The sequence below is a fragment of the Mobula hypostoma genome, chromosome 11 (genome assembly GCF_963921235.1).
Source record: "Mobula hypostoma chromosome 11, sMobHyp1.1, whole genome shotgun sequence".
Taxonomy (NCBI): domain Eukaryota; kingdom Metazoa; phylum Chordata; class Chondrichthyes; order Myliobatiformes; family Myliobatidae; genus Mobula; species Mobula hypostoma.
This window is the reverse complement of record NC_086107.1, coordinates 84,158,183-84,230,271: the sequence shown is the minus strand read 5'-3', so window position 1 is coordinate 84,230,271 and position 72,089 is coordinate 84,158,183. Positions and strand designations below refer to the sequence as shown.

Sequence of the window (72,089 nt, the reverse complement as noted above, 5' to 3'; positions counted from 1 at the left end):
CTTGTCGGAAAGCTTGTGGCTCTCGCAGGGAGCTCTCATTCTCTCAGATCAAGGCTGCTCGCTTTCTCCCAGTACTTTCTCCATATCCTGGGATACAGCTCCCTCTGCTGACAGTGGCTGAAGGCCAGTGTGTGAAACTTCACTCCTGCGGGCCAGTCTTCTAAGTAAATTGATTATTAAGATACATATATGTGTCCATATACTGTCCTGAGATTCAGTTTCTTTCAGGCATTCACAGTAGAATAGAGAAATACAATAGAATTAACAAAAAAACTACACACAAAGACTGACAAACACCTAATTTGAAAAAGAAGACAATAAATACATAAATAATACTGAGAACATGAGTTGTAGAATCCTTGAAAGTGAGTCCAGAGGTTGTGGAATTAGTTTAGTGTTGTGGGAGTGATGTTATCCACACTGGTTCAGCAGCCTGATGGTTGAGGAACAATAACTGTTCCTGAACCTGGTGGGGTGGGTCCTGAGGCTCCTGGGCCTTCTTCTTGATGGTCACAGCCAGAGGAGAGCATGGCCTGGTTGGTGCGAGTCCCTCTCACAATGACTCCTTGCCGCTCTCCATCATCCTCTGGTGCTCCCCTCCCCCTTTCTTTCTCCCTAGGCCTCCCGTCCCCTGATCCTCTCCCTTCTCCTGCCTTGTATCCCTTTTGCCAATCAACTTTCCAGCTCTTAGCTTCATCCCTCCCCCTCCTGTCTTCTCCTATCACTTCGGATCTCCCCTTCCCCCTCACACTTTCAAATCTCTTACTATCTCTTCTTTCAGTTAGTCCTGACGAAGGGTCTCGGCCTGAAACGTCTACTGTACCTCTTCCTATAGATGCTGCCTGGCCTGCTGCATTCACCAGCAATTTTGTATCTTTATTAGTATCTACTTATAATATCTGTGGTAAACCACGTATTTTGGTGGTAACTGGGTTACCTGTCTGGACACGCCCCTCTGCTGACTGCCCCTGTGGCTCCTCCCACAGACCCCTGAATAAAGGCGATTGTGTCACTGCTCCTCCCTCAGTCCAGGACAGACATACAGCATGGACGAGGATCCATTTTACTGTTAATAAAAGCCTTTCAGTATTTACACTACTTCCAGTCTTTTGGAGTATCAATTTGCATCAATTTTATTAGCAGTAATTTTAAAGCATGGAACACGTCCTGAGACCCGACAAGCTAAACATTCGACCTGCAAACACCTGAAGCTGGAAACACTTTTGAACTCTGGCTGACTTGCTTCGAATCATACCTGGAGGAGATTGAAATGACCAAGTCCACCACGAAGCGCAGAGTTGTCCTCTCCAGGGTCAGTCCACGGGTCTGCTCAATGATTGGAGACCAACCGAGCTACGATGGCGCGATGAGCGCCCTCAAAAGACAATACCCGCGGCTGGTAAACACCGTCTATGCGCGACATTGCTTAGCGACGCGGCGACATCGCTTAGTGACAGGGCAGCAGCGGCCCAGAGAGTCGAGTGCTGAGTTCGTCCGGGCGCTACAGACACTCGTGCAGGCCTGCGATTGCCGGGGACTGATGGCCGAAGAGCATGCGGGGCTCTTAGTAAGAGACGCCTTCGTCACTGGGACGAAGTCAGTGTATGTGCGCCAGCAGCTGCTGGAACACGCCGATCTTACCTTACGTTCGGCAATTTAGCTGGCCAACACGCTGGAGGCTGCTCTGCACAACTCTGATGCTCTCCAGGCACGCGATCTCCCGACGACCTCGTGGACGCCACAGACCTCGCAACCCGTCGCGAATCAACCATGGCTGCTGCCAGTCTGCAAAGTGCTACTTCTGTGGACTCGAGAAGCACCCCCAGAAATGCTGCCCGGTCCAAGAAGCTATCTGCTCCAGCTGCGGAAAGAAGGGCCACTTCGCCAAGGCCTGCAAGTCCAAACCGCGAGTGAGATCGAGCAGCACCGCGTGAGAGGCATGGGGGCTCACCAACTTGCCTGCACACCGCCACTACATGCGAGTCATGGGGGCGGCCATTTTGGTCAGCGCCACCTCACACCGCCTACGACGCACAGGTGCTCACACGGCACCCCACCGCGCCGGACCAAGACAGCGACACAACTCTGACCTTTATGACCCTCGACCAAAGCGCTCCCCACCAGCTCGCAATGATGGACATCCTGGTGGAGGGGCGCAGGACAAGCTGCCTGTTTCATATGGGCAGCACAGAGAGTTTTATCCACCAGGAGACGGTGCAGCATTGCGGACTCACGATACGGCCGGTAAGCCAGAGGGTCGCCATGACTTCCAGGTCGCATACAACAGACATCCGGGGGGGTTGTGTAGCGATGCTAGTGGTGCAGGGCACAGAACATCGAGACTTTACATCACTGGTCATGCCTCAACTGTATGCCCCTGTGCTATTGAGGATCAACTTCCAGAGCCACCTGGAGTATGACGGGCCCCTCCCACCAATCACTGTCATAAATCCCCTGTTTTGTAGAGGTATGTCATGTACCCCGCTACTGACTACCCACACACACCGACCCGCACATCCCACCCAACACCATGCCAACTGCCACACTACCGACGCCCCTTGCGGCCTCTCCACCCTCAAGATCCCTCCCCCACCGCTGTTCGCCAACCTGACCCCCGACTGTAAACCTGTGGCAACTAAAAGCAGGAGGTACAGCGCGGGGGACAGAGCTTTCATTAAGTCAGAGGTGCAGCGGCTGCTCAGGGAGGGGGTCACTGAGGCAAGCACGAGTCCTTGGAGGGCCCAGGTAGTCATTGTTCAGAACGGGGAGAAAAATAGGATGGTCGTGAACTATAGCCAGTAGGTTCACACAGCTTGACGCATACCCTCTACCCCGCATTGCGCATATGGTCAATCAGATAGCACAGTACAAGGTGTACTCAACCATAGACCTAAAGTCCGCTTACCACCAGCTCCCCATCCGCTGGGAGATCCGCCCTTACATCGCTTTCAAGGCGGACGGCAGGCTTTATCACTTCCTGCGCGTCCCCTTCTGTGTCACGAATGGTGTATCTGTCTTCCAGAGGGCAATGGACCGGATGGTGGACCAGTGCCAACTGAAGACCACGTTCCCATATCTAGATACCATCACCATCTGCGGTCACAACCAGCAGGATCATGACAACAACCTCCAAAAATTTCTCCAAGCAGCCAAAGCTTTCAATTTCACCTATAACAAGGACAAGTGTGTGTTCGGAGCCACCCGACTTGCTATCCTTGGGTGTGTCGTGGAGAACGGAGTCATTGGCCCTGACCCCGACTGTATGCGCCCCTTGTTGGAACTCCCTCTTCCCAATACCCTCAGAGCCCTCAAAAGGTGCCTGGGCTTCTCTTCATATTACGCCCAATGGGTCTCTAACTACACAGACAAGGCCCGCCCCCTGATCAAGTCCATCACATTCCCCCTCTCAGCCGTGGCCCGAGCGGCCTTCAGCTGCGTTAAAGGGGACATTGCCAAAGCAGCAATGCATGCGGTGGATGAGGCCATTCCCTTCCAAGTAGAGAGTGACGCCTCCGACTTCGCGCTGGCTGCTACCCTCAACCAGGCGGGAAGGCCAGTGGCGTTCTTCTCCCGTACCCTTCAAAGCCCTGAAATTCGGCACTCCACGGTGGAGAAAGAGGCCCAGGCCATAGCGGAAGCTATTAGGCACTGGAGGCACTATCACGCCAGGAAAAAGTTCACCCTGCTGACTGACAAGTGCTCAGTCACATTCATGTTTAGTAACCAACAGCGGGGTTGATAAAATTCTGAGTTGGAGAATCGAACTCTGCACCTACAACTATGACATCATGTACAGGCCTGGGAAGCTCAATGAGCCCTCCGATGCCCTATCCCAGGGAACGTGCGCCAGCGCGCAGATCGACCGGCTATATGCCCTACATGTAGATCTTTGCCACCCGGGGTCACCCAGCTTTTCCACCGTGAAAGCCCGGAACCTGCCTTACTCCCTTGAGGAGATCAGGACGATGACCAGGGACTGCCAAGTCTGCGCAGAGTGCAAACCGCACTTCTACTGACCTGAAAAGGCACAACTAATCAAGGCCACCCGTCCCTTTGAGTAACTGAGTGTCGACTTTAAGGGCCCCCTTCCCTCCACCGACCGCAATGTGTACTTTCTTAATTTTATCAACGAGTACTCGCGGTTTCCCTTCACCATCCCCTGCCCCGACACCACTACCACGTCAGTTATAAAAGCCCTGCGCAAGTTCTTCACTCTATTCGGATACCCATGCTATATCCACAGTGACAGAGGGTCCTCGTTTATGAGTGACGAGCTGCGCCAATACCTGCTGGCTAGGGGTATTACAACTAGTAGGACCATGAGCTATAATCCCGGGGGGAATGGACAGGTGGAGAAGGAGAAGGCCACGGTGTGGAAAGCCACACTCTTAGCCCTTAGGTCAAAGGGACTGCCGGTCTCCCGCTGGCAGGAGGTCCTTCCCAAGGCACTCCACTCCATCCGCTCCGTTATGCACGCCCACCAATGCCACCCCTCGTGAGCGACTCTTTTCTTTTCCCAGAAAGTCGACCACTGGGACCACCCTACCATCTTGGCTGACGTCCCCAGGGCCAGTGCTGCTCTGGAAACATGCGAGGAGCAATAAATACTCCCCGATGGTCGAGAGGGTTCACTTACTTCATGTGAATCCCCAGTATGCCTATGTGGTTTTACCTGATGGGCGGGAGGACACGGTCTCCATCCGCGACCTGGCGCCCACAGGAGCACTGGGGCCCTACCCTGAACACTCCATGGTGACTATTAACCCCGTACCCACTGACATATATACTGATGAGACACTGCGTACTCCAAGCCCTACACAGACACCACACGACACTCCCATACCGGGCGCGACGCACACACACGAGGGATTACCGACGCCTAACGTGCTGACACCTCAAGTCAGGCCGGAGCCAGCACAACCGCCGTCGCCGATGCAATCACCACCGGTGCTACGTAGATCACAGCGACGGACTCGACTGCCTGATAGACTTGACCTGTAAACATACTTGTTTTAAATATTGTCAGTCACTTCACCCCGCGGGACTCTCTTTTTTAAAAGGGAGGGTTGAATGTGGTAAACCATCTATATAGGTTGTAACTGGGTTACCTGTCTGGACACACCCCTCTGCTAACTGCTCCCGTGGCTCCTTCCACAGACCCCTGAATAAAGGCGATTGTGTCACTGCTCCTCCCTCAGTCCAGGGGCAGACATACAGCATGGACGTGGACCCATTCTACTGTTAATAAAAGCCTTTCAGTATTTACTCTACTTCCAGTCTTTTGGAGTAATTGATTGTGCATCAATATTATAACTTAACCAAGATAAACAAATGTTAACAGTGTCATGTGTATATATGTGTGTAAATATAGCTCCCAAACTAAGTTAAGCTTGGGGAAATGAAGCTTAAAGTCTTGAGATGGTGAAGTAGGAAAGTTCAGTTCATCCACTGAATGTACGATAGGAGAGAGAGATTTGTAATCCGGGGTGAAATGTAGAGAAGAGGTAATTACGAAGTATTCCACAGATTCCACAATGGTAAAATGAGATAACAATTGCTATTGATCTTGTCCGTCGTGTCGTTCCAAATCCACACACGAATTATCACCGAAAGTGATCTGTCACAGGAATATCGACTTCAAGGGATTATGACACAACATATCCAGGCAAGGGTTAACACATAAGCGGTCTCCACAGGATATCCCAAACTAAATCCACTCCTTTGGATTATATGAAGTGACAGTCTCACATTCGTTGTGCACTGTGTGCCGATATTTAACCCCATCTTTTGGGCTTAAAAGAGTTTCAAATCATCGCAGTGACCAGCTCAATTTTCAGCAGCTGGTCGTCTTCTCTCTCTCTCTCTCTCTCAATAATGATTGCACATCCCCTTTCTTAATATCTACATTCACAAGCTTTTCAGTCCACTGCAAGTCATCCCTACAATCGCCAAGATCCTTATCCATAGTGAATACTGAAGCAAAGTATTCATTAAGTATCTCTGCCATCTCCTCAGATTCCATACACACTTTTCGACATTTGATTGGTCCTATTCTCTCATATCTTATCCTCTTGCTCTTCACATACTTGTAAAATGTCTTGGGGTTTTCCTTAATCCTGTCTGCCAAGGCCTTCTCATGGCCCCTTCTGGCTCTCCTAATGTAATTCTTAAGGTCCTTCCTGCTAGCCTTATAATCTTCTAGATCTCTATCATTACCTAGTTTTTTTGAACCTTTTGTAAGCTCTTCTTTCCTTCTTGACTAGATTTACAACAGCCTTTGTACACCACCGTTCCTGTACCCTACCATCCTTTCCCTATCTCATTGGAACATACCTACAAAGAACCCCACGCAAATATCCCCTGAACATTTGCCACATTTCTTCTGTACGTTTCCCTGAGAACATCTGTTTCCAAATTATGCTCCCAAGTTCCTACCTGATAGCCTCATATTTCCCCTTACTCCAATTAAACGTTTCCCTAACTTGTCTGTCCCTATCCCTCTCCAATGCTATGGTAAAGGAGACAGAATTATGATCACTGTCTCCAAAATGGTCTCCCTTTTTCTTTGTAAATTTTCCAGATTGAATTCGGACCAAGATATTATGCCAAAAGAATGGGTTAATATGGGTAGAGTGAAAGTGTGTATTGCCATTGTTATATTTTTACTATTGAGCTCGAAAACCTCTACAGATGTACCATGGAGAGCATCACTGTCTTGTAGGGGGGTGGGGGGGAGGCTACTGCATGGGACTGAAAGGAGCTTACAGAAAATTGTAAAATTAATCATCTCCATCTTGGGCACTAGCCTCCATAGTATCCAGGACATCTTCAAGGAGCGGTGCCTCAAAAAGGCAGCGTCCATTATTAAGGACCCCCATCACCCAGCCAGGGAATGCCCTTTTCTCATTGTTACCATCAGGAAGGAGGTACAGAAGCCTAAAGGCGCACACAGCGATTCAGGAACAGCTTCTTCCCCTCTGCCATCGGATTTCTAAATGGACATTGAACCCGTAAACACTACCTCACTTTTATTATTTCTGTTTTTACACTATTTTTAATATAACTATTTAATATACATATATATTCTTACTTTAAATGATTTTTTTCCAATATTTTTTCATGTATTTCATTGTACTGCCACTGCTAAGTTAACAAATTTCATGACATATGCCAGAGATATTAAACCTGATTTTGATTCTGAGCTGTGCGTAGCCACACAATCATAGGTGTAAAGCAAGTAGAGCAGGGTCCAAGCACGCCACCTTGTGGTACACCTGTGCTGACCCATCTTCCTGCCTTCTCCCTGTAACCTTTGACACCCTGACTAATCAAGAGACTATCTGGGTCAAACACAGGCAAATGAGACCACCATAGGTAGGTACCTCAGGACAAACTAGGCCAAATTCCCTGTGTCCAAGAATCTGGACATCTATAAAAGATCCCATGACACCAGTGTGTTGGAGAGAAGGGACTTTTCCCCAGTGCCTTGACCAGCATTTGTGCTGCACGGTAGTGCAGTGTTGTTAGCACAACACTTCACAGTACAGGTGACCTGGGTTCAATTCCTCCTGCTGCCTATAAGGAGTTTGTACTTTGTCCCTGTGAACGTGTGGGTTTCCTCCGGGTGCTCCAGTTTCCTCCCATAGTCCAAAGCCGTACCAGTTGGTCATTTTAAATTGGCCCATGATTAGGCTCAGATTAAATCAGGGGATTGCTTGAAGAGCCAGTTCTATGCTGTATATTAACAAATAAATAAACATTCTCCCTCAACTAACAATATCAAAACTAACCGGGTTATTAGGTGCACTGCTCTTGTGGGATCTTACTGTGCACATATTGGCCACCATATTTGTACAACTTATTGAATTTAATTTAAGTTAATTTAAACAAAACTGAATTTAAATTTAAGTTAATTTGTTATATAGAAACATAGAAACATAGAAAATAGGTGCAGGAGTAGGCCATTCGGCCCTTCGAGCCTGCACCGCCATTTATTATGATCATGGCTGATCATCCAACTCAGAACCCAGCCTTCCCTCCATACCCCCTGACCCCTGTAGCCACAAGGGCCATATCTAACTTCCTTTTAAACATAGCTAATGAACTGGCCTCAACAGTTTGCTGTGGCAGAGAATTCCACAGATTCACCACTCTCTGTGTGAAGAAGTTTTTCCTAACCTCGGTCCTAAAAGGCTTCCCCTCTATCCTCAAACTGTGACCCCTCGTTCTAGACCTCCCCAACATCGGGAACAATCTTCCTGCATCTAGCCTGTCCAATCCCTTTAGGATCTTATACGTTTCAATCAGATCCCCCCTCAATCTTCTAAATTCCAACGAGTACAAGCCCAGTTCATCCAGTCTTTCTTCATATGAAAGACCTGCCATCCCAGGAATCAATCTGGTGAACCTTCTTTGTACTCCCTCTATGGCAAAGATGTCTTTCCTCAGATTAGGGGACCAAAACTGCACACAATACTCCAGGTGTGGTCTCACCAAGGCCTTGTACAACTGCAGTAGTACCACCCTGCTCCTGTACTCGAATCCTCTCGCTATAAATGCCAGCATACCGTTCGCCTTTTTCACCGCCTGCTGTACCTGCATGCCCACTTTCAATGACTGGTGTATAATGACACCCAGGTCTCGTTGCACCTCCCCTTTTCCAAATCGGCCACCATTCAGATAATAATCTGTTTTCCTATTTTTGCCACCAAAAATATATATATATTTTTTATAACTTATTGCAGGGTTCCCCAATTAGTTTTCCACAAGGGCCAAATTATGTCAAGCATGCCAAGCCAAGGGCCAAAACGTCCAGGGTTTTTTTTTTCATTGTGCAGATGGGCACAAGTTGTTTCATGGGCAGATGTTGCTGTTGCTGCTATTACCATTATTATTATCAGTAGTAGTAGTAGTGGTAGCAGTAATAATTTATGCTTGGGATTCTCAAAGCCTGTGTTGTGGGTCACACAAGAAAAAAAATGCATTCTTGAAACAAAATAAGTCCAAAACCAACTATTTAATTGACACACACACACACACACACAAAACATGACAGTCTTCACCACTTCCCTTCCACACAGAGTTTTAGTAGTACTGCCTTTTCCACTGTTTCTGTTCTCTCATTTAATCTATTTTTTTCTTTTTAATTAAGCTATGTAGCATTTAAAGTATGAAGTGTAGCTATAAATGAAATTATCAGTATTATTGTTGTTGTAATATTATTATACCACAATAAGATTGACAAATGGACAAAAATAAATTAATTCACTCACCATTGTCACTGACAATGGCACCATCTTTAATAGCTCCACGGCCGTTTTCTCGGTTTTCTCATCATGACTTAAAACTTCGCCAACCATATCAATTGCACACGTTTTAATCAACTCGGCATCAGCGAATAGCTTCTTAGCTTGGGCAAGATTCCATGACACATGCAATGATGCAGCTGTTGCGCTCTCTTGTGCAGATGTTGACTTATAGTAGAAACGGAGTGCTTGGATGATGTTATCATATTTGCAATTTTTTGTTTGCATTGATCTGATTTTGCAGGGTCGTTGGCATTAAAACTGGCAGTATGCATAGCGTTGAAGTGCCGCTTTAGATTTTCTGATTTGCAGACAGCTACGGACAGCATGCATATTAAGCATGTCGGTTTAGCATTGGCATGGTCCGGTAAAATTAAACAAAACTGATCAGTCCAGTCAGATTCGAAATGACGGTTTTCCTGGTCGACTTTGCGCTTTTTCGCGCAGGCCATGTTGTTGTTGGTTTAGGGTCCGTGACTTACTGCTGGTAACAATTCGCTTAGATGACAGATTCACATTCAGATAACAGATTCGCTTCTTAGATGACAGGCGGCTCGCTGGTGCACGCCGCTGTCCGGTCGAGGACCGCAGAGAGCGCGCAGTAGGTCGCGCACTCTGCGGGGGCTTAGGTCAAGCGTACGGTGTGGGGTGAGGTTGACATAATTTGCAGCAGCGCGTGCTTTATTTACATGTTACACGTAAGTGCCAATGGATTAGCGCGGTCCGCCTATTGGGCTTGTCTGACTTACTGTATTTTCATAAATTGCAAAAGAACTACTGCTACAAAACAACAGATTCACGGCATATGGCAGCAATATTACATCTGATTCTGAATTGCAAACCTAACACATTAACTTCTGTACTCAGTGCACGGTCTGATGAAGACCAGCCTATCAAAAGACTTCTCCATCTCCCTGTCTACCTCTGACGCCACTTTAACTGTGTTGCTGCTTAAAAACGCTTAGCCTTACTTCACCGGGGTGAAATTGGCTCAGGAATCTAAAGGGAAGATGATACGCGAACAGATTGCAACTGACAAACAAGGTCAGAAAATCATCAGTTCCTGATGTCACTGAGCTCAGAAATTGCCCCCTGAAGTCACCTTTACATCACCATTCAATGAGGGAAAAAGATCAGTTTGTTACTAACTTCACCTTCTTAAATTTGGAACTATATTAAAGCCATTCTTTTGGAATATTGAGCACTGGTTTCTAAACTGATAACATAATTGACTACTACTAAATTCAGTTTTTCAAGAGCATTTTGAAAGATAAATCATAATATAATCTGTCCTTTCAGTGCCTCATACTCCACATAAAATGTCATTACAAGGAACATATGAACTATTAAAACTATGCTGTGACAATGTTTCCTCAGTCTCATTCTCCCAAAAGATTCACCTTTCTTCTTTTATCTATTATAACAAGAATATTAAAACTGGGGATATTTGCTCTGGTCTGCAAGCACGATATTAGGGAAGTGGGTTCATTAAATTCGAAGATCCTTCACACATCCCATTGTAGACTACTCAGCCATATGTCTGACCGGAGTCAAAGTCCAGCTTGCATAGTCGCTCAGTTTTCAGCAGATTTACAGCTGTGCCATATTCCTTGAATTTCTTGAAGATTGACTGAACTGTACTCCAAGGGACATTCAGTGACTTGTATCCATCTCCTGACTTGTGCTTTCCAATAACCTTTTCACAGAGTTGCTTGGAGTGTTCTTTTGTCTTCATGGTGTAGTTATTGCCAGGATACTGACTCACCAGCAGTTGGACCTTCCAGATACAGGTGTATTTTTACGATAATCAATGGAAATACCTTGACTACACACAGGTCTCCAAAAACAGATCTCCATTTAACTAATAATGTGACTTCTAAAACCGATTGGCTGTACCAGTGATGGTTTGGTGTGTCATATTAAAGGGGGGAGTGTGAATACTTTGGCAATCAATAATTTTGTGTTTTATATTTGTAATTAATTTAGGTTACTTTGTAGAGATCTGTTTTCACTTTGACACAAAAGTGTCTTTTTCTGTTGATCAGTATCAAAAAAAGCCAAATTAAATCCACTGTAATTCAATGTTGCAAAACAATAAAACATGAAAACTTTCAAGGGGGATGAATACTTTTTATAGACACTCTATATGCAAAAGTATGTGAATGGCATACTTCATCATGCCACCCTGTCATAATGTGCACCTTGCTAAAAGTAAAAAACAAAGAGAACACGAATTACCCCTGGATCTCCTGACCTTTCCTTCTGATGTCTTTTTGGAGTTACAATACCAAACAGTGCTATTCTCTGTAAATTCTAGAGACTGTAGTGGGTGAAAATCCCTGGTCATTAGTTGTTTCTGAGATACAGTACTTAAACCATCCCGTCTGGCACCAACAATCATCCTACAGTCACATAGATCACATTTCTTCCCCATTCTGATGTTCAGTCTGATCAACAACTAGCTGCAGATGTTCTACGACTCAGTGGTGGCCAGCAATCTATTCTACGCTGTAGTCTGCTGGGGCAGCGGAGCGAGAGCAGCTGACGGCAAGAAGATCAATAAGCTCATCGGGAAGGCTGGTTCTGTTCTGGGGGTGGAACTGAATGCCCTGGTGGTTGTGTCTGAGAGAAGGATGCTGCAGAAGCCACAGAGCATTATGGACAATCCCTCTCACTCCCTCCATGACATTCTGGACAAACAGAGGAGCATCTTTAGTAACAAACTGATTCCACCAAGGTGTACCACTGAACGTCACAGGAGATCCTTTCCCTCTGTGACTATAAAACCCTGCCACTCCTCCTCCTCAAGTATATAAGTTTATGGCTTCATTGCACATCTGTATTTTGCATTATTACTTTCTAATGCATATTTTGTTATTTTTCATACCTCAATGCTTATATTTTGCATTTTAGGGTATATATTTCTAACAGAGTAACTTTGCAGCAGTAACTCCCTTTGGGATAAATAAAGTTTTATCTTATCTGAACCTCTAGACCAGTGGTCCCCAACCACCGGGCCACGGACCGGTACCAGGCAGCAAAGCATGTGCAATCAGGCCACGAGGAAACGATATGATTTGGCGATATGAAACGATATGGGACAGCTGCACCTTTCCTCATTCCCTGTCATGAACTGTTGAACTTGAAATAACCTACCAAATCATACCAAATAACACATAAAACCTAAACTAACACTAACATATAGTAAAAGCAGGAATGATATGATAAATACACAGCCTATATAAAGTAGAAATAATGTATGTACAGTGTAGATTCACTTAGCAGAATCAGGAAGATTAAGCCAAAACCGATTTGTAGAAAAAAAAATCAGCATGTTCATGCATGCGCACACAGGTGCCCGCACAAGGCTTCATGGTCATGGTAGTCTTTCTTGGGGTAAACATAAGTGTCCCGTATTTGACTGCTACTTTTGTCCCTTATCTGAGAGTTGGCAAATCTACTTGAAGGGTTGGCCAGTCCGCAAGAATATTGTCAATATTAAACCGGTCCGCGGTGCAAAAAGGCTTGGGGACCCCTGCTCTAGACCATATCTGCACACTTTTATGCATTGAACTGCTGCCACATGATTGTCTGATTAGATATTTGCATTAATGAGCAGGTGTACAGGTGTACCTAATAAAGTGGCCACTGAGTGTAGGTAGAAAGGATTCACTCCCACAGTCAAAAATTGAATCTGACCGCTCCTGCCTTTGAGAAAAGTAAGGCAGTTTCTCCACAGAGATTTCTGGGTTACATATCTCCGTCAGTACTTGCAATAACTCCAGGCCGCTGCTTTAACTCATAATGCAATTTTATTTTCCAGCTTGACAGAAAGTGAGGACACTTATGTAACAAGACCCACTCTTCAGAGAGAGAAAGTCGTTTCACTTTTCTTTGTAAGGCCCTTAAAATGTATCTTCTGCCAGGTTAAATTTGCCTCACCAGATGTGTTCTCTGAACTCAGGAGAGAAACATCTGGTATATTGTGTGCCTTAAGGGAAGCACTGATTAAATACAAGCCTGCATTTCTCCAACCTGTCTGTAGACATTAAATTTCCTGTCTATATATTTAAAACTTTTTTTTTCTTTCCCCAGTGCACTGCTTTTGTCAATAAAACAATAAATTCTCAGAAAAGAAGCCTTTTAGTTTGGAATGAGGGGTGCCATGTGTTTACAGAAAGGGCAAGCTTTTAAATAGTTACTGTCTTGATAGCTTACACTCAGTACCTCTTGTACCTAATACAGTGGCCACCGACTGTATGTTCATGGTTTTCTGCTGCTGTAGCCCATCCACTTCAAGGTTCAATATGTTGCTCATTCAGAGATGCTCTTCTACACACCACTGTTGTAACATGTGGTTATTTGAGTTACTGTCACCTTCCTGTCAGCTTGAACCAGTCTGGCCATTCTCCTCTGACCCCTCTCATTAACAAGGTGTTTTCACCCTCAGAACTGCTGCTCACTGGATTTTTTGTTTTGTTTTGTTTTGGAATTTTTTTTTTTGCACCATTCTCTGTAAACTCTAGAGACTGTTCTGGGTAAAAATCCCAGGAGATCAGCAGTTTCTGAGATACTCAAATCACCCCATCTGGCACCAACAATTTTTCCACTATCAAAGTCACTTCAATCACATTTCTTCCCCCATTCTGATGTTTGGTCTGAATAGCAAAAGAGCCTCCTGACCACAACTGCATGCTTTTATTCATTGAGTGCTACCACGTGATTGGCTGATTAAATATTTGCATTAATGAACAGGTGTACCTAATAATTTGGCCACTGAGTGGTACAGTTACAGAGAAAGAGTAGAGCAGGTAAGTAATGGTGTGCAGTGGTGGATTGGGAAAGCAAGAGTACAAGAATTTTTTTTAGTGTATGCAAGATCTGTTCAAGGGTCTGATGACAGTAGGAAGGAAGCTATGAAAGGTGTGAGGGGTGACATTGGGGATTCCCCACAAACCTGATCACCTCTGCTGGACCACTGCTGAAGTCCAGGATGCCTCTCCGATGACTGTCACTGTTCCGTATTCATGTAGATTTTGACCTTACGGGTTGCTGTCGAGCTTCCCAGTCCGTTACACACTGAACGTAACATGAGAAAGCATTCTGAGTAGATGACTTACAAGTAAAATAAAGAACCACACGTTTGTCCCTCACCTCTCATCTCTCATGTGTGCTATTCATGGCCACCTGGCTTCCCAGTACCACAAACATAACAACTGGTGGCAAAGAGACAAGTCCTCACATGATATTTATCATTTTGTTCCCTTCGGCAAGAAAAGTCTACGTGCAACACTGGGAGTGTATCACTGTGCAATGTCAGTGAGCAAAGAGGAAATGGCTGCAGGAATCATGGTGAGTGAAAAATCCAAGGGGAGAGAACAAGAACAGGACCGTTAAATAAAACAAATAAAAAAAGAGAGAGACAGATCAGACTAGTTAACTTTTCTAGAACGTGATTGTGTTTGAAAATGGCGGCAATGTTTGGATGTATGGGGCTGTATGACAAATCGGTAGAGCGATGGAGTTCATATACTGAAAGATTTGAATATTTTGCAGTGGCAAATCAAAATTTAAACTTAACAGTCACCTTGTTGCGGTGGAGAGGCCCATACGTTCCTGAGACCCTGAGAGCAATGCTGTGTGAAGTTTAGCCATTTGACGTTAGGCTCCTGGTAAGGTCACCCATGGTAGTGGGAGGCTCTAGGCAAAGAGCGATCCAACCAAGACCTCAATGGTGGGGCTGGCGGGAGATGATGATGCATCACAATGGCACTGAAGACAGAAGAAGGCTGCAGAAGTGAAGGGTCTCCAATCATCTCTAGGCCTGCTGAGTTCCTCCAGCATTTGAGTGTGTTGCTCGGATTTCCAGCGTCTGCAGACTCTCTCTTGTTTGTAACCTTGCACTCCACGCCACTGGATCTGACCTTGATCTGTCAAGGACCATGGTAGCTGCCCGTGGATCAACCTCCCCACGTTAAGCAAAGTCACGGACAGGCGTTCTCCAAAAAGGGAGCCCTCCCTGTCTACGTGGCCTCTGCAGCCATCTGAACAGTACCGATAACCCCTTAGGAGAACATCACACTCGACTCAAATGATGACACTGCTAGAGTCCAGGAACGGTGTACAGATAATTTACATCTTCACGCTAAGTGATCCATCACATCAAATAGCAAGGTTTATCGCAATCCGTAAATTGTGGGCACACTCAGACGATGGTGATCCAATGGTGGGGTAGGATCCGGAGGCCACTCACAGGGTGATCGCCCAGGCAAGGGGACTCTGAGAGGAGTCTTTCTCACACTCACGGGTTAACATCTCGCTCCATTAACGATAATAAGACAATGAAAAACACTTTGTACAACTTCAGCATATGACGTTGATACTCATGGTTGAACACTAATGGTGGTTAATGAGTTGTTAACTCAGCTCTGAACAATTAATGAAGTAGAATGTGTTTGAAATGATTCTCTCTCATTGCTATGCTTTCCCTCTTTCCCTGCTCTCCATACCAAACTCCCTGGCTTGTCCATGACAGCTCGGACACAACATCCATGGCCGAGCTCGAGCAATCGAGGGCCTGTACTCTCACTGCTTCCTTAGGGTTGTAACAGCCGGGGGTGGTAATGGGGACAAGCTTCCACTACCTATTAAATTCTCCCAATGGTGTGGATCTCCAATAGCCTCTGGCAATCAAGTCCAGCTCCTGGCCTTCATGTGTGGCTTAGCTCCTAAGCCCAGCGGAACCATTTCTACTGACAGGAGAAGGGGCAAAATGCGGGTTACTGGCACCTTAAAACCAGTCACTTTGGACAGATGGGGCTCATCAGCCATGGCTGCCAGCTCATCGAGAAGGAAAACTCTGATCTCAAATCTTCTCTGTCTTGCGATGACAGGAAAGACTTCGGGATTAAACCCTGAGGAAAGATCTAGAGCTAGAGGCATTAAGGCAGCCCTACATTGAGGTCAATGCTGACTGGCAACTCCTGCAACATGACTGGTGCCGAACTGTATCGGTCTCTGCTGATGTGGCCCAGGCCATCAATCCCCAACATTGAGCACATCCACGTGGAGCGCTATCACTAGAAAGCAGCACAGTGTGTTATATTATTCTGACATTGGTTGTTTGTCTATCTTGTTGGATCCGGTATTTCATTCATTCTATTGTTCCTTGTATTTACTGTGAATGTCCACAAGAAAATGAATCTTAGGTTTGTATGTGGTGGCATAGATGTACTTTGATGATAAATTTACTTCTCTTTCTCTGTCTCTCTCACACACACTTTCTCTCACTCACTCACTCTCTCTCTCATCCCCTCTCATTAACCCCAGCTAAAGAAATTATACTTCATTTCTGTTCTAAGACCATCTGTGTGAGTTGCTCTGTCCCACCGAAGGTATCTGGAAAACATCACATGCAGATGATGTTATCCAGTGGAAAATAGTATAAACACCATTACAGTTTGTGGATTGTTGGGAATGACAAGGAGAATGACAGAAAGACAGCGTGACAGAAAGAAGAACTAGGATTTGGTTTCTACTTGTTCATCTGCCCCTCACTGGTATGTTCTTTTAATCCGTAAGAATTGTACTGGAGCTTGGAACTCTCTTGTGGTGTAGGATTTTACTGCTAATGTTGTAGGGTATTTCATTTACATTGTAGGCTTTCTATAGAAGCAGTGTGTCTGCTGGTAGTGTTTGGGTTACTGTTAAAAATAAGGTGTTGAGATGTTCATGCTTAGGAATGTCGAGTCATCCAATTAGGATGGTGGAATTGGGAGAAGGTTCTAGAGAACACTGGGCAGAGAGGTTTTTGTGACAGACACTGGGGTGGGCCGTGGTCTTTTTGGCAGGAGATGGAGAGAGTAGAAGCTCAAGAGAACCAGCCATAGGATTCAATCTAATGGGAATGTAGATTTCAATGCAGAACAAGAGGGGGAATTCTACCAGTGATTGGTGATTAGGAATTGGCACCATGAGTACATCGGGCACGTCAGCTTTTGGAAGATTTGAGCTCCAATCTTGTGCAGATTTGACTGTTTTAATTATAATGGACCCTTTTGTTTTTTTTTCCTTCTTTCTTCTTCAGTAACGGCTTGGTTAAGTTAACTGCCGTAAATATACTTCCTTTACAATTGTATGAAGTGAATGGTCTGTTATTTCTTGCATAGGAGCAGTAGTTGCATGGTATTCACACAGATCGGGGTTCGGCTGGGTGAGACGTCCTACCCTCATGGGTTTGGCAGGGCCCAAGTCATATCGACCCTAGATGTATGGAGCCCAAGAAAGGTGGTTTTCTCACCAGAGTCTGATGGATGTTAGCGAGGGGCTAACGACCTGCATCTCCAGAGGCACCCGGAGAAAAGGGGTTGCAGTACTCTATAAATCTTTTGTCATTCGGAAATCTTCTATAAATCAGAAATTCTCTGTGTGTTAAATGTGTATTAATAATTATTTATTGAAATATACACATGTATCATTAAAAATAAAATAATCTGTGTTTAAACCACTTTGTTAGCTGGAAGTATCTCCTCCTTGGTGGGGAGGTGGGACTCACCACCCTGGCAGTGAGCATTGACAGCGAGGCATTGCCACGGAGACTAGACGGGGAGTAAGCTAGTCCTTGAAGAGTTGGTTGATATTGTATTATATCCCTATTGTCAGGGTAGTTGTAGATATTTACATCAAATAGAGTTTAAAATCTTTTGAGTTTAGGGCTTTGACGACAGGAAACCCAATACCTTCGCACATTCTCTGCATATTCATCTGCTAATCACATGCACTCCACTGTTAGATATTTTGAACCTGGGACAAAGACACCAACTGTTTACAACACTATTGTGCCTCCAAAGCATCTGGGAAGGTATCACCAGGTAGATTTATCCAATAAACACATTCTTCAGCAAGCGTTATTTCTTGAACTCAACCAGTAACAAGATGTTTCCCACATTTATTGTGCATCTCTGATTGTCAATGGACTGATGAAGCAACAAGGAGTCGTGTGGTTGGTCCAGAGCATGGGGGCTCAACGCTTTTTATGCCGTGGACCCCTCCTACTAATGAGAGGACCATGGACACCAGGTTGGGAACCGCTGGTCTGGAGTCGCACAGTGGCCAGGCAAGGAAAGGAATAATTAGTTCTATTAGTTAACAAGGTGATTTTTAACAACAATCAGCATTAGCGATCCTAAACTTGGAATGCAATTTTAATTAATTAATCTTTGATTATATTTTACTATTAGATCATTGAAATGACCTGAAAACACATCAATCTGGGATATTTTTCTCTCAGTGTCTTAATAATGGACTATTGGCATTGCTTAACGAGTAGTTCCTTTTGGTAGATGTGTAAGTTATGCATAACTTATGTTTCCTTCTATTTTCCATCAGCTTCTAATGTATAATGCTGCTGATGCAAAAAGTTCATTTTCATGGTGTTGACACCTATGAACAACTGCCCCCGACAGCAACATGCCCGTGCGTGTCTATCTGCGATGGAAATGCACTTTAACTTGAATTTAAATTCAGGTGGCATGGCCTGTAGGTTCACTGCTTCACTGATCCAGTAATCCAGTTGGACTCTGACCTCCGATACTGTCTGTGTGGCACCTGCACACTCACACAGAAGCACAGACACACACTCACACAGAAGCTGATGTGCCCTCACACTCACTCAGAAGCAGACACACTCACACTCTTCAGAAGCACAGACACACACTCACACTCACTCAGAAGCACAGACACACACTCACACAGAAGCTGATGTGCCCTCACACTCACTCAGAAGCAGACACACTCACACTCTTCAGAAGCACAGACACACACTCACACTCACTCAGAAGCACAGACACACACTCACACTCTTCAGAAGCATGGACACACACTCACTCTCACTCAGAAGCACAGACACACACTCACACTCTTCAGAAGCATGGACACACACTCACACTCACTCAGAAGCACGGACACATGCTCACACTTACTCTGAAGCACACACACTCACTCAGAAGCACACACACACTCGTTGAGAAGTAATTACACTCAATCAGAAACACAGATACATGCTCACTCACTCAGAAGCATGAACACACACTCACACTTGTTCAGAAGCACAGACACACACTCACTCAGAAGCACAGACAGACACTCACACTCAGAAGCATGGACACACACTCACACTCACTCAGAAGCACAAACACACACTCACACTCACTCAGAAGCACAGACTCTCAATCAGAAACATGGACACAAACTCACACTCACTCAGAAGGACAGGTAAACACTCACACTCATTCTGAAGCATAGATACACACTCACACTCACTCAGAAGCATGGACATGCACCCACGCTCACTTCAGAAGCACAGAAACACACTTATACTCATTCAGAAGCACGGACACGTGCTCACACTCATTCTGAAGCATAGATACACACTCACACTCACTCAGAAGCATGGACATGCGCCCACGCTCACTCAGAAGCACAGAAACACACTTATACTCGTTCAGAAGCACGGACACATGCTCACACTCACTCAGAAGCATAGAGAAACTCATGCTCATTTCCCCACAAGAACAGAGACACTCTCACATTCACAGATGCACTAGGAAACAGGCAAACTATCGTTTCTGCAGATGCCGGAAATCCAGAGTAACACACACCAAATGCTGGAGGAACTCAGCAAGTCAGGCAGCTGCTATGGAAATATTTCAGGCTGAGATCCTCCTTCAGGACTGGAAAGGAAGTGGGCAGAAACTCACAGACACTCATTCATACCTGATGCTTCAGTTGTGCAGGTCGTTCGGTTTATTAAGAAATATTACTAATGTACTTATGTGAGAAAAGTAGATGGAACAGTGAGAGAGAATAAGTTGCCAGATTACAGAGGTTGCTCCTGGACAGGTGTAGATGTGATTCCAGACCACAGATGCCTTGCAAATCACTTAGAGGCTGAAAGTGAGACGAGGGGAGAGATGAGTTTATTTGTCACATGTACATTGAAACATACCATGAAATACTGTATGTCATTTGCATCAAGTCACACCAAACGAGCGGAGGAACTCAACAGGTCAGGCAGCATCTATGGAGAGGAATAAACACCCATGACGGGAGGTGCTGATGAGGAGTCTTGCTCAAAATGTGACTCTTTATCCCACCGCAGATGCTGACTGACCAGCTGGGTCCCTCCACATTCTCTGGGTTAATCTAGATTTTCAGAAGTGACAGGATCTCTTGTGCTCAGATTGAGTCATCACACCGACAGTGCCAACACAGCTTGTCCACAACGCATGAAACCTAACCACAAGCTGACCGAATGAGGGATAAAACCAAAGACCCGAAGCAAAACCACACAGAGAATGTGCAAACTCTTTAAAGTAGCAGCAGGAATCAATCCCCGATTGGAGATCGTTGGTGTCGTTATAGCTAACCACAAGGTCACTCTGCTGCACATGCACAGCTAAGCTATCAACAGTGGCTTTGCCAGTGACTCACACCAACAATCACACCCAGCACAGACAGCAAATACTCACACCCCAACAGAGAGAGCAAACACTCACAGTCCAGGAGGGGGAGAGAGGAAACACACAGTCCAGAGGGAGACAGACAGACAGATAGAGGGGGCAAACACTCACGGGGGAGAGGAGGGAGAGGAGGGAGAGGAGGGAGACGAGGGAGACGAGGGAGACGAGGGAGACGAGGGAGACGAGGGAGACGAGGGAGAGGAGGGAGACGAGGGAGAGGAGGGAGAGGAGGGAGAGGAGGGAGAGGAGGGAGAGGAGAGAGAGAACAACCACTCATACTCCAGACAGAGAGAGAGCAAACACTCACAGTCCAGGAGGGGGAGAGAGGAAACACACAGTCCAGAGAGAGACAGACAGACAGAGGGGGCAAACACTCACGGGGGAGAGGAGGGAGAGGAGGGAGAGGAGAGAGAGAGGAGAGAGAACAAACACTCATACCCCAGACAGAGAGAGAGCAAACACTCACAGTCCAGACATCAGGCAAACAATCACACCCCAGACAGAGAGAACAAGACCAACAGTGTTACCATGTTAGTTTCTTGATTCCAAAAATTTTAAATATATTTCCAGAAAGCCACAGCTGGCAGAAATTCACAGTCAGCAAGCTTTTTACTGTGCAGAGCATCTCTCAGTGAGCCAGCACACTAGGCTGTCCTGCATCATCACTAAAATACAGGAACTCAGCAGGTCAGGCAGCATCTATGGAGGGGAATAAACTGTTGTAGTATCGGGCTAAGACCCTTCATCAGGACTGGAAAGCAGGCGGGGGAAAACCAGAGTAAGAAGACGGGTGAGAAGAAGGAGTCCAAGCCGGCAGGTGGTAGGTAAGACAAAGTGGTTGGTTTCCAGATTGGGAGATAAAGTGATAATCTGGGAGATGATAGGTGGAAAATGTGAAGAGCTGAAGAAAGAATCTGATAGGAGAGGAGTGTAGACCATGGGTGAAAGGGAATTTGGAGGGGAATCAGATGGAGGCAGTTGGCAAGTGAGGAGAAGAGAGGGGGTAAGAGGGGAGCCAGAGTGGGGAAATGAAATAGAAAGAAGTGGAGAGAAGAGAAATGACCAGAAGTTTGAGAAGTTGATGTTCATGCCATCAAGTTGGAGGAATATGAGGTGCTGCTCCTCCAACCTTAAAGTCGCTTCACTGTGTTAGTGGAGGAGGCCTTAGACTGACATTTAGGAATAGGAATGGGAATGGGGATTGGAATTAAAAAGGTCAGCCACCAGGAAATCTTGTCTGTTGCGGATGGAGCAAATGTGCTCGGCAAAGCAGTCCCCCAGTCTAAATCAGGTCTCACTGATGTACACAATCATTATCTCGAATCGCCTTTTGTGTGTGCAGAGAAACAAGCCAGGGCTCTATCCAGTTATGCAAAAATATACAAAAATCTATCATACTTTAAAAATAAATCTTCTTTCAAAATATTTCCCGGTCAAGGATTTCATTGGCATTTTCTTATTGTCTTTGTGTGTAGCTGGGGTCCACTCCTTCGTATGCCAAGTTGGTGAAGACATGGTGTGACTAATTTTCATTCCAGCATAGTTCTGGTAGAGTTTTCATTTTTCCTTTGTTCCTCTTTCTTTTATTTCACACCATTGGTTGCAAACATCAGTGGCCCAAAGTGCAAAGAAAGTGCAGAGTTGGCAACTGTGACTCTAGCCTCCAGTAACCTTTAACCCTGAGACATGTCAGAGGTCCAGGGACACCAAGGTGTTTCTGGGTACAGTAGACAGTGAATAGACTTGAACCTGTAAAAGACAAAGTGGTATTTTATTTTTTTTTTATTTACAGATACAGCACGATGACAGGTTCTTCTGGTCCAACAAGCCTATGCTGCCCAATTACACCCATGTGACCAATTAACTGACCGACTCATACGCCTTTGGAATTTGGGAGGAAACTGGAGCACCCGGAAGAAACCCATGCAGTCAGGGGGAGAACGCACAAACTCCTTACAATGGCGGGAATTGAACCCAGGTTGCTGGATCTGTAATAGCACTATGCTAACTGGAACGCTACAGGGCCGCCCCAACAATATATCTCACGGCGTATGACAGTGATACTAAGCCTGATTCTGATTCATCGGCCACTTAAACTGAGTGTAATTTACACTGGGCCATTAAACCACTAACCTGTGCTTCGATGGAATGTGCGAGGAAACCACGGCTACCAGAGAAAACCTACAAAACCACAGGGAAAAGCGTAAATTCCACCCTCACAGGAATGCAGCTCTCCAGTGTTCGCTCAGTGGAAGAACAAGCTAGACCAGGACAATTTACCATCAATCCGGTCACGACACTCAGGGACCTGGGTTAGATTATTACTTTTTTTTCCCCTTCTCTTTGTGTCTGTTTTTTAAATCTGAAATTATAGCCACAGGTGTTACTTGTGCTATGTGTTATGTGCTACGTGCTGTGTGCTGTTGGTAATATGCTTTGCACCTTGGCCCCAGAGGAATACTGTTTCTTTTGGCTCTCTTCATGTATGGTTAAATCATAATTAAACCTGACCTTGAGGATTGGCCCTGACTCACTGGTGCTGTGAGAAGCAACTCTACCTCTGTAATATTACATTTTCTTTGCTTCACCATTTCCCAGTGGTGCCATCTTGTTTTCAACTCTGCCTCTCTCCGTTATTCCATTAATGTCACTCCAGCATTCCTTTTTACACCACTGCAGTTCTGTATCACAACCTTTGCACAATTCTGCCGTTCTCCGCTCTTCACTCCATTTATTGTTTTGTTTATTATTAACATGTACCTGCTAACGCTGTGGGCTTCATGCAAGTAAAGAATTCATTTATTGAGTACTGAGATACAGTGCAGAATAAGCCCTTCCAGTCCTTCGAGCCGTAGCCCCCGGCAACCCCCAATTTAATCCTGACCTAACCACAGGACAATTTACAATGACCAACTAACCTGCCAAGCTGTACGTGTCTGGACTGTGGGAGGAATCCGGAGAAAACCCACGTGCACACAGGGAGGACGTACAGACTCCTTATAGATGACATCAAACTGAACTCTCTATACCAACACCCCAAGCTGCAATAGCATCGCGCTAACTGCTACACTACCATGTCTCCACAATTTCATTGGACCCCGCTGTATATCAAGATCAAGTTCAATTGTTAATCATGCAAAACACGGTACATACTGTCACATGGAGCACACTGCACATACAGTCACAGAAAGTATATTAGCACAAATCCCTGAGTGGCAGGGATAGTGAGCAGGATGTTGCCTTGGAGCCACGTTTCTGCAAGAACAAGTACGCAGCAGTTCCTCATTTCGCCTTTTGCTCAGCTGCAGACAAAGGCAATGCAGCTTGTCTTCCAGGGAGTGGGCACTGGAGTGCAGCCCTAACAGGAGAACCAGAATTCAGGGCAGCCTCAAACTCAGCATTCACTCCAGTGCACGTGTCATGCCTCTGTTCACTCCCACACCAGCTCCAGCACCTCCTCCCCTGGGTGGCTGTAACAGGCGACACTGAGGCGTGAGGGCCTGGTCTGTGCAACAACTGAAGCCACACAGCTCCCCCACTGACAGTCTTGTCAATGAACTAGACTTTTGTATCACCAGTGTCCAACAGGGTCTTGCCATTGCAAAAAAAAAACATTTAAGACAAGCATTTGCACCCTTTGTTGGACCCAGAGCAGCCACAGCACCAAGTGCGCTGCCATCTTACTGAAAGAAGACTGCCAGTTCAGCAGAAAAGGTCACCGGCTACAGTCTACCATCACTGCAGGACTTCGAACATAGAAAGCCCTCAGCACAATACAGATCCTTCGACCCACAATGCTGTGCCGAACGTGTACTTGCTTTAGAAATTACCTAGGGTTACCATAGCCCAATATTCTTCTAAGCTCCATGTACCTATCCAGGAGACTCTTAAAAGACCCTATCGTATCTGTCTCCACCACCGTCGCCAACACCCCATTCCATGCCCTCACCACTCTCTGCATAAAAAACTGACCCCTGACGCCTCCTCTATACCTGCTTCTGAGCACCTTAAAACTGTGCCCTCTCACGCTAGCTAATTCAGCCCTGGGTAAAAGCCTCTGACTATCCACACGATCAATGCCTCTCATCATCTTATACATTTCTGTCAGGTCACCTCTCATCCTCTGTCGCTCCAAAGAGAAAAGGCCAAGTTCATTCAACCTATTCTCATAAGGCATGCTCCCTGATCCAGGCAACACCCTTGTAAATCTCCTCCGCACCCTTTCTATAGATTCCACATCCTTTCTGGAGTGAGGTGACCAGAACTGAGCACAGTACTCCTAGTGGGGTCTAACCAGGGTCCTATATAGCTGCAACATTACCTCTCGGCTCTTGAACTCAATCCCATGGTTGATGGAGGCCAATGCACTTTGTGTCCAGGACAAAGAAGCAAGCAGGAAAAATCATTGTGGGCACTACCCACTCTGCAAACTGCCTTTCCTAAAGCTCCCTTCCAAAAAGTTCTATAGGGCTATTAAAACAAAATCTTCGCACTATCTTAAAAGTTTCTTCCCCAGGCAGTTAATCTGATCTACCATTTTAGTTAGACCCCACCCCACTCTATTACCTCATTCACTGCACTGTAAACACTTTAATCCACTTCTTATAATACTGTGTACATTGTAAGTACATGCTGGTATTATTGTATTTATACACATTTTATTCTACTTTGAACTTTAACTTCTAACTTTGTTTTTATGTGATTTTTTATAACTGTTGAATGTTGCTGTTTTTTGTTGCACGTCATGCCCTAACCAACACACCACAGCGAATTCCTGATATGTTGTTGGATTAGTCTGTTTAATTGTTATTTTCTCTGCAATTTAACAACTAACTGTCTGCTTATATCTTATATAACTACCTATTTACAGTTAACTCATTAGTACATTCCCTAGTGGTCACAGTATTTATATGCATTGTTTCAGTGTATCCTCTAGTGGTTACAGTTCTTTGTATCATTCTGGAATGCTCTGGAGAGTTTTCTGCTATCATGTCATTTGAATAGGGACTATCTGATTGGTTAACTCTTACCTATATATTTCTTTTCTATGGTATAAGAGAGTTGAATACACGGCCCTGATACCTTTCAGTCTTGTCTCTGTTCTCTGCTCTTAGTCACTAGCCTCTACCTCTCTGTGTTTCTGATTCTTTTTGTTCTATTAATGCTTCATAAAACAATTATGAAGCAACATATTTTATGCCTCTTCCCTGACTTCCAAAAAAATCTTGGATTAAAACGTTAGAATCCAACATGCAAATATCTTTGGTGAATGACCCTGGGTGGGCGAGAAGGTCCAGCAAGGAAGGAAATCCGTCACACAGCCTGCATGTGACCCCAGACCCACCACAATGAGGTTGACTCCTCACTGCTGTCCCAATTCAGGGGCAAAGAAGGATGGATAGTAAATGCTAGTACTGCCAGTGATGAGATAAGGAGGCAGAAAAAATGAAGGAGCAGGGATATCCTGGAAGGAGGGGTGAAGGAGACTGCGCAAGAGGGGCAGAATATGGTGGGATTCGAGGCGTTACTGAGTGGAGTCAGTGAGCAAAGGGGTGGACAGAGAAATGGGGCGGTGCCAATGTGACATGGACCATAGTGTCTCACGTGGCAAATTTTACAGAGGGGAGAGGGAACATACCATGAGAGGGACATAACCAAAAATCAGAAAAAAATTGCAGATTTGTCAAAGCCAGAAAATGCTGGAATCACTCAGCAGGTCAAACAGCTCCTGCAGAGAGAGGAACAGAGTCATTGTTGTGGGTCTAATGGCCTTCATCTGATTTTCCATCGAAGATGCCACCGCTGCTCCCTTCTCCACAGATTCTGCCCGACTAGCTGAGTATCCCCCGGGGCTCTCCGACCAGCCCAGTGTCCCAGGGGCTCTCCAACCAGCCCAGTACACCCAGAGCTCTCTGACTAGCCCAGTGTCTCCAGAGCTCTCCGACCAGCCCATTGCCCCCAGAGCTCTCTGACCAGCCCAGTGCACCCAGAGCTCTCTGACCTGCCCAGTGCACCCAGAGCTTTCCGACCAGCCCAGTGTCCCCAGAGCTCTCTGACCAGCCCAGTGCACCCAGAGCTCTCTGACCTGCCCAGTGTCCCCAGAGCTCTCCGACTAGCCCATTGCCCCCAGAGCTCTCCGACCAGCCCAGTGTCCCCAGAGCTCTCTGACCTGCCCAGTGTCCCCAGAGCTCTCCGACTAGCCCATTGCCCCCAGAGCTCTCCGACCAGCCCAGTGTCCCCAGAGCTCTCTGACCTGCCCAGTGTCCCCAGAGCTCTCCGACTAGCCCATTGCCCCCAGAGCTCTCCGACCAGCCCAGTGTCCCCAGAGCTCTCCGGCCAGCCCAGTGTTCCCAGAGCTCTCCGACCAGCCCAGTGCCCCCAGAGCTCTCCGACCAGCCCAGTGCCCCCAGAGCTCTGCGACCAGCCAGGTGCCCCCAGAGCTCTCTGACCAGCCCAGTGTCCCCAGAGCTCTCTGACCAGCCCAGTGTCCCCGGAGCTCTCCGACCTTCCCAGTGTCCCCGGAGCTCTCCGACCAGCCCAGTGCCCCCAGAGCTCTCTGACCAGCCCAGTGTCCCCAGAGCTCTCTGACCAGCCCAGTGCCCCCAGAGCTCTCTGACCAGCCCAGTGCCCCCACAGCTCTCTACTTTTTCTGGAGGGATGGAAACAATGGGGCTTCAACCAAAAAACACTGTAGGAACTCAGCAGGTCAGTTCAGGCAGCATTCATGGAAAGGAACAATCAATGTTTCAGGCTGAGACTCTTCATCAGGACTGGAAAAGATGAGGGAAGAAGCCAGAATAAGAAGTTGGAGGAGGAGGGGAGAAGTTAAAAACTGGAAGGTCACAGGTGAAGCCAATGGGTGGGGAAGAGGTGAAGTAAGAAGCTGGGAGGTGATAGGTGGAAAAGCTAAAGGGCTGAAGAAGAAGGAATCTGATAGGAGAGGAGAGTGGACCATGGGAGAAAGGGACCAGGGAGAGATGAAAGACAGGCGAAGAGAAGAGAAGATGTTAGACTGGAGTCAGAGAGGAATAAAAGAAGAGGAAAAGGGAGAAGAGAAAAATTACCAATTTAGAAAAATCAATGTTCATGCTATCAAGTTGGGGGGCTACCCAGGCGGAATATGAGGTGTTGCTCCTCCACCCTGAGGGTGGCCTCATCGTGGCATTTCAGCTTCAGCTGCGGGTGAGGTGAGGTGAGGTAAGGCCTCTGAGCAGCGGCAGAGTGGTAACATCCATTGGGGTTAGGATGAGGGTCACACTGTAAATGAGATCAGTTGCAATGTCCAGAACAGACGGCTGCAATCCGAGCGCCAATCTTAATCAATCCAATTCCTCCAAGGACACAGCAGATTCAAATGAACTCACCTGGAAGGGTCCTCATCAACAGAAAATGATCCCTTCATCTCAATGATATTTCTTTTGTTCTCAAAGGTTCCGTAACTTAAAGTGACCTAGAAGTAAACATATCAATTTAAAAATCTGTTTCCTGTTAGCTTGTTCTGCTGAGATGTGAATGATTTCACGATTTACGTCACTAAAACCTCTCATTGACTATCTAAGCAAACTCAATACAATCATCTAGTCTAATCAATGACAATCTCAACCCATCTTCAATGTTGTCAGCCACAACTTAAACCCGTTGCCAACCACGATCCAGCCCACTGTCACAAGCCCCATAGCCAATATCCTCTGGATCCAGCTTCACCTCTTCCATAACCACGATTCATCCCACTGTCACAAGTCCCTTGTCTCTATTCCCTTCTATAACAATACTAAATATGTCCCTAGTCCGATAAATTGAGTCACCATCTGCCTTGTCATGACCTTGCACTTTATTGTTTATCTGCTCTGCACTGTCTCTGTCACTGTTCCACTTTATTCTGCATTGTTATTGTTTTACCTTGTTCTACCTCAGTACCCTGTGTGATGATCTGATCTGTATGAACAGTATACAAGACAAGCTTTTCTCTGTATCTTGGTACCTGTGACAATAATAAGCCAATTCCAATTCCAATACCCTCTACAAGAGTCACACTGTTGGGCAGAGTGTTGCCTGGTCATACCGACTCAGGGGATCAGGGTTACACACCTGGCTTTTAATCTGGGCTCTGGAAACCAGCTGCAGGTTCTCCAGGTGCGAATGGAAAAGTGGACTTCGGATCAGGCGCACGCCCAGGATGGCCTCGACGATGTAACCGATGGTGCAGTCGTCAGGGAGACGGATTCTCTCCGCCGTGTTCATAAAATGTCCATTGCTGGCCGGAAAAAGAAAGTAGTTAGCACCTTCAATAGCACTTGTTTAAATTGACTCTTTAGTTCAGAAGTCAAGGCTATGGACGAAGTGTTGGTAAATCAGGTTATTTACTTTTATTTACATAGACACAGTACAGTAACAGGCCCTTCCAGCCCAGCGAGTCTGTGCCAACCAATTGCACTCATGTGACCAGTTAACCTACCAACCCTCATGTCTTCAGACTGTGAGAAGAAACTGGAGCACCCAGAGGAAACCCATGTGGTCACAGGGAGAATGTACTAACTGTTCACAGACAATCGCTGGGGCTGTAATAGCGTTACCCTAACCGTGCTGCTCCATGGATACGAGGGATCGGAAGGCCTGTTTGATTCTCCCTCTCCTTGGTGGTTATTCCACAGGGGTTAGCCGTGTTTCCTCTCCCCCCCACCCCGCCCCACCCCGGGTGTGGCTAATTTCCAGGCTATTTGAATGGCACTTCTGTCACCAGTATTGCTGGGGAAAGTGGCTGAAGCAGGAACAATAACAGCTTTATTTATAGATTGATTGATTGCTCATAATAGAATGGAATACAGACTTCCAGACCTTCAAGCCACACCACCCAGCAAGCCCCGATTTAACCCTAACCTAATCATGGTTCAATTATAATAACTAATTTATAAAACAGTTGGGCAGGAAAGTTACAGAGGGTGTTGGATTTGGATGTAGAATTTTTGTTTGTCTTGCATTTTTCTTGTATTTTAACTTTCCTATGCTTGCTTATAATTTTTATATAATTACCTATATATGAGTAATTGTTTGACGAATTTACCAGTAATTGTAATATAGCTGAACCTGCATTTTTTCTATAAACTTCTTGGTATTTCTGTGGAAGGTGTCACATCATTTGAATCTGCCTGTTTCATAGGTTACACCGTGTTTTATCTCCAGTCTGACTGCAAGTTAACCACAACTTTTTCATCTTTGTCTTCTTGGTTCTTTTACAGCGCCAGCGATTAGTGTTCGGGCAGGGCCACTGCCCGCGAGGAGTTGGTACATTTTCTCAGTAACTGCATCAGTTTTCTCTGGGTGCTCCAGTTTCCTCTCACTTTCCAACCATGCACAGGTTAAGGTTACTGAGCTGTGCGCATACGACGCTGGCACCCGAAGGGTGGCGATGCTTCTGGGCTGCACCCAGCACATGCTCGGACTGTGTCGGCCATTGGCACAAGTAACACATTTCACTACAACGCACACAGAATGCTGGAGGCTCTCGGCAGGTCAGGCAGCATCTGTGGAAAAGAGTACAGTCAACGTTTCAGGCCGAGACCCTTCGGCAGGACTGAGAAGGAAAGGGGAAGATGGCAGAATAAAAAGGTGGGGGGAGGGGGAAGGGGCTAGCTGGAAGGTGATAGAAGAAGCCAAGTGGGACAGTCAAGGGCTGGAGAAGAAAGAATCTGATAGGGAAGGAGAGTGGACAATAGGAGAAAGGGAAGGAGGAGGGGACCCAGGGGAAGAAATAGGAAGGTGAGAAGAGGTTTGTTTCAATGTATGTTTCGATGATTTGATAAACATGAGACAAATAAAGCCAATCTTTATCTTAAACAGAAGAGGTTTTGTACTTGCTGGAAATCCAGCACGTGTCCTGATGAAGGGTGTCAGCCCGAAACATCGACGGTTTATTCATTTCCGTAGACACTGCCTGACCTGCTGAGTTCCTCCAGCATTTTGTTTGTCACTGATCATGTTTACCCAATGACGGGCAAGGATCATGCAAAACTTCACACCAGGGGTCAACAGAAAACTGATGTGAAGGTCCCAGTCGACAAAGTTTAGTGCAGGGCATCACTGGATAAATGTTTCATCAAGTCCTCCAGTGATGGCAGACACCTACCTGGCCCAGGGTATCATCTTCAATGCCAAGCCACGGCTGATACAGAACCCAGCACCTCCCGTGGCAAACCAAAAGTGCACCGATTTCTGTAAAAATAAGAACAAACATTCTTATCCTCCTCGCTCCAGAGAAAACAAACCCCTCTTCTCTGATCTGTCCAGGGAAAATAGACCCCATTTCTCTGATCTCTCCTCATAACTCTTGACCTCACAATTAACCTTGCCATGGTCCAGACACCTTGTCTGCCTGCTCTGCATTTTCTCAGCTACTGTAACAATTTATTCTGCATTCCCTTATTGTTTTCCCCTTGATGTGATGAAATGACCTGTGTGGACAGTGTGTTTCGGGCGCCAAGGTAGCGTCGTGCTTAGCGTGACACTATTACAGCTCGGGGCATCAGAATTCAGAGTTCAGTGCCAATGTTCTCTGTAACGAGTTTGTACGTCCTCCCTGTGGAATGCGTGGGTTTTCCCCGGGTGCTCTGGTTTCCTCCCACAGTCCAAAGGCGTACTGGTTAGTACGTTAAATTGTCATTATAAATTGTCGTGCGATTAGGATAGGGTTAAATTGGAGGTTGCTAGGCAACGCGGCTCAAAGGGCTAGAAAGGTTTATTCTGCATTGTATCTCAATAAATTTAATAAAGCAATGTTTTTTCTATATATGTACCAATTTATCAATTCCTACTGGTACGTCTAAAACCTCCTGTTATTTATCCAGAACCTGTTGATCTTTTTTACTTTTTCTTTCTCTTAACGCTACTGTGTCTTGGGTGCCTGACCACTGGCACAGTCCTCATATTCCTCATTGGTCACGTGGTCCTCATGGTCACATGGGCCAAAGGGCAACATGATAGATAGCAGCTCGCATAATGCTTCATGGCACCAGTGATCAGGGTTCAATTCCTGCTGCTGACTGCAAGCAGTTTGTACATTTTCCCCATGACTGTGTGGCTTTCCTCCCACATTCCAAAGATGTATGGGTTGGGGTTATTGAGTAGTGGGCATGCTGTGCTGGTGGGGCTGCCCCCAGTGCATCGTCGGTCTGCATTGGTCATTGACACAAGGTGGTGCATTTCACTGTATGTTTCGACGTAAGGTGACTATTTTCACTCTAATTTTCACTATGGATGTCCAGTCCCTATACCTCCACCTCCCATCTGGAGGGCCTTAAAGCTCTTCCTTTCCTTTCTGGACAGCAGACCCAACCAGTTCCCCTCCAGCAGCACTCTCTGACAGAACTAGTCCTCACACTCAATATCTTCCCCTTCCTCCAAACGAAAGGTGTAGCCACAGGCACTCGCATGGGCCCCAGCTATGTCTGTCTTTTTGTCAGCTACGTGGAACAGTCTGTGCTTCAAGCCTACACTAGTATCACTCCCCAACTCTTCCTATGCTACATTGACAACTCCTATCAGATTCCCCCTTCTCCACCACTCTTTCTCTTTCAACAATCAACTTCCCAGCTCTTTACTTCACTCCCTCCCCACTCACAGTTTCACCTATCACCTGCCACCTTATACTTCTTCCTCCCCTCCCCCCACCTTCTTACTCTGACCTCTCTTCCTTTCCAGTCCTGATGAAGGGTCTCGGCCCAAAACATCAACAGTTTACTCTTTTCCATAGATGCTGCCTGGCCTGCTGAGTTCCTCCAGAATTCTGAGTGTGTTGCTTGTGACTAATAAAGATAAACTTTTTTAATCTTTGGTATTGTATTGACAAGGGCCCCTTTCAATCACAGAGGGGGTTTGATTGGTTGGATGGTTCTAGGCTTTATATCTTTCATGCCCTTTCCCTTGTTCCTTAGACTGAACACCTCCTTCACCTGGTTCCACCTGACCCATATACCTGGCATTCTCCTCTCTCAGTTCACCTATCCTATCCCCTCTTCCATCTGGTTCACTATCAGCCCCTCATCCCTCCCTCATTTTGTTCCACCTATCACCTATGACCTGCCTTCCCCTTCCTTCTCACTTATATATAGCGACTATCCCGCCTCTTGTACTGTCAATGCCGAAGCAGGAATTGTTGACCACCCCTTTGCCTCTTCAGATGTTACTTGACCCTCCAGCCTGTTATTTTTCCACTCCAGATTCCAGCATCTCCAGTGGCCGCTGCCATCGGGAAGGAGGTACAGGAGCCTCAGGACTTACGCCACCCAATCCAGGAACAGTCATTACTCCTCAGCCATCAGCTCTTGATAATCACTCAACTTCACTCGCCCTATCACTGAACTGTTCCCACAACCTTTTAAGGACTCTTCAACTCACGTCCTCAATATTTATTGTTTATTTAATTATTTTTTTTCTTTTGTATTTGCAGAGGTTGATATCTTTTTCATATTGCTTGTTTGACATCCTATTGGGTGCAGTCTTTCATTGATTCTATTGTGTTTCCTGTATTTACTGTGAATGCCTGAAAGAAAGTTAAGCTTAGGGTTGTATACTGTGACATATATGTACCCTTGTTAATAAAATGAAGCTTAGGGTTGTATATGGTGACATACATGTACCTTGTTAATAAATTTACACTGAACTTTTGTGCTGTCTTTCCCCATATCCTTGCTACCTGCACCTAAACACTTCTGCCACTAGATGGAGCTTCATCCAACACCAACACATCACAAACTAACACACAAACACACAAGAGAGAAGAGAAAGGAGCGGGAACCGGCCTCTCGGTCTCTCGGTTCTGTCCTACTAATTCAATGAGATCATGGCTGACCAACCCCAGGTCTCATCACCCTATCGCTCAGTTCCCAGATCCCACATACTTTAAGAAGACCACTATCATCCCGGTACCTGAGAAAACCAAGATAACGTACCTAGACAACTGGCAACCTGTGGCCCTGACACGTACCATCATGAAGAGCTTGGATTTCAAAGAGAGATTTCACAAACTACCTTGATTGATGATTTTGCATCTTATCATTTACCTGCACTGCACTTTCTCTGTAACTGTACACCTTATTCTGCACTGTTATTGTCAAGATTGAAGATTGTTTAATGTCATTTCCAGTACACGGGTGTAAAGGAGAACAAAATAATTGTTACTCCAGATCAGAGTACAAAAAAAACACAACAAGGAAAAATAATTTTAAAAAACACGATGAACATGTAAATGGATAAGAAAACTCATATACACTGATTGATTGCATGTCCATAAAGTAATGCTAGGCACAGGTGTGTCTGTACATAAGGAGAGTCTGACGGGAAATGATAAAGTAGTGGTGGTTGGGGATGTGGAGAGGTGGGTTAGTGGGTGGAGGTGTTGATCAGCCTTACTGTTTGGGGAAAGTAACAGATTTTGAGTCCAGTAGTCCTGGCATGGACTCTGTTTTGTTCTACCTCAACGTACTGTGAAACAAATGCAGAACGTAGAATATAGAACAGTATAGCACGGGAACAGGCCATTTGCCCCACAATGTTGTGCTGAACTAGCTAAAAAGCAAATCAAATGTCCATATCCCTCCATCTTCTTCACATCCATGTGTCTATCCAAATGTCCCTTATAAGCCTCGAATGTATTTGCCTCTACCATCATACCAGGCAGTGCATTCAGGCATCCACCATTTTCTGAGTAAAAAAACTTACCCCTCACATCCCCCTTGAATCGACCCCCTCTCATCTTCAATGCATGGCCTCTGACATTTGAACCCTGGGAAACAGATACTCTCTGTCCACTCCATTTGTCATTGTCATAATCTTGTAAACTTCTATCAGATCTCCCCTTAGCCTCCAATGCTCCAACAAGACAATCCAAGTTTATCCAGCCTCCTGTGATAGCGCATGCCCTCCAAACCAGGCAGTGTCCTGGTAAATCTCTTCTGCACCCTCTCCAAAGCCTCAACGTCCGTCCTATCTTGGGGCAATCAGAACTGTATGCAATACTTCAGATGCGGCCCAGCCAGAGTTTTACAAAGTGGCGACATAACTTCCTGACTCAAACTCAGTGCCTTGACTAGTAAAAGCAGGGATGTGCATGGACAGGGTCTTCACTGTATCTGGGTGGATGTGACAGTGATGGTATAACAGCACCAGCGACCTGGGTTCAACTCCATCGCTGTCTGTGAGACGGTTGTGCGCTCTCCCGAGACCGTGTGTGGGTTTTTTCTGGATGGTCTGGTTTCCTCCCACATTCCAAAGACTAATGAGGTCATGGTGGCTTGAGTGTAATTGGGTGACGCGGGCTCGTTGGACCAGAGGGGCCTGTTACTGTGCTGTATCTCTAAATAAATAAATCCATTATGCAACAACAATTATCTACCTTACTTTAGAGGATTCGGCCTCCACGACACGACAGGGTATAAAACTCCAGAGATTCACCATTCACTGCGAGAAGAAATTTCTACGCCGCTCAGTTTTAAATGCTTGGTCTCTTAGCCTGGAAAAATGTAGCCTCCTTCACAATTCTCCCATTGATGAAAATACCTCAGCATACCTACGCCATCGTACGGTACAGAAATAGGTGGAAGGGGGTGTTGTGATGAGGACGCTGTGTGTTACGGTCACGTGCAGAGCCACCGACAACTCCAAGCCATGATGCAGAATTAAGTTTTTCACTGGGCCTCGATCCTCCAAGAGAAGCACACACCTTATCGTAGCATTTGGAGGCTTGTGTGCTTCAATGACCCGGAGCTGAAGTCAGGGCTTAATGCTATGGCTCTTGTAGGGTCACTATTTTCTAAATGGGTAGAAAATTCAAAAGTCAGAGGTACAAGGGGGACCTGGGAGTCCTTGTGCAGGATTCCCTAAAGGTTAGCCTGCAGGTTGAGTCGATGGTGAGGAAGGCAAATGCAATGTTAGCATTTATTTCGAGAGGACGAGAATATAAAAGCAAGGATGTAATGCTGAGGCTTTATAAAGCACTGGTCAGACCACACTTGGAATATTGTGAGCTGTTTTGGGGCCCTTAGCTGAGAAATGATGTGCTGGCACTGGAAAAGGCCCAAAGGAGCTTCATGAGAATAATTCTGGGAATAAAAGTCTGGATAGGTACATGGCTGGGAGGAGAGGTATGGAGGGCTATGGTCTGGGTGTGGCTTGATGGGACTAGGCAGTTTTGCACAGACTAGACAGGCAACACTACATTTCTGTGTTGTTGTGCTTGATGACTCAATAACTCTTCCCTCATTCTCCTACGCTCCAGGGAATGAAGTCTTAAACTTTCCTTATAACTCAGGTCCTCAAGTGCAGGCAATGTCCTTGTAAATTTTCTCCCTGCACTCCGTGCAATTAGTAAACTTTTTTAAGATTGGCTTTATTTGTCATATGTACATTAAAGCGTATGTGCGTTTTAGCCTCACATCAAGTCAGTGAGGATTGTGCTGGGTGCCATGCTTCTGTTGCCAACAAAGCATGCCCGAAACAAATTAATCCTCACTGGTACGTCTTTGGAATGCAGGAGGAATCCGGAGCACCTGGAAGAAACCCACACAGCCACAGGGAGGATGTACGAATCCTTACAGACAGTGGCAGGAATCAAACCTTATCGGTGATCACCAGTGCTATAAAATTACCGCACTAGATGCTACACTACCGTACCGCGCCGAGTGAAACTTAAATTCCAGTGGGATTCCTGTCGCTTGGAAATCTGGAGCCACTCACCGTTTTATTGTTGGGCAGTTTCTCGGATGCCTCAATTGGCCGGTCCAGGCTGGGCTTTCCCACGTAGACGTCCTGCGTCAGGGGGAAGCTGGACAGGAGCTCGAGCAGAGCGCGGACGTTGACGTAGTTATCGTCGTCAACGTGGCAGAACCACCTGGAGAGAGGGGCAGAGAGAAGAGGGGCGGGCGTAAGGGGGCCATCAGAGTAAAGCCCTCCCCATCACTGAGTACACCTACACAGAGCACTGCTATTAGGAAAGAGGTACAGGAGCCTCAGGTTCAGGAACAGTCAACCATCAGGGCTCCTGAACCACAGCGAATATCTTCACTTGCCCCAACTCTGAACTGCTCCCACAACCAATGGACTCACTTTCAAAGATTCTTCATCTCATGATCTTGATATTTAATATTATAATCATTATTATTTGCTTTGTTATATTTTGCACATTGCTTGTTTGCCTATCCTGTAGGGTGCGGCCTTTCATTGATTCTATTATATTTCTTAGGTTTACTGTAAATCCCACAAGATAATGAATCTCAGGGTGACATATGGTGACATATGTACTTTTATTATTAATTTACTGTACTCTGAACTTTGGTGTTGACATTCTCCATGTCCTTGCTACCCTCCACCACTAGATGGCGCTTCATGCGGCTATGGCAGCACCTACATGCCGCAAACTAACGCACAAGCGCATGGGAGAAAAAGGTGTAGGAAACGGCCACTCAGCCCTTCAGTTCTGTCCCACTGTTTTGATGAGATCCTGTCGATTCAATGAAATCATTGTTTATCTGCCCTGTTGAGTACAGGCCTTTCATCTATCCTATTGTTTCCTGTATTCACTGTGAATGCCTGCAAGAAAATGAATCTCGGGGTAGCATGTGTGTACTTTGATAATAAGTTTACTTTGAGCTTTGACTTTTGAAGAGTGGGCTGCCAACACTCAGAGCTGCGAGAGGGTGTGGGTGGAAGCGGATGGAAGTCAGGGTCAGGGAGAAAGGCGTGGGTCCAATGTGACTTCCCCTCACCCAGATGGAGGCCCCAATGAGCTACTCAGGGCAAAGCTCCCCCAATGAAGCCAGTGCGAGGGCAGAGTGCGGACACCAGTCCCGATGGGGAAGGGGAACTCAGCGGGCGGCTGGCCAGTTTGTGGAGGGGTGAGGTCGGCAAGTGTGCAAGTAGTGTGTGGAGTGTGCCAGAGAGTGGTGGAGTGTGTGTGAGAGGACACAGGGAATGGCCTGTATGGACTGCAAGCATACAATGCTTATCGCTGTATCTCAGTAAAAGGAAAAATAATCCTCGGAGAGAAAGGAAGTAAATGGATATGGGACTGATGCATTCCATTGGGATTTTCCCTCTCAACTCCACTCTCCTGCCCTCTCCCGTAACCTTTGATGCCCTTACAAATCAAGAAACTATCAACCTGCGCTTTAAATATACACAAAGACTTGGCCTCCACAGCCGTCTGTGGCAATGAATTCCACAGATTCACCACACTCTGGATAAAGAATTTCCTCCTCTCTGTTGTAAAGGGATCTCACTCTATTATGAGGTTCTGCCTGCTGGTCCTAGAGTTGCTCGTTATATGAATCATCCTCTCCACGTCCACTCTCTCTCTCAGCATTTCTATAGGTTTCAATGAGATCCCCCCTCGTTCTTCAAAACTCCAGCGAATACAGGACTAGAGTCATCAAATATTCCTCATACATGAACCTCATCTGAACCCTGCCCACTACCAGCACATCTTTCCTTGGATGCTCCAACTCTGAGACTGAGCAGTGAATCTTTGCAATTTTCTGCCCTGCAGTGCTGTAGAGGCTTGATCCATTGCTGAGGTAGATATGGAGCCCAAAACAGAAATATTTCTGTGCCATATGGAGCTCGATGACTCTGTGAAGGGTGGGCGACAACTAGCCACTGTCTTCGCTGCCCCAACCCTGACGCTCCCTGCTCGCCTACAGTGCGTTGTTACCTCTGCCACACATCGCCCCAGTAACCTACCTTAGGCGTGATGCCACAAACACATCGAACTCCGCCGCCATCTTGCATGACAAGGCTTGGTGGCTGTGGGCAGAAGAGCAATTGGTATTGATGACCCGGTGACCTGTGAGAGGTTAGAGGTTAGAAGTAAGACATGGCCAGAGAGAGAGCGAATGATAACTGAAATTTCTTAGACAGAGTCAACGAGCACAGAACAGGCCCCTCAGCCCAAATTGTCTGTGCCAACTGTAATGCCCAGCAATCAGATCCCTCCTACTCGCATTTAGCCCCTGTCCCTCACAATTTCTCCTTTTCATGTACTTCTCTAGTTGCCTCTTAAATGTTGCTAATGTGTCCCTCTCAACCACCATTTCTGGCAGCTCATTCCTAATACGCAGCACCCTCTGCGTGAACTGTTGCCCCTGATGTTGCTTTTAAATCTCTCACCCCTGACCTTACATATGTGTACATATTCCGGCATCTTCCCCATCCCCCACCTGTTCCAGTCCCGATGAATGGTCTCAGCCTGAAATTTCAGCTGTTTATTCATTTCCACAGATGCTGCCTGACCTGCTGAGTTCCTTCAGCATTTTGCGTGTGTTGCTCCAGATTTCCAACACCTGCAGAGTCTCTTGTGAAACCTGTCCCCTCTTGCTCTCAACACACACAAAATGCTGGTGAACGCAGCAGGCCAGGCAGCATCTATAGGAGGAGGTACAAGCGATGTTTCGGGCCAGGACCCTTCGTCAGGACTAACTGAAAGAAAAGATAGTAAGAGATTTGAAAGCGGAGGGGGGGGAGGGGGAGATCCAAAATGATAGGAGAAGACAGGAGGGGGAGGGATGGAGCCAAGAGCTAGACAGTTGATTGGCAAAAGGGCTACAAGTCTGGAGAAGGGCGAGAATCATGGGACGGGAGGCCTAGGGAGAAAGAAAGGGGGAGGGGAGCACAGAGGAAGATGGAGACCAGGCATGGAGTTACAGTGAGAGGGACACACACTCTCTCTCTTTCTTTTCTCCCTCTGTCCCTCTCACAATAACTCCATACCTGCTCTCCACCTTCCTCTGTGCTCTCCTCCTCCTTTCTTTCTCCCTAGGCCTCCCGTCCCCTGATCCTCTCCCTTTTGCCAATCACCTGTCCCACTCTTGGCTCAATCCCTCTCCCTCCTGTCCTCTCCTATCAGTTTGGATCTCCCCCTCCCCCTCTCAAATCTCTTATTAGCTCTTCTTTCAGTTAATCCTGACGAAGGGTCTCGGCCCGAAACGTCGACTGTACCTCTCCCTATAGATGCTGCCTGGTCTGCTGTGTTCCACCAGCATTTTGTGTGTGTTGCTTGAATTTCCAGCAGCTGCAGATTTCCTTGTGTTTGCCCTCTTGCTTTCAGCACACCGTCCTTGGGAAAAAGACTGTGTGTTCTCCCTCACCCTGTCCGAGCTGCTCACGATCCCATAAGTACCCTCAGCCTCCTGCCTTCCAGGGAATAAACTCCTAGCCTCAGCAACCTCACAATCCTCCTTGTAACTCAGGCCCCAAGTTCAGGCAAATCTTTTCTGCACTCTTTCTAGTTTAATAACATCTCTGCTACACTAGGGTGACCAAATCTGTACACAATACCCACAACAGGGTCTCACCGATGTCATATATAAACAGCAACATAACTTCCCTACTCCTAAAACCAGTGAAGGCCAGCATGTCATTTTGAATTGGAATCGGTTTATTATTGTGTAATAGAACATACGGAGATTGTTTTGTACACTGTTCATACAGATCAGATCAATACACAGTGTATTGAGGGAGAACAAGGTAAAACAATAACAGAATGCAGAATAAAGTATAACAGCTACAGAGACGGTGCAGTGCTGGCAAACCATAACATGGAGGATCACAGCGACGTAGATGATGATGTCAAGAGGGTTTGGGTATAGTGATTACCGTGGCACGAGATATTCCGGAGCTTAGAGTTCAATTCCGGCACCATTCTGTCAGTCCTTCCCGTGGAATGAGTGGATTTTCCCTGGTGCTCCTGTTTCTTCCCACAGGCCGAAGACGTGCCAGGTGGGTTAACTGGGTGTTGTAAATTGTCCCGTGATTAGGTGAGGGTTAACCGGGGTTGCTGGTGCGGCATAATTCGAAAGGCCGGAAGGACTGATTCTACACGGGATCACTAAATAAATAATAAATATCACACGAGAGAACAATTTAATATCCTTATAACTGCAGGTCAGACCCTGTCCTTGGGCCTGGTGGGACGTGCTTTCAGGCTTTTGTATCTTCTGCCCGATGGAGAGGGGAGAAGAGAGAATGTCTGGGGTGGGTGGGGTCTTTGATTATTCTGGCTGCTTTACCGAGGCAGTGGAAACTGTATGCAGAGTCCATGGAGGGGAGGCTGGTTTCCATGATGTGCTGAGCTGTGTCCACAACTCTGTGATTTCTTAAAACACAAGAGATTCTGCAGATGCTGGAAATCCAGAGCAACACACAAAACAAAATGGAGGAACTCAGTAAGTCAGGCCGTACCTACAGAGCAGAATAAACAGTAAACGTTTTGGGCAGAGACTCTTCATCAGGGCTGGAAAGGAAGGGAAAAGGAGCACGAAGGAGGGGAAGGAGAAGAAGCTGGCAGGTGATCGATGAGGCCTGGTGAGGGGGAAGGAAGTCACATACAGTACTGTTGACAAACCAAGTTGTGATGGATCCAGGTAGAATGCTTTCTGTAGTTCACTAAGATTACTTGACAATAGTAAACCAATCTAACCAGCACAAACACTAATCACCTATCAAGTAAAGAGTTAGTCGCACCTGTCCTGATCTTCAGCTCCTCATCATCACCATCAGTGAAGATATACGTCTGGCAAAGAAGGAAAGAAGAACTGTTAGAAGGCAATCTACACTCAGGTGAGCCGGCCAAACAAAATACACTAGAATTCTCATCTTGTTATCCCATCCCCATCTGGTCCCACCCGTTACCAAGACCCCAACATTTCTATTTTATTGATTTTTATAATAACAGCAGGCCCCTCCGGCCCAGCGAGCCTCTGCCACCCAATTACACCCTGTGACTGGTTAACCTACTGAAGAGTAGATATATTTGTCACAAGTACAGCAAAACAGCAGGACCGAGTGAGATGTGTCGCCTCTGTCACTGTTCGCAATGTGCTGGGAGCAAAAGTCGCCACACTTCCAGCACCAACGTAGGACGCCCACAACTTACGAACCCTAACCTGTACGTCTCTGGACGGTGGGAGCAGACCGGAGCGCCAGGGGAAACCCATGCGGTCACGCAGAGAACGCACAAGCTCATTCCAGGCAATTTTCCACAATTATCTGATCGCTGACACTGTAATAGCCATCGTGCTGCCCCTAATCCGTACATCTTTGGACGGTGGGAGCAGACCGGAGTGCAGGGAAGAAACCCACAAACTCATGGGGAGAATGTACAAACTCCTTCCACACGGTACAGGAATTGAACCTGGGCCTTTGGCATTAAACTAACCACCACACTATTGCACTGCCCCCAAACGGTACCTCTTTGGAATGAGGGAGGAATCCCACGGTCACAGGGAGAGCCTAGAGACAGCAGCGGAAATTGAATCCGGGTCACTGGCGCTATGATAGTGTAAAGCTAACTGCTATGCCACCATGGCAAGTGTGGGAGGAGAGCACTGGGAGTGAAAGGGCTGATGGGGAAGAGCCATTGCCCTTAGTGCTTTGTAACCTCCCACTGGGTCAGAGAGGGGCCGCGGGTGAAACCCACCGGTACAAGGGGAAGGAGCTCACCTCACTACCCCTTAAGTATTGGGCCAGCATCTCGGGAGGAGCTTTGGTAACACGTGAGCTTGAGCAGTAACCATCATGGTCAGCTTTAAGCTGCATCTCCATCTGGTATGGGAGCAGCAACCATCAGACCAGAAGACCTGACAAAGGATTATGAGAACAGCCGAGAGGATCATAGGGATCTCCCTACCATCCATTGAGGATATTTACCAGGAGCGCTGCGTACACAGGGTCCTTAGTATTATTGAGGATCCCACCCATCCATCCAGCATCCCCTTTGACTTTCTCCCATCAGACAGGAGACTCCGATGCATAAAGACGAGAACGGGCTGGATGAGAAACAGTTTCTTCCCTCAGGCCATTAGGCTTCTGAACTTCCTGCTGCATCGTATTCGCAGTGTCCCCAGTTAACTTGTATTGAATCCTGCAATATTTAATTTATGCACTTTACTTGGTTTATGTATGCGCAATTCATTTGTAGATTTAATTCTCACTTTCCTAAGTTTTTGTATTATATTTGTGATATGTCAATGACTGTGCTTTACGCCCTGGACTGGAGAAACGTTATCTTGTCTGGTACTATACATGTATATAGTTAAACAACAATAAACTGGACCTTACTCGACATTCATCTTGGGCACAACCCTCCTCACCATCAAGAACATCTTCCTGAAGAGACGCCTGAAGGCAGCAGCCACCATTAAGAACCATCACCACCCAGGACATGCCCTCTTCTCATTACTGCCATCAGGGAGGGGGCACAGGAGGCTGAAGACACACATTCAACACTTAAGGAATAGCTTCTTCCCCTCCACCATCAGATTTCTGAATGGTCCATGAACCATAACCACTACCTCGTTACTCCTTTTTGTGAACTATTGATTTATTTTGTAATATATCATAACTTTATGCGTTTACTGAAACAGAAAGGATGTGAAACTGCACAACACCCACAAAATGCTGGGGGATCCCAGCAGGTCAGACAACATCTTTGGTGGGGAATAACCAGTCGATGTTTCAGGCCGAGACCCATCAGCTGAATTTTACAGACTCTGTCCTGGGATGAACTGATCAACAGGAATTCCAGGCAGAGGGAACACTGTAGGTGGGTCCTCCCCAACGTCTTCCGATGTCATCATGTCTAGGGTTAACAGGAATGCTCCCATGGGAGCTAGAATGGATGCAAAGGGCCACATTCTCTGTAAAAGAAGTGAAATCGGAGATCTGTGATCACTGTTCTGTTGGCCCAGGATGCCAGAGGAAGTGAAATTTCAAGACAGTCTTGAATATTCAAGCAATGGAGAGATACGTATGATGTGCAGGCAGAAGAGATCTACTTTAATTCATAATCGCGTTGAAGGCAGCCGTTGTAGGCCGACAGTCCTGTTCCTGGCCCTGGGCTCTATTGTACTATGTCCTACATCCTACCACATCACTGCTTCATTTTGAGGTTTGGGGTTGTCATAGTTGCAACGGAAATGTCTAACTAGGCACAGGGTTAGGCATACATCCTGTCTGTGAATATTGATTTCTCAAACTTCTGGTAATTACTTCCTCTTCCTCCATCTCTGTCTCCGTTCCCCATTATGGTTACTCTCTCAGCCCTTTGCTTCTCCTCACCTGGCCATCATCTCCCTCTGGTCCCCCCCTCCATTCCCTTTCTCCCACGGCCCACTCTCCTCTCCTTTAAGATTTCTCCTTCTTCAGCCCTTTACCTTTTCCACCTATCATCTTCCAACTTCTTACTTCATTCCTCCCTCCCCCAGCCACCCACCTTCCCCCTCACCCATCAGCTACACAAGAAAGTCTGCAGACAGGGGGGTGGGTTGGGCAACGTTGGGGGCGGGCAAGAAAGGGGAGGGTGAGGAAGGGAGCGAGGAAGGGGGGTGTCGAGAAAGGGAGCGAGAACAGGGTGGTCAACATGGTGGGGCGAGGAATGGGGGACAATGGGGAGGCAGGTGAGAGGGGGAAATCCGGATAGATTCAGTATAGGTCCCAGGCCACTGAAGTTAAATCCGAGGCATCCATGATTAAAATTCCTTTCCCTGTGAGAAACTGGAACTGCATTCAAATATTGACTCTTCACCTGCGTCCCAGTCTCAGTCCAGTGGCAGAGAGAGATCGCTTTGACTGATGCCGTGCTGGCCAGAGAGGGTCAAGTCAGTGGGACACTCGGATTTGAACATCTGCCTGCCCGCTCCCCTCCTCAGCCATCCACCCACCGCTCGCCCGCCTCCTCTCTCCCGCCCATTGTTGGACTGTCAGACTGTTTAACTGCGCTCTTCTCCACGCTTAATGAGCTGAACCTCTGACCTGAAAGAGGCGGCATTGTGAAGTGTGAAACGTCCTTTGTGACTCAGGCTGCGCAGTACAACGGCTGCTGCTGTGGTTATTCTGGACTCGTTCATGTCCAGGCTTAACTAATTGTCTGACACGTTTCTCTGCCTTCTGCTGCTCGCTGTATTTATTTAGAAATACAGCGCAGAACAGCCCCTTCCGGGCCGAACCACACCGCCCAGCAACCCCCGATTTAACCCTAGCTTAACCACAGGACAATTTACAAGGCCAATTAACCTACTAACCAATATGTCTTTTGACTGTGGGAGGAAACTGGAGCACCCGGAGGAAACCCACGCAGTCATGGGGAGAACATACAAACTCCACACAGACGAGCTTTGTCGAGCACCTCCGCTCCATCCACCAAAAGCCGTACGTCCAATGACCAAACATTTTAATTCCGATGTCCGTTCCCACTCTGACCTGTCAGTCCACGGCCTCCTCTTGTGCCATGATGAGGCCACCCCCAGGGTGGAGGAACAGCACCTTATATTCCACCTGGGTAGCCTCCTACCTAATGGCATGACTATCGATTTCTCCCTCCGGTAAACAAATTTCCCTCTCCCTGCCTTCCCCCTGGGTCCCCTCCTACTACCCTTTCTCCTATGGTCCACTCTCCTCACCAGCCTTCTTCTCCAGCTCTTTACCTTACCCACCTGACTTCATATATCACCTTCCAGCTATCCTCCCCCCCCCCACCTTTTTATTCTGGCGTTTCCCCCCCCCACCTTTTTATTCTGGCGTTCCCCCCCCCCACCTTTTTATTCTGGCGTTCCCGCCCCCCCACCTTCCTTTCCCATCCTGAAGAAGGGTCTCAGCCCAGAAAGTCGGCTGCTTATTCACGCCTATAGATGCTGTCTGACCTGCTGAGTTCCTCCAGCATTTTGTGTGTGTTGCTCTGCATTTCCAGCATCTGCAGAGTTCCTCATGTTTGTCATTACGGACAGAGACAGATTGAACTCTGAACTCTGGTGCCCCAAGGCTAATGTGGCGCCCATTCCTCCAATCTCCGTCCAGATCCCAGTCCGCTGCCGTTTGACAGACAAAATAAAGTCACCATCCAGATGTGCAGGAACCTCACAGAGCCCTTGGATTACTGACTGGCTTATCTGGCATAACACCCTTGGCACTGCATGCCTTCGTACGAGTGACCTTAAGTTTGTTCTTGTACGGAAGTACAGAAAACCTTTGCCTTGCATTCCATCCGTCGGTATCATTTCACTGAAACAGAGCATGGAGGTAGAACAAGGGAAAGTAATAACAGAATGCAGAATAAAGTGTTGCAGTTACAGAGAAAGTGCAGTGCAGGCTGACAGTAAGGTGCAAGGTCAGATCCAAGTAGAAGGTGAAGATAAGAAATATTAATTTTATTTGTCACATTTACATCAAAACATACAGTGAAATGCATCCTTTGTGTTAACGACTAATAGGGTGCGAGGACATGCTGGGGCAGCCTGCGAGTGTGGCCAGGCTTTTAGCGCCAGCAGAGCATGCTCACAATTTACTAACCCTAACCAGGCTTTAGGTGTTTCAGAAAGGACAGGGAGGGAGGCAAGAGAGGTGGGGACGTGGCACTGCTGATCAGAGATAGTGTCACGGCTGCAGGGAAGGAGGAAGTCATGGAGGGGTTGTTTACTGAGTCAGTGTGGGTGGAAGTTAGGAATAGGAAGGGGTCAATAATTCTACTGGGTGTTTTTTTCATAGACCACACAATAGTAACAGGGAGCAGATAGGGAGACAGATTCTGGAAAGGAGTAATAATAACAGGGTTGTTGTGGTGGGAGATTTTAATTACCCAAATATTGATTGGCATTTCCCTAGAGTGAGGGGTTTAGAAGGGGTGGAGTTTGTTAGGTGTGTTCGGAAGGTTTCTTGACACAATATGTAGATAAGCCTAGAAGAGGAAAGGCTGTGCTTGATCTGGTATTGGGAAATGAACCTGGTCAGCTGTCAGGTCTCTCAATGGGAGAGCATTTTGGAGATAGTGATCACAATTCTTTTTTTTATTAATTTTTAAGTGTTTCTACAATAGAACTACAGGAAAAAAAACATCAACAAAATGGAGATTTATACAGTGCAAAACAAACAGTGATCACAATTCTATCTCCTTTACCATAGCATTGGAGAGGGATAGGAACAGACAAGTTAGGGAAATGTTTAATTGGATTAAGGGGAAATATCAGGCTATCAGGCAGGAACTTGGAAGCATAAATTGGAAACACATGTTCTCAGGGAAATGTACGGAAGAAATGTGGCAAATGTTCAGGGGATATTTGTGTGTGATTCTGCGTAGATACGTTCAAATAACACAGGGAAAGGATGGTAGAGTACAGGAATCGTGGTGTACAAAGGCTGTTGTAAGTGTAGCCAAGAAGAAAAGAAGAGCTTACAAAAGGTTCAAAAAACTAGGTAATGATAGAGATCTAGAAGATTATAAGGCTAGCAGGAAGGAGCTTAAGAATGAAATTAGGAGAGCCAGAAGGGGCCATGAGAAGGCCTTGGCAGACAGGATTAAGGAAAAACCCAAGACATTCTACAAGTACATGAAGAGCAAGAGGATAAGACGTGAGAGAAAAGGACCAATCAAGTGTTGAAAAGTGTGTATGGAATCAGAGGAGATGGCAGAGATACCTAATGAATACTTTGCTTCAGTATTCACGATGGAGAAGGATCTTGGCCATTGTAGGGATGACTTGCAGTGGACTGAAAAGCTTGTGAATGTAGATATTAAGAAAGAGAATGTGCTGGAGCTTTTGGAAAACATCAAGTTGGAAAAGTCACCAGAAACGGATGGCATGTACCCCAGGCTACTGTGGGAAGTGAAGGAGGAGATTGCTGAGCCTCTGGTGATGATCTTTGCATCATCAATGAGGACAGGAGAGGTTCCAGAGGATTGGAGGGTTGCGGAAGTTGTTCCCTTATTCAAGAAAGGGAGTAGGGATAGCCCAGTAAATTATAGACCAGAGAGTCTTATTTCAGTGGTTGGTAAGTTGATGGAGAAGATCCTGCGAGGCAGGATTTATGAACATTTGGAGAGGCATAATATGATTAGGAATAGTCAGCATGGCTTTGTCAAAGGCAGGTCGTGCTTTACGAGCCTGATTGAGTTTTTTGAGGATGTGACTAAACACGTTGATGAAGGTAGAGCCATAGATGGATTTTAGCAAGGCATTTGATAAGGTACCCATACAAAGTTTATTGAGAAAGTAAGGAGGCATGGAATCCAAGGGGACATTGCTTTGTGGATCCAGAACTAGCTTGCCCACAGAAGGCAAAGAGTGGTTGTAGACAGGTCATATTCTGCATGGAGGCCAGTGACCAGTGGTGTGCCTCAGAGGTCTGTTCTGGGACCCCTGTTCTTTGTGATTTTTATAAATGACCTAGATGAGGAAGTGAAGGGATGGGTTAGTAAATTTGCTGATGACACAAAGGTTGGGGTGTTGTGGATAGTCTGGAGGGCTGCCAGAGGTTACAGCAGGACATTGATAGGATGCAAAACTGGGCAGATAAGTGTGAGGTGGTTCATTCTGGTAGGTCAAATATGATGGCAAAATATGGTATTAATGGTAAGACTCGGAGTGTGGAGGATCAGAGGGATCTTGGGGTCCAAGTCCATAGGACACTCAAAGCTGCTACGTAGGTTGACTCTGTGGTTAAGAAGTCATACGGTGCATTGGACTTCATCAATCATGGGATTGAGTTTAAGAGCCGAGAGGTAATATGCAGCTATACAGGACCCTGGTCAGACACCACTTGGAGTACTGTGCTCAGTTCTGGTCGCCTCACTACAAGAAGGATATGGAAACCATAGAAAGGGTGCAGAGGAGATTTACAAGGATGTTACCTGGATTGGGAAGCATGCCTTATGAGAATAGGTTGAGTGAACTCGGCCTTTTCTCCTTACAGCAACGGAGGATGAGAGGTGACTTGATAGAAGTGTACAAGATAATGACAGGCATTGATTGTGTGGCTTTTTCCCAGGGCTGAAATGGCTAGCACGAGAGGGAATAGTTTTAAGGTGCTTGGAAGTAAATACAGAGGAGATGTCAGGGGTAAGTTTTTTTTTTACATGGAGAGTGGTGAGTGCATGGAATGGGCTGCCGGTGGCAGTGGTGAAGGCAGAAACGACAGGGTCTTTTAAGAGACTCCTGGATGGATACATGGAGCTTAGAAAAATCAAGGGCTATGGGTAAGCCTAGGTAGTTCTAAGGTAAGGACATGTTCGGCACAGCTTTGTGGGCTGAAGGGCCTGTATTGTGCTGTAGGTTTTCTATGTTTCTATGCGTTTGGAATGTGGGAGGAAACCCACATGGTCACGGGGAGAATGACCAGATTCCTTACAGACAGTGGCAGGAATTGAAGCCCAGTTGCTGGCAATGTAAAGTATTACACTAACTGCCACACTACCGTGTGTGAGGTCCATCTTAACATAGCAGGAGACCTCCTGCACCAGCAGGAGAGAGATGGTCCTTGAGCCTGGTGGTACGTGCTTGCAGGCTTTTGGATCTTCTGCCCACCGAGAGGGAGTAAGTCGAGGATGTGCCGGCAGAGAGTGGAGACTGCTTTCTGTGATGTGCTCACAAGAAGATGGCCATTCGGAGGGTCAGTCAGAGCCCATCGGCCAGAGCCTGGGTCTGTGAATCCATGAGACTGCTAGAGGACAAAGCAGATGGGCTGCTCTGGGGTTAAAGGACTGGATATATGCATGGGTGGGAGGGTGGGGAGTACAGGATTTGATTTGCTGCTCTTGTTCATTGTTTGGCACATTCTATTTTGTTGTGTTCTATTGAGCACTGTGGGCAGGCTACACTCACTGGCCACTTTATTAGGTACACCTGCTTGTTAATGCAAATATCTAATCAGCCAATCACGTGGCAGCAACTCAATGCATCAAAGCATGCAGACATGGTCAAGAGGTTCAGTTGTTGTTCAGACCAAACATCAGTTAGTGAAACAAGTCTGACCTAAGTGACTTTGATTATGGAATGATTCTTGGTGCCAGACAGGGTGGTTTGAGTATTTCAGAAACTGCTGATTTCCTGGAATTTTAACGCACAACAGTCTTTAGAGTTTACAGAGAGTGGTGTGAAAAACTAAAAACATCCAGTGAGCAGCAGTTCTGTGGGTGGAAACACCTTGTTAATGACAGAGGTCAGAGGAGAATGGCCAGACTGGTTCAAGCTGACAGGAAGGTGACAGTACCTCAAATAACCACAACAGTGGTATGCAGAAGAGCATCTCTGAATGTACAACATTTCAGACTTTGGAGCAGGAGGTCACGAACATACACAGGGGCCACTTTATTAGGTACCTCCTGTCTGTTGGGACTGAAATGTGTGGTAACACTTGCGGGCTGCCCCCAGCACATCATTAGGTTGTGTCGGTTGTCAACTCAAATGGACACATTTCACTGTATGTCTCAAATTACATGTCAATCAATCAAAATCTGAACCCGAAGCTTCTATAGAGTTGCTTGCAGTCTCAGAGAGAGCAATTGCCATACCAAGCCATCATGTATCCTAATAGGATGCTTTCTGTGGTACATTGATATTTGACCAAGAGATAGGCCATTCAGCCCAACTGTTTCCTGCTGGCTTTATGTCCTCCTAGCCTACCACATTCAACCCTAAATGGCCATGCTAATTTTCCTCGTATCTCCAAAATCTTATCAAAGCTTCAACAAGCACATCCACCAGATTCTTCTTAGTAGTGCAGAATTAGGCCATTCGGTCCATCAAATCTGCTCCTCCTTTCTATCAAGGCTGATTTATTTTCCCCTTCAACCCCCTTCTCCACCATAACCTTTGACCCCCTGATTAATCAGGAACCTATCAACCTCCACTTTAAACATAACCAATGACTTGGCCGTTTGCACCAATGAATTCCACAGATTCACCACCCTCTGGCTAAAGAAATTCTTCCTCCTCATCACTGTTCTGAATGGATGTCCCTCTTTTCTGAGGCTGTGCCCTCTGGTCCGAGACTTACCCACCACTGGAAACATCCTCTCCAAGTCCATTCTATCTAGACTTTTCAGTACTCGATAGATTTCAATGAGATCCCATTTAATTCTTCTAGACTCCAGCGAGTACAGGCCCAGAGCCATCAAATCCTCCTCATTCCCGGGATCACTCTTGTGAACCTTCTCTGGACCCTGTCCAATGCAAGCCCATCCTTTCTGAGAAAAGGGCCCCAAGACTGCTCACCATACAAGTGCAAGCTGACCAATTCCTTATAAAGCATCACATCCTTATTTTAATATTCTAAATCCCATCAGTCCAGCCTCATCCCACGCATTCCCATCTCTCCTTGTATTTATGATTTCATTCACCTTCTAGGTACATATACACACACACACACACACACACACACACACACACACACAACATACCCCCACCCCACTGTGGTAACTTTTGTTCTCCCCCATTTCCGTTCCAAATTCAACTGTTTAAATTCTGTGCGTTAATCAACAATTTCATTTTGGCATAGAATTCACAGAAACACTTGCTTCTTCTGTTCCTGCACTCCTACTCCAGTTCAAGCTCTCCCCAAGTCTATATTCCACGTTGCCTTCTACTTCCAACACACCACTTCGGTCAACCACAAGCCGTCCTGCACAGCTTAGACATCAAACACCTTGTGGTTTCTCTTCTGGGTAACGGATTCTGTTGAGAGGCAGCAATGTGGATTGAAACACGAGCAAAGTGTGGAGACCTTGGCAGGGTCCATATATTCAGACTGAGACCCACCTATCCTGGACCCACTCCTCTTGGTGTCTCAACCAGAAAGAAGGGGCCTTCTCCTGGGGCGGACGGAAAGTGGAGGGGGCTGAGAGGAAGGTGGAAGTGGAGATGATTGAGGATGAAAGGGAACTAGATCAACATGGGAGAATGGGTGTGGATCAGTTGGTTCTTAGAGATGGGTAGACTAACGTTTATATAATCTGGGTAGCCACCAACCTGATGGCATGAACATCAATTTCTCTAACTTCTGGTAATTACCCCTTCCTTCCCCTTTCTCTCTTTTCTATTTCCCATCTGATTACCCTCTCACCTTTTCTCATCACCTGTCTATCACCTCCCCCTGTGCCCCTCCTCCTGCTTTTTCTCCCGAGGTCCACTGTCCTCTTCTGTCAGATTCCTTCTTCAGCTCTTTGCCTCTTCCACTCATCACCTCCCAGCTTCTTACGTCATCCCCTCCCCTCTCCACTCACCTTCCCCCTCACCTGGCTTCACCTCTCACCTGCCATCATGCAACTCTTCCTCCTCCTCCAACACCTCCTTATTCTGGCTTCTTCCCCCTTCCTTTCCCAACTTGATGAGGGGTCTTGGGCCAAAATGTAAACACTTTATCCCCCTCCATAGGTGCTGCCTGACCTGCTAAGTCCCTCCAGCATTTTGCGCGTTGCAAAAGAATCCCACCATTTATTTAGTTACTCCGAAGGCATTTCAGGGAAGTAGCTTTGAAAATGTTTGATTAATTTCGAGTGGAGGAGGTCATCGTAGATGTATGAGACTGGAGATGAGAAGTCAAATTGAAATGGGCAGCCACCAGGAGATCCTGCCTTTTGTGAGTTCCTCTAGGGGTGTGTGTGTGTGTGTGTGTGTGTGACTGACAGAGAGCGAGAGAGTGTGTGTGTGTGTGTGTGTGTGCGTGCACACGCGCACATTTCATTTCTTATGATTGACCTTCGAATACTCAGGAGATGATTGGATGAATGTTGTGCAGTTAAACCCTCGGCAAAAGTCCAGTTGCCTTGTCACAACACACAGCCCTCTGCAAAATCAAGCATCCCGGAGAGGAGTGATAAAGAAAGTGGGGACTCTACCTCGGGAAGGTCACTGGTTAATCCCCAGAGCCTTTGCTGATTAGGGACTGGATAAATCATTAGCATTTCTAGCTCGGTTTCCAAATAAACATCCTAAAAACAATTTGATGAGGAAAGTGTGAGAAGTGTTTATTTTTGACTGTTTTCGGGTGCATGAGCTGTAATGAAAGAGAAGTTCTCCGGATGCCAGATCAACTGCCTTGAACAACTTCCTTTTTTTGACTTGAATAAAGTCTGTAGGAAGTGCAAGAGTGGGGAAATAACAGGCCCATTTCCTCTTTTCTGCACGCTTCATGTCTAACCATGAGTGTGGGGTAGGGTGGGGCTTTTGGCGCTATGACTCACTCAGCACAGGCAGTAAAACGGAACTGAAGTCCCCTCTGTGAAGTTGCCTCAGCATTGAACATAGAACAGTACAGGAACAGGCCATTCGGCCCACAACGTTGTGCTAAACCAGCTAAAAAGCAAACTTAAAACACCAGAACTCTAATCCCTTCTGCCTACCTACAAAATGTCCAAATCCCTCCGTTGTCATTACATCCATGTGCCTATACAAACGTCTCTTAAAAGCTTCTATTGTATTTGCCTCTACCACCATACCAGGCAGTGCATTCCACATTTTCTGAGTGAAAACTTTACCCCTCACCTCCCCCTTGAACCTACCCCCTCTCACCTTTAACGCATGCCCTCTGGTATTAGACATTTCAACCCTGGGAAACATACTCTTTGTCCGCTCTTTCTAAGCCTCTCAAAATCTTGTAAACAGCCTCTGGTGCTCCAAAGAAAGCAACCCAAGCCTACCCAGCCTCTTGTGATAGCACATGCCCTCTAAACTAGACAGTACCCTGGTAAACCTCTTCTGCACTATCTTCAAAGCCTCAACACCCTTCCTACAGTGGAGTGACCAGAACTGTATGCAATACTCCAGATGTGGCCTAACTAGTGTTTTATAAAGTTGCAACATTACCTCCTGACTTTTCAACTCAATGCCTTGACTAATAAAAGCAAGTATTCCATAAACCTGCTTAACCACCTTATTGACCTGTATTGCCACTGGTTCCCAAGATGACATTCAGGGTGGAGAGGGGAATATTCTTTTACCTCCACCCCACAATCACTAAGGCAGAATACTTTTCAAATGCCTGTCTGAACGCTGAGGCATGGGAGTGTAACACTCCACAGCACCAGCGGCCCGAGTACCATTCCCACCACTGACTGGAAGGAGTTTGCACGTTATCCTTGCGAATGCTTAGGTTTCCTCCAGGTGCTCTGGTTTCCTCCCACAGTCCGAGGGTGTACCGGTTGCTAGGTTTATTGGTCACATGGGTATAAAAGGACAGCAGGGACCCACTGAACTAAAAGGGCTGGTTACTCTCCTTTATTTCGAAATAAACACTTAACTTTGTTAACTTTGTGGGTTGAATCACCTGCAGCTCAACATCACTAAGACAAAGGAGTTGGTGGTGGACCTCAGGAAGGTGAAAACACCCTGCATTCCTATCTCCATCAAGGGAACAGATGTGGAAGTCGTCCAGGACTACAAATACCTGGGAACTCACCTGGACGATAAATTAGACTGGGGCTCTGTACAAGAAGAGACAGAGCCATATGTACTTCCTGAGAAGGCCCCGGTCATTCAACCAGCTGCAGATGTTCTACGACTCAGTGGTGGCCAGCAATCTATTCTACGCTGTAGTCTGCTGGGGCAGCGGAGTGAGAGTAGCTGACGGCAAGAAGATCAATAAGCTCATCGGGAAGGCTGGTTCTGTTCTGGGGGTGGAACTGAATGCCCTGGTGGTTGTGTCTGAGAGAAGGATGCTGCAGAAGCCACAGAGCATTATGGACAATCCCTCTCACTCCCTCCATGACATTCTGGACAAACAGAGGAGCATCTTTAGTAACAAACTGATTCCGCCAAGGTGTACCACTGAACGTCACAGGAGATCCTTTCCCTCTGTGACTATAAAACCCTACACCACTCCTCCTCCTCAAGTATATAAGTTTATGGTTTCATTGCACATCTGTGTTTTGCTCTATTACTTTTTAATGCATATTTTATATTTTTTTGTACCTCGATGCTTATATTTTTTATTTTAAAGTATACATTTCTGACTGAGCAACAATAATTTCCTTCCGGATAAATAAAATTTTATCTTATCTTAACGATGACACGCTGAGTTCTGCCACTAGCTTTTCTTTTGCTCCAGATCGCAGCATTTGCAGTCTCTTGTGTCAGCAACATCTTTCAGGGACTGGAGTGGTTTGGGAAGGCTGGTCACCACCTCTACCTCCTCCAGGCAATGAGGCCTGGACAATTAATATTGTCTTGCCAGCTGCACCTGACAGCGAATATTAGAAAAGTAGCTGACATAATCCAAGGACAAATCAACTTGACTAATTCAAACATCTTCCACCACCAAACAACACCTTCCATCATCAAGAAACCCCCACCACCCAGGCCATGCTCTCTTCTCACTACTACCACCGGGAAGGAGGTACAGAATCTTAGGTCCCACACGACCAGGCTGAGGAACAGTTTTACCCTACAACATGAGGCTCCTGCACCAGCGTGGATAATCTCACTCACCCAAACTCTGAACTGATTCGACGACCTACAAACTCACTTTCAAGAACTCTTTACAACTCAAGTTCTCAGCATTATTTCTTTTATTTGGACAGTTGACTTCTTTTGTACATTGGTTGTTTGACAGGCTTTGATTAGGTATAGTGTTTCATAAATCCTATTGCATTTCTTTGTTTTTCTGTAAATGTCTGCAAGTAAATGAATCTCAAGATGGTATATGGTAGCATCTGAACCTCACTCATTCCTTGATGAAGGTTCTTGGCCCAAAATGGCGACTGTTTATTCCTCTCCATAGATGCTTTCTGACCTGCTGAGCTCCTCCAGAATTTTGTGTACGTTTCTCTGGACTTGCAGCTTCTGGAGAATCGCGTGTTTATGAGTCTGGGTGTAGGAGCTGGACAGTGGGGGTGATGGGAGATAGGAGTGTGGCTGTGGGGATCAGCCCATGCAAGTCGGTGTTGCCAGATTGGAGTGTGGGGTGTCTGTGATGGTTGGTGGCAAATGAGGGATTGGTTGGGGGATGGGAGACACAGTTGCCATGGAAGACAAATGCAGAAACTGAAACTGTCCAGACAGCTTTCTGGTTCTCTATGGCAGAGAATAGTTTGGGGTGAGCACACAGCAGCTGCACTCCTCTGTAACAGGATGTACCGAGCAGACACTGACACGAAGCCTGTCAGTGACGAGCCCGTGTCTGAGATACTGATCTGTTCACTCAAAACGCGACTGATGAAACAAACTGAATATTTTCCATTGCGTGTGTACGTGTCTCCTCTGATACATATCCCACGTGTGTGCCTTATCTGTTACACATCCTGCATCTGTGCCTTATCCATTACATATCCCGTGTGTCTCCTCCATTACACGTCCCGCGCACACCTCCTCCGTTACATGTCCCGCGCGCGTCTCCTCCGTTACACGTCCCGCGCATCTCCTCCGTTACACGTCCCGCGCATCTCCTCCGTTACACGTCCCGCGCATCTCCTCCGTTACACGTCCCGCGCATGTCTCCTCCGTTACACGTCCCCGTGTGTGTCTCCTCCATTACACATTCCCGTGTGTGTCTCTTCCATTACACATTCCATGCGTGTGTCTCCTCCATTACACATCCACTGCTCACGGGACTTCCCCTCCACGCAGTTAAAAACTAAACACATTGAATTGTCATGCATTCAGTAACTGAGCTTATTATGGAGAGTAGATTTTACAGCACAATACAGGCTATTCTGCCCTTCCGGTAATGCCCGTCTCTGGTAACATAGGAGGGTCGGAGCAGGAGTAGGCCACTCGGCCCCTCGATTCCATTCCACACAATCGTGGCGTACTCAGAGAAGGAAGCACATCGTGGCAACACCCACCGTCAAAATTCTTGAGCCACGCTCATAAACTGCTGGAGGCACTCAAAGTTCAATGCAGGCAGTCATTAAAAAAAAGAAATGATAGAATCCACGAAAATCTCCACATGACAAAGACCAACAAGCACCCAATGTGCGAGAAAAGAAGAAATTATGCAAACAATAAAAAACGTAAACAAATAACACTCAGAACATGAACCGCAGAGTCCTTGAAAGCAAGTCTGCAGCCACGGAGCCAGTTCATTGCCGAGGAGAGTGCCGATGGCTGCAGGCCACAGCTACAGAGTCGGTTCAGCACAGAGGCGAATGCCGATGGCTGAAGGCCAATCAGCAAGTCAGATGTAAACAGTCACCCTTTCAGACAGGGACCTTTCACCACAATTTGCTGATCTCCTCCAGCACTTTGTGTGTGTTGCCCAAGATTTTCAGCAGCCACAGAATCTCTTCGAACAGAGATGACGTCGAATTGCTTTAGCCAGAGGGTGATGAATCTGTGGAATTCATTGCCACAGGCAGCTGTGGAGGCCAAGACATTGGGTATATTTAAAGCAAAGGTTGATAGGTTCTTCATTAATAACGGCATCAAAGGTTAAGCAGAGATGGGGTTGAGAGGTAAAATAATGGTATGGCAGAGTAGACTCAATGAGCCAAATGGCCTAATTCTGCCCATATGACTTCTGGTCTCATGTCCAAAATCTGGCACCTGTTTGTTTTTATCATTGACTGATATCGGCAAAAGATGTTCACAACACCTGTGTCATTGTTAGACTGATGACTGCCGAAAGCACCCTATTTAGCTCAGACAACCCTGACTCTGAAACACTTCCGCCAACTGAACTATTGCAAGGAGATCAACATTGATACTCTCTCAGTCCCTACAAAGGCAACTCTTCCACATAAATAAGCTTTATTTGTCACATGTAGTCCGAAGCAAGGGGAAGAGCTTAGGAGGGTTAATGGCGCTTAACAGCAACTCCTTTGCTTTCCATCTTCAGAATCAGCTCTATTTCCATCTAAAATATCTCTATTTTTCCCTTTCAGGGTTCTTTTGAAGACCCAGACCTGGAGTTACACGCTGACTATGGTTCTTTGCGGGAATGGGACCCACTCTCGGGGTTTCACGAATGGGTTGTTCGGCACGCCAAGGGCTCAGCCTAAGAGCTTTGCTCGCCTGCGGAGGACCGAGATCTTGAGGCTCTGGAGATGGGGGGGCGGGGGGCGGGGGGGTGGGATCAGAGGTTGGTGCCTCTGCAGGAGATCAATGTGTCATTGTGTGCCCAGAGACCTGAGATCTTTGGACACAGAGCTTGGAAAAAGCGACGCAACGAACTTTTAACATCGTAAACCAGTGAGTTGTTTGTTATGTCTCCCCTCTCACTGTGAAACGGAGACACCGCTTTCTCCCTTATTAGGGAGAGAGGGAGCCTGTGGTATGTCGAATACCGGGTGAACAAGCAGTCTTTGGGGTAACTGCAAGTCTGAGTCATTGCTGTTGCTTCGCTTAGCTTGAGTGTTGGTAGCGAGAGCCGATGCATTTCTTTTGCCGGTGGGGGGAGGGGGGATCGTAGCTTGCTGCAGCTTACACGCAGGAGGGAGGGGAGCTGGGGGGGACTTTGGGGTTCTAATATCTAACTGTCGCTCATTCTTTGGGGCACTCCTCTGTTTTCATGGATGGTTGTGAAGAAAAAACATTTCAGGATGTAGATTGTATACATTTCTCTGACATTAAATGTACTTTAAAACCTTTTGAAACCTTTGAAACAGACTGAAATGCATTATTTGCATCAATAAACAACATGGTCAGCAGATGTGCTGGAAGCAGTCTGCAAGTATTGCCAAACTTCCAGCACCACCACTCACCAACCCTAACCCGTACGTCTGTGGACTGCGGGAGGAAACCGGAGCACCCAGAGGAAACCAGTTAGGTCACGGGGATGACGTACAAACTCCTTACAGTTAGTGGTATGCTATTCATGGTCACCAGACTTCCCAATACCACAACTATAACCGAAACCAGGAACTCCTTACAGACAGTGGTAGGAAATAGTGCTTCTCAGTAAACTAGTCAACTCCTGGCTGACAAGAACCACAAGTCCTCAATTCATGGTTTGCTTAATGGTTCTTGCAGATCTGGTGCCTGTGAAGAAGCTCTTGGCCAAAGAGAACCAGGACTGGAAGTGGGAGTCATGGGTTAAAGGTGAAAGGTGAAATATTTAAGGGGAATCAGAGGAGAATCTTCTTCATTCAGAGGGTGGTGAGAGTGTGGAACGAGCTGCCAGTGGAAGTGGTGGATGTGAGTTTGATTTTGGCATTTAAGAGAAGTTTGGATTGCTACATGGATGGGAGGTGTATGGAGGGCGATGGTTCAGTTACAGCTCAGTGGGACGAGGCAATTAAGTAGTTCGGCATAGACCATATGGACTGAGAGGTCCGTTTCTGTGCTTGTAGTGTCTATGACTATCTGACTCTGTTATCCGATCAGGGAGCTTCTGCTCTGGTGGGGTGCAACAGCGAGACTGGCATTGCCCAATCATCCACAATATCTGTGGACAGGTCTCACCAGTGTAAAAATCATGTATTGTCTTTATTTGTCACATGTACCTCGAAACATACAGTGAAACGTGTCATTTGTGTCAACAAACAGCACAGTCCGAGGATGGAATTCAATGCAGACAAGTGCAAGGAGTTGCAGGTCGGTGGGACTAGTCAGAGTCGGTCTTACACGGTGAACAGCAGGGCACTGAGGAGTGCAAAGCACAAGAAACTGGAACACCTGGAGGCAACAAATGCACTCATGGGGAGAGCATGCAAACTCCTTACAGACAGCAGCGGGAATTGAACATTGATGATGATGTAAAGCATTACACTAATTGCTACGCCACCATATGAAGAGTCACAAAACTGGGCAGCTTCAAATATCTTTCATCGCTATTTGCCATTTTTCAAATGGAGTATGACACAATGCCCCATTTTTTTTCAGAAAACACGTGCATTCTTCAAAATTTAATTCAACATTATAGGTTGCAATGCACATACAGTCCCTATAAAAAGTATTCACCACCCCCCCCCTTTGGAAGTTTTCATGTTTTATTGTTTTGCAATATTGGATCAGAGTGGATTTAATTTGGCTTTTTCACACTGATTAACAGTAAAAGACATTCATGTCAAAATGAAAATAGATCTATCTCTACAAAGTGATCAAAATTAATTACAAATATAAGACACAAAATTATTGATGGCATAAGTATTCATCCCCTTTAACGTGACACACCAAATCATCACTGGTGCAGCCAATTGGTTTTAGAAGTCACATAATTAGTTAAATGGAGATTACCGTGTGCAGTCAAGGTGTTTCAACTGATTGCAGTAAAAATAGACATGTATCTGGAAGGCCCAACTGCTGGTGAGTCAGTATCCTGGCAAAAACTGCACCATGAAAACAAGGGCACACTCAAGGCAACTCAACTAAAAGGTTATTGAAGAGCACAAGTCAGGGGATGGGTACAAGAAAATTTCCAAGTCACTGACTATCCCTTGGAGTACAGTTAAGTCAATCGTCAAAAAAATGGAAAAAATATGGCCCAGCTGTAAATATGCCTAGAGCAGGCTGTCCTCAAAAACTGAGTAACTGTGCAAGAAGGGGACTAGTGAGGGAGGCCACCAAGAGACCTATGACAACTCTGGAGGAGTTACAGCTTCAATGGCTGAGATGGGAGAGACTGTGCCTACAACTGCTGCCCGGGTGCTTCACCAGTTGCAGCTTTATGGGAGAGTGGCAAAGAGAAAACCACTCTTGGAAAAAAAAACTCACATTAAACCTTGGCTAGACTTTGCCAGTAGGCATGTGGGAGACTCTGAAGTCAGCTAGAAGGTTCTATGGTCCGATGAAACCAAAATTGAGCTTTTTGGCCATCTGACTAACTGCTATACCATGTAGCTTGGTGGTGGCCGCATCACGTTATGGGAATACTTCACTGCCACAGTCCCTGGAAGGCTTGTGAAGGTAGAGGGTTAAATGAATGGAGCAAAATACAGGGAAATCCCAGAGGAAAATCTGATGCAGTTTGCAAGAGAACTGCGATTTGGGAGAAGATTTGTTTTCCAGCAAGACAATAACCTCAAGCACAAAGCCAAATCTACACAGGAATGACTTAAAAACAACAAAGTTGATGTCCTGGAGTGGCCAAGTCAGAGTCCAGACTTCAATCCAATTGAGAATTTGTGGCTGGACTTGAAACGGGCTGTTCACTCATCATCCCCATGCAATGTGACAAAGCCTGAACAGTAAAGAAGAATTGTATTGTCCAGATAGAGACCTATCCACACAGACTCAAGGCTGTAATTGCTATCAAAGGTGCATCTACTAAATATGACTTGAAGGGGGTGAATACTCCTTACAGATACTGTAAATGTCTTTAATAAACAAAACATCTCATGGCATTTCACAGGAGATGGAATCTGACTCAAAGCTGAAAAGCAATACTGGCGGGTATATCTCAACTGAGTCTCAGTGGCCAGACCTCTCTTTCAAACCAGGTGTTAGGTGAAAGTTGTCTTTGACAGACTTGACCACAAACTTTGAATCCCCTTCTCTCTTTTCCTATTCCCCATTCTGTCTCCCCTTCTACCCTTCCTCTTCTCCACAACTGCCCATCATCTTCCACTGGTACTCCTACTCATTCCCTTTCTTCTGTGGTCCTCTCTCCTCTCCCATCAGATTCCTTCTTCTTCAGCCCTTTACCTTATTCACCTATCGTATCCCAGTTTGTCACTTCAGCTCCCCTCCCTTTTCCCCTCACCTGGTCTTGCCTCTCACCTGCTGGCTCCCCCTCCCACTTTTTTTTTTATTCTGGCTTCTTCCTCCTTCCTTTCCAGTCCTGATGAAAGATCTCAGCCTGAAACATTGACTGTTTATTCCCCTCCATAGACGCTGCCCGACCTGCTGAGTTCCTCCAGCATTTTATTTATTCAGAGATACAGCATAGTTACAGGCTTTTCCGACCCAACGAGCCCACGCCACCCAATTACACCCATGTGACAAATTAACCCACTAGCCTATTCTTGGAATGTGGGAGATAACTGGAGCACCCATGTGGCCACGGGGAGAATTTTGTGTGTGCTGTTTCCTTGTCCTGTTACTACAGAGAGACGCTGGGGATCATCACCTTGTCGTGGTGGAGAGGCTCATGAGTTCCTGAGATTTCGAGTGTGATGCCGCCTGGTAGGGTCACCCATGGCAGGAAGTTCAAGGGATGGTTCCGAACAAAGAACAGTCCAGGCAACACCTCAATGATGGCTGGCGGAAGATGGTGACACATCACAACAGCAGTGAAGGTGGAAGAAGGCTGCAGCCGTGAAGAGTACCCAGTCATTAGGGGTTCTTAACTTTTAAGCCACAGACCCTGATCATGAACCAATGGGTCCGTAGATCCCAGGCTGGGAACCTCTGCATTAGAACGATGCCCCTGGACCCTGACCCTGATCCTGATCTATCAAAGACCACGTGCTGGCTGCCCGTACATCCGCCTCCCCAAGTTAAGCAAAGTCACACACAGGAGGTCCCCATTAAGGGAATAACCCGAAAGGAGAGCATCATACTCAACTCGAGTGTTCATACCACTCTACTACAACCAGGCTCAGAGCTCTGGGAACATGTCCACAACCGGGAAATTGGTTTATTAATGTCACGTACCAAGGTCTGAAAATAGAGTGAAAAATCTTTGTTTTGTTTGCCATCCTTACAGATCACCTCATCCTATCAACACATTGAGGTGGGACAGGGAAATCAGTAACAGCAGGGGTCCCCAACCTTTTTTGCGCTGCGGACTGGTTTAATATTGACAATATTCTTGCAGACCGGTCGATCGGGGGGTGGGGGGGAGTAAGGCTGCCAACGGACAAGAGTAGCAATCAAATGCGTTGAGCTTACCCCGAGAAAGACTACAATGGCCATGAAGCCTTGTACGGGCACCAGTGCACATGCGTGAGTTGCGCATGCCTGTACGTGCCGATTTTTTCTACAAATCATTTTTGGCGATTCTGTTCGGGGGGGGGTGTTAATCACGACCGGAATATAGGTGATAAGTGACTAATACACTCAATTTCATTTCTAAAAGGGTTTATCTAACAAATTTAATATTAAATACACAACGCATATTTTCCTCACATGAATATAGCAATAAGTCAATTATCAGGGGAGGACAGGGGAGCTTGAAGTAAGTGTTGAACAAACAAACAGTAGAAGTGGTAGAGGCAGGTTCGATATTATCATTTAAAGAAAAATTGGATAGGTATATGGACAGGAAAGGAATGGAGGGTTGTGGGCTGAGTGCAGGTCGGTGGGACTAGGCGAGAGTAGCGTTCAGCACGGAATAGAAGGGCAGAAGATCGCCTGTTTCCGTGCTGTAATTGTTATGTGGTTATATAAGTAACTCAATAGCATCATAACATTTTAAGTAACGTTTGGATATTAAACACACAGCACATATTTTTCCCGTATGAACATATAAAACCACACCAATATCGTTGAATCAGTGGGAACCCTGGGCTTGTTTCCCTGCAACAAGACGGTCCTATCGAGGGGTGACGGGAGACAGTGATACTCGAAGGGGGTTCCTTATGTCCAGTCTATTCCGCAATTTGGTTTTCGTTGCATTCATTGCAGAGATATGTTGGAAATGGAAGCAATGTTTTTGGTGCTTTCCTGGCTATCTCAGGATATCTAGCCCTGACTTTGGTCCAGAATGCCGGCAGAGATGTTATGTCAAACATACTTTTCAGCCCGCCGTCATTTGCAAGCTCGAGGAGTTGATCTTCTTCCCTCGTTGACATGGATTAATGACCTTGCATGCGCAATGGCTCAACGGTGGGCATGACAAGGAATGAGGAAAGGTGCAGCTGACTCCTATTGCCAAATCGGTACCGGTCCGCGGCCCGGTGGTTGGGGACCGCTGAGTAACAGAATGCAGAATAAAGTGTTCCAGTTACAGAACAAGTAAAGTGCAGGCAAGCAGTAAGGTGCAAGGCCATAACGCGGTAGATTGCAAGGTCAAGATTTCCTGTTACGGTACTAGGGGTCCATTCAATAGTCTATTAACACTGGGATAGAAGCCTAGTGGTACATGCTTTCAGGCTTTTGTATCTCAAGTCCGGTGGGAGGGGGGAGAAGAGTGTATGTTCATGAAGGGTGGGGTGTTTGATTATGCTGGCAGCTTTACTGAGGCAGTGGGAAGTGTAGACAGAATCCATGGAGAGGAGGCTGGTTTCTGTGATGTGCTGAGCTGTGTTCACAACTCCCTGCCATTTCCTGCGGTCACGGGCGGAGCGGTTGCCGTACCGAGCCGTGATGTACTGTATCTGGATCGGATACTTTCTGTGGTGCATCAGTCAAAACTGGGGAGAGTCAAAGGGTGACATGCCGAATTTCTTTAGCCTCCTGAGGAAGTTGAGGCACTGCTACATGAGGTAAGTGTTTTATTTTATTTTTATTTAGCGATAAAGAGGTCCTTTCAGCCCTTGGAGCTGTGCCGTCCAGCAACCCTGACAACCCCCAGTTTAACCCTAACCTAATCATATGACAACTTACAATGACCAATTAACCTACTAACCAGTACTTCTTTGGACTGTGGGAGAAAACCAGAGCACCCGAAGGAAACTCACACATTCCACGGAGAAGACGTACAGATTCCTTACAGAAGATGCCGGGATTGAACTTTGACTCCAACACCCCGAGCTGTAATAGTGTCGCGCTAACCGTTACGCATTTCAGGAACGTCAGCGTGATGTGCACACTCTGGTCGTATTAATGCAATGCATTGACACAATCATGAAAGAGGCACATCGGCAGCCATATTTCATGAGGAGTTTGAGGAGATTTGCTCTGTCACCAAAGACTCTCGTAAATTTCTACAGGGTGTACCGAGGAGAGTATTCTAACTGGTTTGGTATGGAGGGGCCACTGCACAGGGTTGCAGACAGTTGTAAGCTGAGCTAGCTCCATCACGGGCACTAGACCCCCCACCATCGAGGAGATGCATCCAACTTTGAGAATGTAAAAACATAAGAAACAGGAACAGGAGTCGGCCATCTGGCCCGTCGAGCCTGCTCTGCCATTCAATAAGATCATGGCTGATCTAGCTACGGACTCATCTCCACCTACCTGCCTTTTCCCCATAACCCTTAATTCCCCCCACCATGCAAAGATCTATCCACCCTTTAAGGCCCTCAGCATCCAGGACATACCTTCTTCTCAATACTACCATCAGGGAGGAGGTACAGGAGCCTGAAGACACACACTCAACATTTCAAGCACAGCTTCTTCCCCTCTGCCATCAGATTTCTGAATGGACAGTGAGCTCATTACTATTTTTGCTCTCTTTTTGCACTGTTTTGTAAATTTATTTTTATATGCACATCTTACTGTAATTTACAGGATTTTTAAAATATTGCAGTGTACTGCTGTCACAAAACAATTAATTGCATGACATATTGCATGCAGGTGATTCCGATTCAGATTCAGGGGTTCACCAGGGTGCTGCCTGGGTTAGAGAGTATGTGCTACAAGGAGAGAGTGGACAGACTTGGGGTGTTTTCTCTGCAGAATCAGAGGTTGAGGGGAGACCCAGTAGAAGTTCATACAATTATGAGAGAAATAGCAGAAGTCCTTTTCCTAACCATCTAATTCTAGAGGTCAGGGCTTTCAGGTGGGGGTACGGGGACTTTAAAGGGAATACGCAGAGAATAGTGAGTGTATGGTATAAGTGTGTGGTCCTAATTTTAGTCAGCTCCATCTTGGGTACTAGCCTACAAATTACCCGGACATCTTCAAGGAGCAGTGTCTCAGAAAGGCAGCATCCATTATTAAGGACCTCCAGCACCCAGGGCATGCCCTTTTCTCACTGTCACCATCAGGAGGTACAGAAGCCTGGAGGCACACACTCAGCCATTCAGAAACAGTTTCTTCCCCCCTGCCATCCAATTCCTAAGTGGACATTGAACCCGTGAACACTACCTCACCTTTACATTTATATATTATTTCTGGTTTTGCACGATTTTAAATATTCAATATACATGCACTATAATTGAGGTACTCAATTATTTTTTACTCTTTTCTTCTATATTATGTATTGCATTGAACTGCTGCTGCTTGGTTAACAAATTTTAGACACATGCCGGTGATAATAAACTTGATTCTGATTCTGAAGCAAATTCTATAACGGAGTTTACCAGGCGTTTATACGGACACGTGAATATACAGGGGACCGAGGGATACCCATCGTGTGCAGAGCAGAAGGGATTCCTTTAGTTTGACAGCGTATTGTGCACGGGCATTCTGGGCCGAAGGACCTCTTCCTGCGCTGTACATGTTTTGTGTGACATGTCTTCACATATATTGCCTGACCTGCTGAGTATGTTCATCGTTGTTCCGGAGTACACGGCACCTAGGATTAAGTTGCAGATAAAAATACTAATTTTTTTTTAAATACCTGTTTCCAAGCTCTTGAGATCCAAGTCTGCAGAAGCAATTCCAGTCTGGATTTGTGGAATTTGTGAGTGGTTTTGATGGCGATAAAAATGTCCTTCAGTTCCACCTCCCGCTGCCGAGGCTCTCGCTCTGAGGGGTTCGTACCTTGAGATGTCAGTCTGGGTCTGACTGCTCCGGGCAGCGGGTCCCCTCCGGAACGCCGGACGCTCGGAGCGGCCGACACCTTGACCCCGCTGCTGCCTTCTCGCCGCTGGTAATCCAACAGCGCCAGGAGAAGGAAAGTGACCGTGGCCCCAGATATCATCAGAAAGACCTTCTTCAGGCAAAGGCGCATTTTGCTTCCGATTCTAAACTGACGCGAGTGGATTACCCATCACTGAGTGAAATCCCGTTAAAACAGTTCCAAGGTCTTTGTTTTGCTGGAATAGTTTTAAAATTAAATGCCATTGTCAATCTTCATTTTGCATTATGCAATCTTTACAGATTTCCTCTTCTTGGTAGATATATGTTTACCAATAATTCGAAATTAGAATAACTCATCGTATTTAATAGAATCATAAAGGTCACTCTTATTTTTTTTTAAATTTCCTTTTAGTTTTGAGGTAATAATTTTGTGGATCAGCCCCCAAACGACCGGCTGTTGTGTAGCTCGAACCACCTGCCGTCTGACCGGCTCTCAATTAGTCACTACTTGATAACAGTTTTGTGTCAATTTCGGGGAAGCAGGAGTGTGGGCGCGGCTACAGAAATGACTGGCATCTACGATCCACCAATAGCATGGCGATAAGAAAGGAATGGGCGGGATATAGCCATAACAGAGAGTGGGGCTTTTAACCCTTTAGAGACTGCAGGGATCAATTCTCGTGCACATCACGTTTGAAGTGTTCAGCGAGAGTGCCTTGCTTTGACCACTTTGCGCTAGAATGGGCCTTGTTTTTTTTATTGTTTCTTTCTTGTGTAATTTCGGATAATGTTTTTGCATCATGCTTAATTGATGATTTTCTTGTGAATGTTGTGTCTCTACTTTTGTGCAAGTACTTTTTTCTTTGCCTTCGTGCATACATGTACTCGTGCAGATGACAATAGACTCCATTTTGACTTTGACATAGTGGTCAGGAATGGCAGTGACTCCTTCTACAAAATATAAATATTCTACAACATGTTCTCAGTATTATTTATTTATTGCTTAATATTATTATTATTTGCACAGTTTGTCTTCTACTCCACATTAGTTGCTTGTCATTATTTGCTTGTTTATAGTTTTTCATTGATTCTATTGTATTTTTTCATCTATGAATGCCCACAAGGAAATATGAGCAATATAAGATATAGGAGTAGAATTAGGTCATTTGGCCCATCGAGTCTGCTCCACCATTTCATCATGACAGATCCATTTCCTTCTGTGCCTCAATCTTCTGCCTTCTCCCCATATCCTTTCATGCCCTGTCTAATCAAGAATCTATCAACCTCTGCCTTAAATGTACCCAAATATCTGGCCTCCACAGCTGCCTATGTCAATGAATTCCACAGATTTACCACTCTCTGGAGAAAGAAATTCCTTATCTCCATTCTAAATGGATGTCCTCTATTCTGAGGCTGTGTGCTCTGGTCCTAGACTCCCTCACCATAGGAAACATCCTCTCCACATCCACTCTATCAAGGCCCTTCAACATTTGATAGGTTTCAGTGAGGTCACCCCTCATTCTTCTGAATTCCAGTAAGTACAGGCCCAGAGTCATCATTCAGTCCTCATATGGTAACCCTTTCATTCTCATGAACCTCCTCTGAAACCTCTCCAATGTCAGGACATCCTTTCTTAGATAAGGGGACCAGAGCTACTCATAGTACTCCAAGTGAGGCCTCACCAGTCCCTGATAAAGCCTCAGCATTATATCCTTGCTTTTATAATCTAGTCCCCTTAAAATTGTCATGGTCCCTTCTGGCAATCCCCCACCTTGCTAGTGACCTCAGAAATTGGGCCTCAATCCCCTCGTTGAATTTCCAATCATTCTCAGGTTCCACTAACTACACACACCTGCTTTCCATCAGGAGATGCAGGATAAAGACCCTGTAATCACAACAAGGAGCTGCCATAATTGAGGATCTTACCTGAAGATTTTTACTGATGGCTCAGTGGACCCAGAGAGTGGTAGGGCAGGATTTGGGATGTATGTGTCTCAACTTGGAGTTAAGATTGGTCACCGGGTTTCAAATGGTGTTTCTGTCTTTGCAACAAAATTATTAGCAATCCTCTGGGCCTTAGGATGTATAGAAGACTCTCGACCACGTAGGGTTATCATCTGTTTGGATTCTGCTGCTGCCTTAGAGGCTATAAAAGAGAATAAATCAAAAGCCTGTCCTGACATAGTTATTGAGATTCTCTTAGTGTTGTTTAGTGTAAGGGAGATGGGTTGTGCAGTTAGATTTTCATAGATACCTGGGCATGCTGGAGTGGAGGGAAATGAAATTGTGGATGGTATTGCAAAGTCTTCCTTACAGAGCAGGCAAGTAGAAATTAGAGTGCCCCTAGGCAGAGTAGAATTGAGAAGTAGGATTAAAAAAAGCTGTCGGGAAGAAGTGGCAGGAGGGTGGAAAAATGAATTAAGGGGGCAGGCATTATTTTTCTAGTTACCTACTAGTTAAAAAGGTCTCAGACTGTTACCTTTTAAGTCGTAAAGGTATGGTGAAATTAACAAGACTTGGTTTGGGGCATTGTGGGCTAAACTATTACTTAAAGATAATAGAAAAACATCCTACTGGATTATGTGACTGTGGTAGTCCAGAGACAGTCCAGCATGTTTTGCTGAGCTGTTATCGATACAAAATTGAAAGAAGCATGCTGTTCAAGAGGCTATCTGGCTTAAATTTATTTTGGTTTTCTACTAAATCTTTGTTTGGCCATCAGGAGAATCAACATCGGATTGAAGGGTTTATTATTCAGTTTATACGTGAGACTAGGTTATATTCCAGAATTTGAGTTCCTTGAGGTTCTATAATTAATTATACATCCTGCGGAGGGCTGTAATACACCTAGATGCACCTAAACAGCCAGAAATAGAAGAAGAAGGAGCTGCCAGTTTGTTGGTTGACTCTAGTGTGAGTAAACCTGACCTGAGGACTGTCAGTTCTAAGTTCCGCATCGTGTCCTGGATACTCTACGTGACCCTTGTCTCTGTGTATAGACTCTCCTGGATACCGGTTCCTCATTCACAGCGGTGCTAACACCTCACGACTCTGCCTGTGCGCCTGTGTCCTGAACTTGGGTTTGTCCCCAGCCATGTCCTTGCAACAAAAATAAATGCTAACATTGCATTTGCTTTCCTTACCACCAACTCAATCTGCAAGTTAATCTTTAGGGAATCTTGCATGAGGACACCAAAGACCCTTCACACCTCAGATTTTTAAAAATTTTCTTTCCATTCAGAAGGTAGTTATGTTTTTATTTCTTCTACCAAAGTGCATGACCATACACTTCCTGAAACTGTATTCCACCTGCCATTTCTTTGCCCATTCTCCTAATATATCTATGTCCTTCTGCAGCCTCTCTGCTTCCTCAACACTATCTGTCCTTCCACCCATCTTCATATCATCCACAAGCTTGATCACAAAGACATCAATTCCATCATCCAAATCGTTGACATATAACAAAACGACGTAGCACCAACACAGACCCCTGTGAAACACCAACCAGAAAAGGCTCCCTTTATTTCCATTTTTTGACCCCTGCCAATCAGTCAATGCTGTGTCCATGCTGGTATCTTTCTTGTAATATTATGGACTCTTAACGTGATAAGTACCCTCGTGTGGCACCTTGTCAAAGGCCTTCTGAAAATCCAAGCACACAACATTCGGTGAATCTCCTTTGACTATCTTGCTTGTTATTTCTTCAAATAATTCTAACTGGTTTGTCAGGCAAGATTTTCCCTTGAGGAAACCATGCTGACTACAGCCTATTTTATCATGTGCCTGCAAGTACCCCAAAACCACATTGACTCCAACATCTTCCCAACCACTGAGGTCAGACTATCTAGCCTAAAACTTCTTTTCTTCTGCCTGTCTCTTCTCTTGAGTGGCATGTGGCCAAGTGGTTAAGGTGTTGGACTAGTGATCTGAAGGTTGTGAGTTCGAGCCTCAGTCAAGGCAGTGTGTTGTGTCCTTGAGCAAGGCACTTAACCACACACTGCTCCAGTCCACCCAGCTGAAAATGGGTACTGGCAAAATGCAAAGGGTTAATCTCGTGATAGACTGGCGTCCTATCCGGGGGGGGGGGGGAGTCTTGTACTCTCAGTTGCTTCACGCCACGGAAACTGGCATAAGCACCAGCCTGATTAGCCTAAAAGGCTCGGGACAAACTTTAACTAACTTTCTCTCCTCTTGAAGAGTGGAGTGACATTTGCAATTTTCCGGTCCACCGGAACCATGCCAGAATCTATCGATTCTTGAAAGATCATTACTAATGCCTCTACAATCTCTTCAGCCTCTTTCAGAACCCTGAGGTGAGGACCATCTGGTCCAGGTGATTTATCTACCTTTAGATCTTTCAGTTTTCTAAGAACCATTTTCCTAGCAATAGCAACTTTACTCACCTCTGCCCACTAACACCTTTGAACTTCTGGCACACTGCTTGTGTCTTCCACAGTGAAGAGTTATGTAAAATATTTATTCAGTTCATCTGCCATTTTCTTGCCCCCTCCCCCCCATTACTACCTCTCCAGCATCATTTCCAATATCTACTCTCACCTCTCTTTTACATTCCATATATCTAAAGAAACTTACGGTACCTCTTGAATATTATTGGCTTGCTTACCTTTGTATTCCATATTCCCTCGTACCCCATCCATTATTTATTTATATACACACATTCTTTCTCTCTCTTTGATGTGTGTTGCTATTCCATATTTTCCTTCTTTATGATGTTTTTAGTTGCCTCTGTGGTTTTTAAAAGCTTCTCAATCCTCTAACTTCCCACTAATTTTTGCTCTATTATATGCTCTCTCTTTAGCTTTTACATTGGCTTTGACTTCCCTTGTCAGCCATTGTTGCACTACCCTGCCTTTAGAATACCTTTTTTTTTTCTTTGGGATGTATCTATTCTGCACCTTCCAAATTGCTCCCAGAAATTCCAGCCATTGCTGCTGTGCTGTCTTCCCTGCTAGTGTTCCCTTTCAATCAACTTTGGCCAGCTCCTCTCTCATTCATCTGTAAGTCCCTTTACTTGCTGTAATACTGATACATCTGACTTTAGCTTCTCCTTCTCAAATTACAGGGTGAATTCTATCACATTATGATCACTGATCTCTAAGGGTTCCTTTACCTTCAGCTCTAATATCAATTCTGGTTCATTGCACAACACTCAATCCAAAGTAGCTGATCCCCTAGTGTGTTCAACTATGAACTGTTCTAATAAGCTATCTCATAGGCATTCCACAAATTCCTTCTCTTGGAATCCAGCACCAACCTGACTTTCCCAATCTACCTGCAAATTTAAATCCCTCCCCCCATGACTATTGGAACATTGCCCTGTTGACATGCTTTTTCTGTCTCCCATTGAAATTTGTAGACCACATCTTTGCTACTGTTCAGAGGCCTGTGTAGAACTCCCATCTTTTAACCTTCAGTTTCTTAACTCTATCCACAAGGATTCTACACCTTCCAACCCTATGTCGCCTCTTTCTAATGGTTTGAATTCATTTTTTTACCAACAGAACCACCCCATCCCCTCTGTCTTTCTGCCTGTCCTTACAATACAATGTGTATCCTTAGATGTTAAACTGGCTAATAGGATCTTCCCTCAGCTGCAACTCAGCGATGCCCAAACATCATACCTGTGTCGTACTTGTTAATAAATCTGCTTGAACTTTAAACTTTGAACTTTGAGTTAGAGGCTGCCAGCTGTATTTGATCACGTTATGATAGTGTATTAATTAGTTAGCTGTCAGGTTCAGGAACAGTTATTACCCCAGAACCATCAGGCTCTTGAAGCAGGGGGTTAACTTCACTTGCTCCATCACTGCACTGTTCCCACAACTTATGAACTCACTTTCAAGAACTCCATCTTAAGTCCTTGATATTTATTACTTGCTTATTTATTGATTGATTGATTGAGATACAATGCAGAACAGGCCCTTCCAGCCTTTCGAGCCATGCAACCTAGTAATCCCTGATTTAACCCTAGCCTAATCATGGGACAATTTACA

At 46.0% G+C, this 72,089-nt stretch overlaps 1 protein-coding gene across 1 annotated transcript; it reads right to left on the bottom strand.

Moving 5' to 3' along the window:
• Positions 1-20,271: 20,271 nt before the first annotated feature.
• LOC134354338 (beta-1,3-N-acetylglucosaminyltransferase lunatic fringe-like) lies at positions 20,272-66,679 on the bottom strand. The gene is made up of 8 exons (XM_063063272.1): positions 65,894-66,679; positions 41,330-41,378; positions 38,552-38,654; positions 36,551-36,704; positions 30,948-31,033; positions 28,913-29,078; positions 28,189-28,274; positions 20,272-22,573 (listed from the first exon to the last, which is right to left on the bottom strand). The coding sequence occupies exons 1-8, from the start codon at positions 66,224-66,226 to the stop codon at positions 22,498-22,500; spliced, it is 1,053 nt and encodes a 350-aa protein (XP_062919342.1). The 5' UTR covers positions 66,227-66,679; the 3' UTR covers positions 20,272-22,497.
• Positions 66,680-72,089: the final 5,410 nt, after the last annotated feature.

Coding starts and splice junctions, on each gene's coding strand:
- LOC134354338 (XM_063063272.1), bottom strand. CDS start 66,226: ATGCGCCTTTGCCTGAAGAAGGTCTTTCTGATGATATCTGGGGCCACG. Junction 38,655..41,329: donor GGAGCTGAAGATCAGGACAG/GTGCGACTAACT, acceptor AACCTCTCACAG/GTCACCGGGTCATCAATACC. Junction 36,705..38,551: donor TTTGTGGCATCACGCCTAAG/GTAGGTTACTGG, acceptor CCCTCTCTCCAG/GTGGTTCTGCCACGTTGACG.